The 72,089-nt window shown below is 46.2% G+C and overlaps 1 protein-coding gene and 1 long non-coding RNA gene across 3 annotated transcripts in view; both read right to left on the bottom strand.

Moving 5' to 3' along the window:
- Positions 1-31,849: 31,849 nt before the first annotated feature.
- LOC135983540 (uncharacterized) lies at positions 31,850-61,738 on the bottom strand. The gene is made up of 2 exons (XR_010601219.1): positions 61,605-61,738; positions 31,850-33,665 (listed from the first exon to the last, which is right to left on the bottom strand). It is a non-coding gene; the product is annotated as an uncharacterized LOC135983540 (long non-coding RNA).
- An 8,451-nt stretch (positions 61,739-70,189) lies between these two features.
- Positions 70,190-72,089, bottom strand: part of CCNG2 (cyclin G2) — a 10,780-nt gene continuing 8,880 nt past the window's right edge. For both annotated transcript variants that reach the window (XM_042856361.2, XM_005304093.5), the window contains exon 8: positions 70,190-71,772. In XM_042856361.2, the coding sequence (XP_042712295.1) occupies positions 71,643-71,772 (130 nt within the window). In that variant the 3' untranslated portion in view covers positions 70,190-71,642. The remainder of the gene's footprint in view (positions 71,773-72,089) is intronic.

Below are 72,089 nucleotides of genomic sequence, written 5' to 3'. Positions count from 1 at the left end.
GTCTAGCCCCAAGCTCTTGAAAAGTTGGCCCAGAGACTGGAGAAGACAGCTAATAGATAGGTGTCCTGATAGATAAAGGCTGAGGGACAAGGATGCATCAACGTGTGAAGAACTTGCAGGGATAAATAAATAAAACAGGCTAAAGTGGCCTGGTTTTCAGTTTTGTCAATATAAAGCACACTGAAAAAATGCGTATATCTATGATTAGCACATGTATCAATATACAGCAGGATTCCGAAAAGGGAAAAGTGTGTGTGTGGCTTTCTGAGGAAGGAACACGTTACCCAGCACGAGCTTTCAGTAACTGAACCCAGAATGTTTGACACTTCTTTAAACATATTCTCAGATAAGAGCCTCACCACGCTAACCGCTTCCTGGATGCCAGTAAATCAGAAGCACGGTTCTGATCTATTCAATAGAAACAACCGTTGATGGGACAGATGAGTCCACAAGTTATTAATCTTGATAATACTTTGCATATCTTCGGCAGCTGCTAAATCTGTCATGAGAGGCAAGGTGTCAAAGTTTGCTATTGACTATTGTGCGCCTCCTCCTACCCACTCACTGCATCTGTGGATGTGACAACAGCTCAGACTTGGAGCTGGCCAAAAAGTGGCATCTGAGTCAAGTAACTGACAGGATGGCTTGTTTTGGGGCTGCTTTTTCCACTTGGCTAGACAAGAACTACTCAGCCATGGCAGCCTACAGGCAAAGCCTCATGGTTCAGAGGTCTCACAATATCCTCCCTGTGGAGCCCCATTGAAATCAGCCTCAAGGGAAGGGAGGGTGGCAGAGTCCATGGTTCCTGTTTCACCCCAAAGGGGTGGAACTGGCCTGTGTCCTGCCAGCGGGTCGGGAGAAGGATGGGATAGGTTCTCACCCTTTCCAAACACAGCCACTTTACTAGAACAGCATCCGCCTGATGGCATGCATTGACGGATCAGCACGTGGCAGGTCCCGCAGGTTTTTGAGGCTAGACCTCAGCTGAATAATGCAAAAAGTTTTGTGAATTTCAGGCACCTTCTTTGTTCATTTCCCATGAAAGTTTTAGCAAACAAGCAAAAATGCTCCTCACACCAGGCAGCTTTAAATGCATCCTTCTCAGAAAGTCGATTTTGAATTATCGTAACGATGAGGGCTCACGCCAGGAACCTGATTCGAAGAGTTAGTGCCAATCAGTCCAGGGACAGAAACACATCAGATGACCTACGTGTCCACTCGCAACACTCAGATTTTGAATTCCAAGTTCATGAAGCAAGCTGCTTGTGAAATGAGCGCCAGATCAAGAGTGATTTGCTCAAAAGCTTGTGAATATTTTCAAATAATGAGGAGAATAAAATCTGTTAATGTGAATCGTTGGAAGACCAGAAGTTTTCCTAACCAATTATTTGTTAGGAAGTATTTTCTCAGGATAGCCTCATGCGTCCTAGGAAGCGAATCAGAATGCCATAAGTCAAAGAGTTAAGATACTGCTGGTGGAGTGAAATGGAATGGAGCTGGAGTAAGGATATCAGCCTGACCCATACCTATTGCTACTGAGGATTAACAGCGGGATCTATATTATAGAACAACAAGGCTACTAAACCCTCTGAAGAGTGGTAGCATTTTTGTACTTTTGTTATCAGGGTTCAACTATGGGGGAAGGAGTTTAGAGAGCATAGTTGTTTGGCGACCTAAGCACAATTTTGAAATAGACTCCCAGTCTAGCATAGTGCAGAAGTTTATGGTCTGTACACACTCCCTTTTGCTTCTCTCTCTACCTGTCCCTCCCTACAATGTGGGCGCCTGTGGTCACAGCCTGACCTTACCACGGCCTCTCTCTCAAACCGACAGCTCCCACACAGCGAGTTCCCTGGTAAATCCAAAAGATGCCTGTATTCACTGACCTCAGCACCTCTTCGTTAGCAACAGTGCAACTTTTTTTTCCAAAAAGAATTAACAGCATTCCAAGGCGCCGGGCCTGAAACGGAGAAAGGGGATTTCACATACGGATGACAAAGTCCAGAGAAGCGATATAGCTAGTTCAGCCAAAGAATGACACTACACACAATGATATGGGTCATTGATTGAACAAGTGGTAGACAAGCCACTGATTAAAAGTGACAACAACTCCAAGGCCCACGATGCTCATTGCAGGATTGAAGTTTAAGGTGTTTGAAAGGGGTTCATCAGTAGATGCTTGCAGCATCAACGGTTTTAATGATGGGAACATCTCCGTGCCTGCCTCATTACTCCCCATTGTGTATGGCATCAGGCAGGTCTAAGCACTGGGGAGGGGAGGGCGGGGGAATGTCGAAGCAGCCTGCATGTCTGGCACCAGCCCGGTCACAGGTGCTGAATTAATGGGAATCAGGAGAGCAAAAGTAACTGGATAAACATGGCTGAAAGTCGGAGAGACTGTCCCATAGTTTCATTAGCTCCTGTGTAGGCCTCAGCAGAGCAGTGTAAAAATATCCCAGGCTCGCTGATGAGTTTAGTGGGAGAAAGGAGCAAAGAGCACCAGGCTAGCGAATAGCCGGGAGGCTGTGCAGCAACTGCAGACAAGCGAGAAAGAACATGGCAAGTGAGCACTGTGAGGGGCGTGGGAAGGAAAGCAGCTTTTCCATAGAGGAGGCGGAGTACATGAGGCCTTGTCTACACTCTGGGGGCTTCAGCAGCACAGATCCAGCACCGTAGCCGTGCCGCTGTGGCACCATAGTGTAGATGCTTTCTACAGTGAGAGAAGGGGGGTTTCCCATCACGGTAGGTAATCCACCTCCCCGAGCTAGGGCAGGAGCTATGGCAATGGAAATATTCTTCCATCGACCTACCCCGAGGGTTAGGTCAGCATAGCTCTTTTCACGCCCTTGAATGCTGTAGCAATGTTGACCTAACTTTTAAGTGCAGATCAGATGCACGGCAGATACACGCCTTATACGCCCGAGCCCACTCCAAAGAATCAGCTAGGCAACTTCATCAGGGCTTTCAAAAAGAGTGAGCAGAGGTCGATGGCATTAGCTCCCTAAATAGCCATCAGCAGTCAACATCAGAGAGTAGCAGAAGTGGCAAAAACGACGTGTCTCTGCACACTCAAGTTCCACAGTAAGCACTAGGTGTGGCCCAACTTCACCGCCTAAAGCCGTCCTGCCCTAAGCCCAAGCCCATGAGAAGAAGCCTGTGTCACTCCATGTAGGTATGCCAGCACACACAATAGAACTGCTCCCTGATCACAAGGCTGGTTAAGGATTCAAATCAGTCTAGTACCACAAGGAGTTAAAATGTGTATGTCTTGCTGTAAGTTAACGTAAGTGACGCATTAGGAACCGGACTCTGAATTCAGAAGAAGCCACTGAGCCATATCAAAACTGCTAAGCTTGTCCAACTTTGCAGCGTACAATGCATGCTGTCACATGCAAGTGAATTTCAAGGAGCTTCAGTTCCCCTTTCCCAGTTTTTCATACACTATTGTGTAGTTTGCCCCTTCCCCCTTACCCAGTGTTCCTTTGGCCATCACTGACAGTTACAGGTTTTTTCCTACTGCATTGTTTGCTAAGAGACGTGTTTTGACCTGTCTATAGTGAATTGTCACTGCTGTGGTTTGTGGTGCGCCAGTTGCTTCATAGAAAGGGACAAAGAGATACTCCTTTTGTATCCACATCAGATGGTAAGCCACACACACCTGGCTTTCAAACTCGGTCTGAGTAAAACTGGGTGAGAATCATTCCCCTCTCACTTGGTAAATTCCACAAGGGCAGGTACAGTAAGTGAAGAGGAAGTTAGTTAGCATTTTATTTACAGGTGTTTCATGGCCATTAGGGTGCAGCTGATGTGTTTGGAAGAACTAGGGCTGATGTTCACAGGGAATCTCAGAGCTGCGTGACAACAAGCTGGATGAGTAGTGTAGATACTTAGATAGCTCCCATCACGACATTATCGGAGCACCTCAACCCGTAATAGATTTCTCCTCCCAGTCACAATCCCCGTGTTACAGATGTGGAGCCAAGGCAGAGAGATTAAGAGCTAGATTGTTAAAGGTGCTTAGAAGCTGCCCAAGCAGCTCACTGCCTACTGGAATTTCTAGGGCTGAGGTGGTGTATACCCTCCCAGTTGCCGCATGGGGACTGTTTAAGCACCTATGTAGGGGGTTTTCAGAAAGCCAGGGTAAGCACTGCGCCACCTTACTGGACATTTTCCCCAAGCAAGGCAGCCTTGAAAAGTGACGCAAGACTGGGCAGCCCTTACAGGCGGCTGTCTGAAACAATCACTGTCTGACTGCTGCACCCTTACACTTCACCGGGACATTTCCCTAGCTAATCCAATGCTGCATCAGAGGAAGAAAGACGTGTTCTCCCTTCCCTCTGGAGTCCTCCCACAACACCTAAAACCCCAGGCTACTGGTAGGACACTCCCCACTCTCCTGCTCCCAGACACAGCTTTAAAACAGACGCTGGACAGACGGGATGGTTAGTCACATTTCCCACCATGCCATGATGTCTGTACATGTTGTCATTCCAGGAGGGCTGAGGGAGGAGTGAATGGAGGCCCCCGTGCAAGGCAATCATACTAGTCCCAGCTCCTCTGTCCCTAGCTCAGAAGACTTCCCAGACCTACAAAGGGAACCCCTGGGGGAAGTCAGTCTCCATAACATCCCCAAGTAAAGAGAGGATAGTTTACACAGTCTAGCTAGGAGGCACCCTGGATCAGGGAGCCCATACGTCTCATTTTGGCTGGCACAGTCCCCATTTCAAGCTCTGTTCCGGATGCCGTGACTTTTGGCAAAACGGGGCATTTGTCCCATTTGATGACTTGTATGCTCTTCCGAATAAACTAGTCTACTCGTAATAAAACCGTTTTTATTATTCAAACCATCCAGGATATAGTTTTAAAAAAGTATTTAGCTCAATTAAGTGGAGACTTATCTCAATACTGTAACTTCTACCCTTCATGCTAGCATTAACTCAGTTCATTAACTCATAACTCAAATCTCCAGGGAAGTGACGAAAGATACACGAATCATCAAGTGTTACGTACATGATGCTTTTGGCCCTTTTGGGGGGGCTTGTGCGTATCTGTGTCATTAGAAGAACCAGTAGTTTGTGATCATTTATTGCTGTAAAATGTCTCAGAAACGTCTGTGTAATTTTGATGAAGACCTCCAAAAACAGTTCAAGTTTTTTTAAAAGAAAGACACTTTAACATCGGACAACAGCAAAGTTGTATGCGAGACGTATGGAGCACCTTTCTCCATTGTCCCCATCCTACGTCGAGTACGGGAGACCTGCCTTTGAGTGCACTAAAAAGTTGGAGTGGGCTCTGCTGAAGAATATGCCGCGGTGGGAGTAAATGCGAGACAGCCTCCCTGCGTGCCGCACCAGAATTCCCACCTGGAATATGTTAGATGAGAATCGTCTCTTTGAGGAGTGGTCCAGTGAAAAGTCAATGGTCTTCAGTTGTCTTTCAGACTGGAACCGTCGGAGAACGCCCATCCGGTGGCAGAAGATTTTCAAGAAATGGACAGTAATGCTATGCAATACATAGATCTAGCCCAGGCTGTGGAATTTGTGCTGCATCTGCCTGGTACTACGGTGCCCGTTGAACGTGTCTTTTCAACTACGAATGTGTGCCCTCCTGAAAAATCACGTTTGAATATCTCCACCCTGGAGGCTGTCTTGTGCGTGCGAGTTAACTTTTCTCTGGACTGTACTGCATTCTACGACAAGTTGCTGAAAGACAAGCAAACCCTCAGGAAAATAGCATCGTCAGAGAAATACAACTGATATCAAGCCGCTTCACACTGTGAAGAACAGCAGCAAGACAAGGAACAATGCCAGTAACTACTGAATTGTAAGTAAAATATATGGAACTATAAAATAAATGAACATCTATGAAGCTGCCTTATCTTTTTTGCATACTGTAAGTAAGTGACCATCTCTTACTGGGTGTCCTGTTTTCAGTTTAGGGAAATATGGTCACCCTACACTGGATGTACTCAAGCGCCTAGTGGAGCCTGCAGTGCTATAGGAATGGGAGGGGGCAGTCTCCTACGACGATAGAAGAAATAGGAGATTGTCACTAGTGACAGCCATAGAAGATGGGGTAATGGGAAAGTACAGGAGAATCGCCTGCCAATGGAAGATACTGAAAGCAACAAGTTCCTAAAAGTGAACCAAAAGCGTCCCAGTGTGGTCCACCGGGACCCACCCAGCGACTGATCCACCAGAACCTTCACACATAGCCAGATCGGCAACAGCCAGCCATGGGGCTTGGATTGCCAGCCACACCCATCCTTACTCCACAGTGCAGTACCCCAGTTCAGCTCTCCCAGTTCACTGGGTCACCGAGGGATGGACTGGCATAATTCCCCTCCCACTGGATGAGGCACAGCAGTAGCTCCTCACGCCGCAACATCTGGACTCTTACATGGGTACATATCAAAAGATAAACAACCTGGGGGAACCACAGCTTTTCCTAAGTAAAGACTGGGTAAAAAGTTCAGAGGAAACTCTGTTACGTTTCATTTCTGTTTTCAACCCCAAACTAACTGAACTTACTGTAGTTTGAGTCCAGATTTAGAAATGAAACTTTCACTTCATGGTGCTGCAGTCTGTAGCCAAGTCACCCCGAACAGTGGTTTGGCAGGCAGTATGTTGCAATTGTTTGGAAAAGGGAAGCGACAGGTAATTCAAACCAAAGGCAGACAGGTTTCCCAGTGGCCCGGTGTTTGGGGTGGGGGTGACCTCTATTTTCACAAAGATGGATGACACCAGCGGTAGCAGTTCTAAATCATCCTCCTTGGCAGATTCATGGAGCATTAGCAGGTATTTCTAGGTTTTGCACAGTGGTGTCTGTGGCTGGGATGTTCTGCATGTACGTTTATTCTAGAGATAGACGAGAGTGGAACTCCAGAACAAATATACCGTGGGTAGAAGAATTAGGGGATGGGGAGGAAAGAGCAAGGGGCTTATAAAGAAAAACAAAAGCAAGAGGAGAAACGTATAAGATTTTTGTGCTATATTGGATGTCTGAGTGCTGCACGTGGGGATGCGTAGACGGACGGGAGGGGAAAGTAAGATCATTCCTTCCACCTTCTTCCCCACATAAACAAAATAAAATCGATGGGGTGTCACTGTCCAAGAAACATGGCCCAGGTCTCTGGAGGATGCCCTGATTTAGTGCATCCCTAAGTGGCTTTGGGCCACAGGGCTCCTCTGAAGCTTTGGACACCCTTTAGAGCTACGCTTCCCAAATGGAAATCTCAGGTATTAGAGTCATTTTAAACCACCACCTGTCCTCGCACAGTGGGTATACTCCCTCTGGGGCCCGGCTGTCCCTACAATGTGGCAAAAGGAGGGGCAACTGCATCAGCATGTGCCTGAAGGAGATCACAAGCCCGCCATAGTTTGTCCAGGAATACACGTACTGGTCTAACAGGTCATTAAATGCCGTGTACAGTGGAGGTGTGTTGCTATGACAGCCTTAACTTTAGTTTCCTGACTTTTGTGCATTTAAATTACTAACCTGAACTTTGTATAAGATTAGGTTACATTCAACAGTTTTAATGCATTTTACAAAGGGTCTAAAGGTATCAATACCCTTCTTCCTCTGGAGCACTCTGGAAAAGCAGGACACGATTTGTATCCCAAGAACATGCCAATGTTCAGCAAGGGTCATTAAAAAAAAAAAAAAAAAAAAAAAGGCAAGAATTAGCAAAAGAGCTTTTATCAGAACGATTGGGCTGCAGCTACTTAATCTCACCACACATTTGTCCACAAGTACACACTAAAAAAAGCCAGTCTAAAACATATCCACTGTCTAAAAGTACCGTTATTTATTTGCATATTACCGCAGTCTGATGTTATGTCAGCCGTCTGGGGTCAGCAGCTGTTGACACCAAGTACAAGCTAAGTAAACCTTTTACAGGGAAGCTCAGTTTATAATGCTGTTGGGAATTGCCCACTAAGTTGCTGATGCATTCGTTGTGGAAGAGTCTATCACTGTTAACTTTTAAACCTTTCGGAAGTTAAATATTGCTGGTGCAATACATATTGGATAAACCAGGAGAACATACAAGCTAAAAGCTCATATGTCCCTGGAGCGAATGAGATGGTTTGAAGCCCAAATCAGGTTTGGTTTAAAAAGTATAAACTGAAACACAGGTACAGATTTGTTCCTGTGGCCTCAAGCTAGGTCTTAGTTTGCCCCTCACCAGAGTATCTGAGCAGGTTCCATGAAAATTAAATATAAAAAAATCTCTCTTCTTCCCCAAACTGGCAGGTAGGCACTAGTTTAAAGTGACTGATAGCTATCAAGGGGAGGATGTGCAAGTTTTGGAGAAGGCCATCATGGGACAGCTAAGTGAAAAATGTTGGTTTAGTCCTAACCAGTGCTGTTGTAGGACTGTTGAAACAGGTGCTGTAGTACCTGAGAAGTTTGCATGGCACCTCACCAGCAACGCTCAGATAAACTTTTTATCTGGAAACTGCCACTAAATTCTCTGTACCAAGGGGTCACCCCAGCCAGAAGCAACCTTATATGGTTATGCTGACTTCCATGCCCCCCAGCTGCAATCTGTTTCAATGATGACTCACTCCCGCACCCAGTGACCTGCCAGATCTCAGTCAAAACATCTCCAAGAAGTCACCCTCAGGCATATCCCAGAGAATACCAGAAATGGCCTGGATCTCATGGCAGCAGAGTCCCCAAGGGGCTACACTCTAGAGTTGCTCAAGTTCCTAGTCTCCCCAGACCTCATTCATGTATGGAGGGGAACAGCCTCGTAATACAGGAGCCCAGGCGAGGCTGCCCGGCTGCCTGGGGTCCTTTTAACCCTAGAAGGCCTGCTACTCCAGAAGCCACCTTGCTGTCCTACACACCGCCCACCCCCGCTACCCACAATGCTTCCCTCGCCCAAGACATAGGCCTGGCACTGCATGGACCCAGCTCCCTGTCTGGGGCAGTGGTGAAGCAGAGTAGCCTCGCATCCTGCGCCAGTAACAGCAGCCCAACAAAGAGGCCCAGGACGTGTAGCGTCCAATCCTCCCACTATCTCCCTGACTAGCATGCTGCCTCACCCCAAGTCCAGGGAAGCTGCCATCCCCCAGTGGCTGTGCACCCAGGCAATGAGCTGGGGCTCAGGTGTGCCCCTGACATCGGAGGTAGGCCTCTGTCTTCCCACACATGCGGCAGCTACGTAGGTGCCTACGGCCAGGTGCGATCCACAAACCCAAACGGGGGGGAGGGGGGGAAGCTGGAATTAGGTGCCGACGTGGTAGCCCTGCCCCGCACGGGGATTGAGTGGCAGGTGTGCACAGGCACACATCTCCATGGGGTCATAGGACAGCAGCACTTTTGAGCAATAGATAAAAGCAGAACCCCGGGTCCCACTGGGCCTGTGCCCCAGCACCGTCGCGGCAAGTGCTGGGCCCGGGCGTGCGAGTGCAGATGGGGGGGGGGGGGGGGGAGGATGGGCAGCACAGGGCCAACTTCACTGAGCCAGAGATCAAGGCCATTAACACTTTCATGTGTGCTCATGCCTCAGAAATGAGCGTGGCAGCAAGGGCCAGCCTACCGGGGGAGCTCAGGTGGGGAACAGGGAACATCAGAGAAGAGGAGGCTGATGAGCGAGTAGGTGCCGCCCTCACGTCACTCCCAGTGACGGGAGTCGGGGAACTGGACATCCTGAGGAAGCGTCACTGGCCGCGCTGTGCAAGCAGCAGCACATGAACCGGACACGTGCACTGTAAGGGCGAGCAATCGCTGTAGCCAGACAGCATGTCCACACGTGCCCCCAAACCAGACACGGACCATGGCCCCAACGCAGCATCCTGATTCCATTTCCCATAACCCTCTGCATGCACAAACCCCTTGGCCCCTCCCCTTCCCAGGACAGCAGGTCGAGGAAGGCCTCAGTCTTCTGCATAGCCAGCTGCCACCCCAGTGTGGGCCCTCAGGTTGTGCCCTGCTGGGTGACGGGAACTAGCGAGGTTTCAAGGCTAGAGGCCTTGAGCAGGCGCTGGAGTGCGGGGACGTACAGATCCCCAGAGCCTCGCACGGGCAGTGCCATCCAAGGTGGGGTGCCACCTCAGCAAAGAATTTGAAACTGGCCAACCAGATCGTGGCAGCGACTCAGATGGCCAACGCACTTCTGCTGATGGTCAGCCAGAACCAGGAGATGTGTGTTGTCCCCAAGGGGCAACCCACACCTGCGTAATCTCAGGACCCTACCCTCGGCTCTGCCGGAGAGCAACACCCACCCCTGGTTCCCTGCCCCTTCAACATCCGCCCACAGAGCCAGGCCAAGCTGATCATCTCCCCACACAGAAAGTTCTTCTGTGCCTCACATCCCACCTCTCCCCACCCACGTCAGTCCATCTTCCCTCTCGACTCTGCACCACGAAGGTGCCTTTTTGACAGCTTCCCCCCCACTCCCATGGACCTCCCCACCTCTGCCATCAACATTATCCCCAGCTCCAAGCCCATCTTACTGCCCTGATGCCACCCTCTTGCCCTGCCGCTCTTCCAGAAGAGGGGGGGCTCCCCGGTCTCAGCACACCTCCCCAAACCGGCCCTACGTCACAGCAGAGTGCCCAGAAAATGTGGGGGACAGCCACTGCCTGGCTTGGGCTTTCCAGCCCCTCCACCAAGAACACCTTGAAGGTGACACGGAGCGGCGGTGGCTTTTCCCCTAGTATCACCTAGGGGACAGCTGCACTGCCCCTTGATGGCCTGCCCACCTGCCCGGAATCAAGGGCATCAAGAAGCAGAGGCTACCGAGGGAGCAGGCAATGGTGGACTTGCAGAGGACTGTCAGACGAGAGCAGGGGGGCAGGGAGGGAGAGGAAGCCTGGTGTCCCAGCTCCCTGAACTCCTAGGGGTGGCAAGAGCGATGGGAGTAGAGGAGTTGGACACGCCGTGGCTATATCGCCAGCCACGCTGTGAGGATGAGCAGTAGGACAAATCCAGAGGGACACTGCAATGCATGGGCTGGACATGTGCACATTATGGGTGACTGGTGGCACAGCCAGAGTCTCCCCTCCACATCCCAGGGGGGCAGGTCGAGGAAAGACTCTGTCTTCTGCATAGGAACATGTCACTCCTGGGTGGGTCTGCAGGCTGTGCACTGTGAGATGTCTGGTGGAGGGCCACACCACTGAAAGGAAGCATGTGCAGAAGCTATTGGTTTTTAGATTCAATGCAGCACGTTCGCCACGGGACACGTTCCCCATGGGACACGGACTCCATTCCCCCAAACCACTGACACCCCTCCTTCACCAAACCTTCATTGACCACTGCACACCTCCGCTGGATCCCCCTCTTTAACTACAGGAATCCCGTTTGCACACACGAGTGTGAAGGATTGTCCTGGTCCTGCAGCCAGAGTTCCATCCTTAGCAATTTCCCTTGCAAGCTCACCATCCACAAACTTCCTCTATCCTTCCCCCTTGCCCTCCTCTAAACCAGTAAGTACTCAGTCACCAGCAGGGGATCCTTGAGATGGGCCCCCCACCTCCTAACAAAGCATAACTCCAAGGCCTGGCCTGTCCCCTAAGCTCCAGGTGGCCCTGGGAAAACTATTCAGATGTGGGTGGCTCTGCTTTCACTAAGTCTCCCAAACTGGCCCTGCACCACCCCGGGGTGACCAGAACATGCAGAGACAGACCTTGCCTGGCTTTGGGCAGTCCAGCCACTCTGAGAAAACATGGAAGGAGGAAACGTTAAGCCATGGTGGGTTGGCGGACGAGATTCGGTTTGGAAGAATTGCCGTTTCGGTGGCCACCATCTGTGTTCTAAAGTGGTTTCATTTTGAGTGCAAGTAAAAGTGATATGTGCTGAGATAACAACAGGTTGTTGTGGGTGTAGCATCAGCGATGTCTATTTTCAGTATAGCCACCCATGGGTTTGACTTACCCGCCATTGGTTAAGTCAAAACACTATGTAGGTAGCTTCGGAAGAGAGACGTGCCATTCACTTTCAGGCGTGATATAACCTTTCCCCCCAACCACAACATATGCAGGTATAGTGTGTATTCGCTTTCCATGCATGTCACTGACTCCTTTGCATACAATTGTCACTTCTTTCCAGAGGAACCTATGTTGATTTTGATAAGACTGACCTTTGTCTCTGCTGTTTCCACCGATTTTATATTTCCAGATGATGTGCTTGCAGTGTGACATTTCCAGTCTGATCAAATACTTTTTCACTGAATATTTGAAGTGCTTGTAAAACTCTTAGATTACAAGATCCGGGCCTCCAAATGGTACAATGTTGTCAGCTGTAAAATACGCTGGGGATTATGTGCTAGAGACCCCAGATGTATTTGAATAACTGACCCCTTGCTCTTAAGTTAGTTGGGAACAAAACGGTGACAGCCACCATGCAAATTCATGGAGTAGTATTTAAAAGCCAGCAAAAAACTGTTTGTACTTGACTGATAATACTGTAAGAAGGGGAAAACCAGCAACTCCACAGAAAAGGAACCATGCTGTTGCAATGCAAATGTCTCTGTGGGGGATCAGGCAATCTCAGCTCATTTGGAAATTCCCTTCAAAACACAATTTTCACTGTCCCAGGCAGCACTGATTGGCATGTTACTAGATTTGCCCATTACCTTGGGGTACACTCATTTGTTAGGGTTACTCTTCGGGGGGGGGAGGGGGAGGGTGTCTGTAATTCTATCAATGTACTGCTTGTGTCACTTGTGTGTTCATACGGAGCTCTACTTCTGCCTTCTGCAAGTCCCCTCCCAATGGAGCTATCCTGCAGGACCTAGGTTCCCCAGGGCTGGGTTCCTCCAGCCCAGAATCAGACGAACACACACACACACACACACACACACACACACACACACACCCCGCATCTGAGCGGGACCGGGTAAATCAGCTCTCCCAAGCTGACCCCTTATATGTCTCTGGACTCAGCAGGCTCCAAGCTGCCACCCTCCTATGCCACAGGTTCAGCACGTCCCTATCCCCACTTTCACGTTACAATTGTTCTGGCAGTAACCCACTTGATGAGCAAACCCCATGGGATTTTTTGGATGCTACAGGGATCTTTAGCTTAGGTAAGAGGAGCGTTGCTGCAGAGCAAATGGGGAAGCCAAAAACATGATGGGTGGTGACGCAGGGGAGCAACCAGCTTAACCATAAAAGGTATTTATTGCCAGGTAATAGCCACAGAGGAGCCAAATCAACAAAACAGTTACAATATTAAATCTAGCTTAAATCTGATCACACAAGTCAGGGTTAGAAAACTACACCTGATCACACAAGTCAGGGTTAGAAAGCTATACCTAGAGTAGAAAAAAACAGGGGGGAGGTTTGACCTCTTGCAGACCATCTTTGCCCGATATTTACTACTGCTGATAGGCTCAGGTTAGAGCTACAGGCCCAGGTGTTCACATGATACCTTGCACTTGTTCCCCAGTACTAGTGTAGAACAGAGGGGTTTGTTAGATCAGGGCCTTCACTTAGGTGAAGGATTTGTAGATCTTCAATATCACCTCCCAGCCAAACCCAAAGAAAGGAGGGAGGAGACGTCACTTTCACAGACGCAGCATATGATTTGGGGTGCGTATGTCTCAGGGTGAGCTGGTCTTCGAAGGGGTTCCAGACCCGGCTCTGCTGCACCCCTGCTTTCATGCCAGACAAGAGGTCATGTTACCATCGGAGCAACTTAGACTGGCACGTGGCCATTTCAACAGTGGCCTGTTGTAGGGAATGTGGGCTTTGTGGAGTCCTTCCAGGAGGTCTTCCTGGCCTGGGGAGCACAGAGAGTTCCTCTCCCTGTGGAGATGGCGGGGAAGATGTCATAGCAGAAACTCCACACATACAACACCCCTAGGGCCAGTCAGCAGAGGGAGGCTGTGATGGAACAGCTGAAGCAGGAGGTGATGGAGCTGGAGGGGCGCCCAGCAACCATCCCTGAAATTCCATCCCTCCATTTAAAGGAACTGAAGAAGTGGGGCGCGCTCTGAGTCCTTGGCCTGGGGCACTTTGTCCAACAGCACAGCTAGCTTCCACTTCCTATCCTCTGGAGCAGCGGCACAACGCCTGCCTCCTGGTGGGGGACAGCACCGTTTCTGCAGAGCCAGTAATGGGGGAAAGAGCAAAGTCTTTTACGCTGGCGTTCTCTCTCTGGATCCACCCAATGCTGCTGCTCGCAGAGTCCTGGGGGATTAACTCCTGCCGGTCAGGGCAGCTAATTGCAGACAGAGTGAGAGGAAGTTCCAGGCAGCCCCATTCTCAGCAGACCTCCACCTGATGGCCCCTGTTAAACTCTCAGGCATAGACAGGCTGATTGTGGAAACCTACAGTGCATTCTGGGACATACTGGACCCAGACTGTTGTTGTCTGGGCCCAGTGCCTGAGGAGCCGGGGAGCGGGGGGTTTGCTTTCATGCAGGCAGGTCGTGCTCACCTTGCAATCCTGTCCATTCTCTGGCACTGGTTCAACACCTTAAGTCTTCCCCACAGCCTGGCTGGTACACAGAGGAAGCTTTTTTCTCTGGCCAAAGAAGCACTGGGTGGTCCCAGTGTCCTGACCCTCTGTCTGGGAGAGGGCAGACAGGGCCCAGCCTGTCACAAATTGCACCATCAGGCCTGGCAGAGATTTCTTTTACCGCTTGTAGTCTGGCATGGGGATTCCTAGTGCACATCTTCCTCCATGGGCTTCAGTATGACCAGCAGCTCTTCTACATCCATCTGAGAGATCCCCCAGAGACCCCTCTGAGCTGCCAGCCTTCTACCGGACCTCCTCCAGACCTGGAGGCTGGTTTCAGCTACCAGGTCCCTTGTGGCCACCAAGGGGGTAGATCTCCTCGTGGAGCTCCTGCTACACAATCCCCATCTTTGTGTGCAGGTGGCAGAGCCCCCCTTGGTGTGCCGGAGGTTGGCCCTGGCGGGAGTCCCCAAGATCAGAGACCTCCTGGACTGCAACCTGGGGGGGTGGGTGGATCCCCAGGTGCTCGGTCGGCGCATGGGGCTCTCCAACCTTACGACCCCCCCCCCGGCGCGTACTCCAGAAGGTGGAGGCAGCCCTGTCTCCCACGGCTCGGTTTTTCCTCAAGCGAGTCCTGCGAAAGGGAGTGCCTCGCCTGCCCCTCACTCCAGGCCCTCTGGATCTTTCCATTGGCCCCCTGCGCCTTCCCGGCCTCCCCTTCCTCATACCTGGAGCTGGCTGCGTGCTTTGCAGCTGGTTCGTTTCCAACCCGTGCCAAGAGACCATCTATACGCGCTCGTGCTGCACACACATTACTCCACGCTCGTGTCCCGCCCAGATACTAAGTGGCGGGACCTTTTACCAGCAGTGGAGGGTGGGGAACCCTGGTGGGCCAGTTTATATTCCATCTTAGTCCCGCGGCCTGCCTGGGACATTAGCTGGCGGCTCCTGCATGGAGCCGTGAGCACGGGCGTGTACTTGGCGCAGTTCATCTCTGTCCCTGAACCTGTCCCTTTTGTGGTGAGGGAGACGCTGGCGCACACGTACCTTCAGTGCACCAGGCTGCAGCCCCTCTTCCAGCTCCTCCAGACTCTCTTATTGAGGTTCTGGCTGCACTTCTCCCCGCACTTGTTTATTTACGCACACCCGATCCGAGGCCCCATGAAGTCGCGGGACCACCTTGTCAACCTCCTCCTAGCCAGGGCCAAGGTGGTCATCCGCAACACCAGGGAGAGGAGGTTGGCAGGGGGGGGGGGCCTGAGACTGTGGGGCTGTCTTTCGTTCTTTTATCCATTCATGTATCCAGGCAGAGTTCCTCTGGGCAGCGTCCGCCTGCTCTCTTGACGTCTTTGAGCATCAGTGGGCGCTGTCCGGGGTTCTCTGAACAGTGTCCCCCTCTGGTTCCTTAGTTTTGGCCCTTTGACCCCCATGCCTATTCCCATTTTTGCATTTGTTGTCCCCCCGAACTCGGTTGGGTTCTGGGTTTAATAGCCCCTCCCTAGGCTGGGGGAGGGGCTTTTAGCAGTGGGCAAGCTAGTGCTAGTGTTCGCCCACGTCCCGGTGGTCAAAAAGGACCAGGATCACCTCAGGACCTGGAGGTTGGTCTCCACATCCATGTCCATTGGGACCACCAAAGGTGAGGACTTTTCACTATAAATCCTTCACAATGTGCATCTTCATGTACAGGGGGTGGAGTGACCATATCTCCTGGCCTTCTGGAGCTTCATGTCAGACCTTTTGTGATGGGGGTGACCCCCATCACCCGATAGTGAAGGCAAACACTCCAAATAGAGAGATGTTTCACAGCTAGGGGGTGATTGAGTTATTGCCTCCCAGCCAGGAGTGGACCTAGACACCTGGGCCTGGCTGAGGAAAAAAAGAGGTCAGGATGTTCCTGGGGAGAGACCTGTAAGGGGGAAGAGAGGCCCTTGTCAGAGGAGGAGGCTCAGGCAGACATTGCTAAAGGAAGCTAAGAGCTGGAAAGCCCACCAAGGAGTGGGGAAGAACTTGCTGGAACGAATGGCCAGGAGCTGTTGCAAAACCCTGGAGTTAAAGGGGCAAAGTTGTAGGCTTGGGAAGCCAGGACTTACAAGGACACGATGTTAAATAAATGAGATCCCCAGGGAGAATAACTTTCTTCAAGAGATTTTTGCTGGGGGGTAGACTTCTCCTGGGAAACTGAGGCAGAGGTCATGCAAAGCCAGCCCAGTCTGCAGGGGAAGCTTGAGAGGCAGCAGCACCTCCACGTCACCCCGTTCCAAGAGCCTCCTCAGCTTTGTTCATTCTTGGCCATTTCCCGCCATCCACCTCCAAACCGGGCCCAGGGAACAGCTATATGCGCTTGCACTCCACAGCAACATCATGTACTTCACTGTGTCCCTGGACGGATCCATGTTCAAAAGTGACAGGGCAGCAGCAGGGCACCACGAGGAGGAAGCAGCTTGCTTAGCACGAGACAAATTTTGGCTGAAGTAGGTGTTATTAATGATTACGTTACTCAATACGGGCTAGAACAACAGAAAATGTGGAATTGGCCAGTGTTTCACCAAAAAAGGTTAGTAGCAATTGGACGTCTAACATAGTGAATGCCAGTGAAAGTGAGGTAGGATCAGAGGCTAAAATAGGGAAAGAACAAGTTAAAAATGACTTAGACAAGTTAGATATCCTTAAGTCAGCAGGGCCTGTGGAAATACATCCTAGAATACTCAAGGAGCTGACTAAAGAGATATCTGAGCTATTAGCAATGATCTTCAAAAAGTCATGGAAGACGGGAGAGATTCCAGAGGAATGGAAGAGGGCAAATATAGTGCCAATCTATAACAAGGGGAATAAGGACAAACCAGGGAATTACAGCTTAAATTTCAGTCCCTGGGAAGATTATTTACTCCATTATCAAGCAATCAATTTGAAAATACCTAGAAGATAAGGGGATAAGTAACAGTCAGCATGGATTTGTCAAGAACAAATCATATCAAACCAACCTGATAACTTTCTTTGACAGAGTAACAAGCCTTGTGGAGGGGGGTGGGGTGGGGAAGCAGTAAATATGGTATATCTGACTTTAGTCGGGCTTTGGATACGATCTCACATGACCTCAAACTAGGGAAATACAACCTAGATGGAGCTACTATAAGGTGGGTGCATAACTGGTTGGAAAACCGTTCCCAGAGAGGCGTTAACTGCCACCAGCACCTATGTACACCTATGTAATTTCACTCTTTACAGCAGGCATGAGCTACCCCTTCTACCCCTTGCTTGTGACCCCTATAGTAGATCTCTAGAGTGCTTCCAGAAGTAGCTATAGTAGTTCTGAGGACACCTTAAAGTGGAGTCATATGCCTTCATCAAACAGGACATTATATAGCCCTGAAGGTCTGTACCTGTGTCTACCCCACACAGGACTGGAAGGGGTTAAGGTGGCCAAGTAGGCCTATTAGCTTCACAGCCTGCACCTAGACGAAGAACCAGGATCAACTGTAAACAGGCTCATCTGGGAAGGAAGAGGCAGGGCCTACAAAGCCAGGAAGCTGGCAACAGACGGGGCTGGGCAGTTGGGAAAGGACAGTCACTCCCTGGGAAGGAGGAGGAGTGTTTGGAGGCTGCAGAGACATTTGGCTGCAGTTACTCCCTGGGAGGAGGGTTTGGAGCTGGTACACAGCATAAGAGGGAAACCAGGAGTTGTAGGAAGCAGCCCATGGAAGAAGCAGGGAGAGTAAAGCCCAGAACTGCTGGGTTGAGGGTCCCTGGACTGGAACCTGGAGTAGAGGGCAGGCCTGGGTTTCCCTACCCACCACTGAAGGAGGGGCACCTGTGGCAGTGAATGGGAAGACTGCCTAGGACTGCTGAAGGAAGTTTGGTATACCTTGGAAAAGGCAGGGGCGGGGACGCTGAGTGACGTTGCTGAGGGCAAGATGACAGGAGGGACACTGCTGGAGGAGGGTGCAACACCTAGACAGAGCTAATCCCAGGATGGCCAGGAGGAGGCACCACCTGCAGTGAGACTGTTGTCATGCAAACCAATCACAAACAGCCTTGGCTTAGAGATTCTCCTCTATGCTGGGGTCATGAACGTCTTGACTATTTAAAGGCTATAGCAGGAAGCCTATTGGCTGAGCCAGCTGGGTCTGACACCCGACACCTTGAGTTCGTAACACCACACATAGCAATTGGTTTGGGAGCCTGGGGTATCAGCTGGTGTTTGTTTTTATTCCAACATTCAGGAAATATAAAAACATCAGTTCAGTCCAAGGCATTGATGAGGCTATTTTTCTGGTGTGTGGTTTCTTATACATAATGGAATTTGGGTCCTATTTATACATTATCTGTGGAAATTCAGAGGTGGGATCTGTATTATGCTTACCTTATTTTAGAATTAAAAGGCTTAAATTCAACCTTTTATTCACACATATACAAGTTGGCCCCTGGAACGACAGACATGGTTTCAATGAGAATTTATACAAGATCTGACCTTGCTCAAACTGAATTCTGGTTTAGAGCGTTTACTACTAGTGCTTGGGTTCCTTGCAAACTCAATATAATTATATGGCCTTTCCTGCTCAGAGGAGTTGCCCCGGGAAGGAAAATAAAAGCCATTTCCAGAGAAGTACAGGAGCTACGTGGAGCCAGGAGCGAAATCTGTTCAACACGTTTATTTTTTTCATAACCAGCCAATGACCCACAAATCTGAACACACACAAGCAACATCGGACAGTGCTGGCTGACTATCGCCTATTGGACAGTGATCCATGCTCATGAATCTTTAACTGAAGGTTTTCCCCTTTTCTTTCAAATTCAAGATTTTCATGATTATCTAGAGAGCAACATGTGATGGCATTTAAATCTGCTGCGTAACATAAACCCCAATCTTAGATTCAGTTTGTGTGTACTACACTTAAAGCTCTTTAAAAACCACTTTTCAGCTGTAGGCAAGAGCATTTCTCCCTTCTTCCCAGGAGCCCGTTTCTGAACAGACTGTGCCATTTGTTTCTTGCCTGGAAGTTTAAGTAATAGGTGCCTATTTATAAGCCTAAAGTAAAACATGCTAACTCAATACAGCCTTTCCTACCCCCAGGGGGCAAGGTTTGCAAGAAAGTGTCCAAAATGGAAGACAATACATCTATACAGTAGGCCCTTTCCATGCGACAACATTTAATTAAAGGGCAAACTGTCTCAGAACAAGCTGGCAGCTTCTATGCCAACTAGTTCAGATTAGATGCCAAGGAGGACAGAAAGACCATGCATTTCTCTGAGGCAGAAATATCTGTAGTAGTGTTTCATCTGTAGATCTGGAAGCACTTTACAAAAGGAGGGCAAGTATTAATAGCCCCACTTTACAGAGGGGGAAAACAGAGGCATCTGGGTATGATGCAATTTGTCCAAGATCACAGGTCAACAATTGAGTTATTTGCAGTGTATTCTTCTCCTATTTAGATGTTTCCCTTTGACTTTGAAGAAAGACTAATACACAAGCTGAAATCACTCATTGCTGGAGGACCACATCAATGTGCCAAGTGTGGGAAAAATCTTCATTCGGACCTGGATACGTTAGTATTTTCAACAGAGAGGGGGCATCAGAAATAAGATCTCTTCGGTACCAGAGAGTCCTAACAAGATGTGTGATGTCAGTGGACGAATGGCGTGTAATGGATCTATGTTCTACACACTACCATAAAGGCAGTCAGTCACGCTGTGCAGCATCACGAACAGAAGCCAGATTGGGTCAAATTACAATTATACTAAGGTCAGATCTACACTATAATCTTTTGCTGTTGGATTAGTTTGGGGATGGAGTGATTATTCCCCCCCACCACCACCATTATTTCTGTATCAGCAAAACCCTAGTGCACATGCAGTTATACCAGCAAAAAAAAGTGCTTTTTTCCAGTATAGTTTATTTCATTCAAGGAACTGGTATAAGATATACCAACGAAAGCATAGCTAGCGATAGCTATAACAACAAGTCTTTTCTAGCTTAGAGTAGAGTAGACCTAAATTGCAAAGATGTGACCAGAACTTCATTTAAACTTGTTAGAAATGACTTGCTGTTTGACCCAAAGAAAACAGAAGTTTAATTCAAACTCACAGATGTCCCAAGAATCAGAGTGACACGAGTTTCTAGTTTGGGGTGAAAATTTACTCTAGCCTGCCTTTATGAAATTAGATTTTTCCAGGGGTAGAGAGTGTCTTGTTCCTCTATGTAGAGGTCAGTTTATTTAGGCCCCAAAGGCTATGAAATGGGCCCAAAGTTTTTGTATGTGCTTTACTACATGTCTACCAAATTGAGAACTATAAAGACTATTCTTTATAGAATGTTCTGGTTGTTACATGCTGGCAATACAAAATGTACGGCACAATATATTAAAGGTACAAGTAGCGAAGCTGAACAGCTTTGGCATATTAAGAGCAACTGCTTAGAAAGAAGGAATTCTCATTAACCAACATTACAAAATTCTTGTAAACACATGAACCTCAAGTCCTCGGACAAGAAAAGCATCACGGAAATTTGACACTAGTGCCATCTACTGGACAGCAAGAGTACATAAACTGGAGGAGCAGAAAAAAGCCTCCTGGGCAAGTATCCAATAGGAAGGTAGCCCCCTCCAGCAAACCTTGAAAAGGTATTAGGTCACAGAGAAGAACCTCAGTTTACTGAACCCACCAAGTGCAGCTGGACCCTCCATGAAGCTTTGGATCAGCTAATGCTGATATCCTTTCCCCTCACCCAAGAGTTACAAGGAGAAATAAGTGGTGAGTTCATTTCAGAGATTGTATTTCTCCATTTCACAAAGTATCTGAAAGTCACCTTGCTAGAGCTTTGCTCTCTCCAGTGAGAGTCCAAGGAACTGTATTTTGGGGTTCTATCAACTAGTGTCAAAGTACAAGTTTCTTCTTTGTAAGTCTAAGTAGGTTTGCAAAAGCAAAACCTTAAATACTTACGCAATTGCTGTTGATGTTTTAAACTAGGCCCTTCCTAAACCAAATTCTAGAAAATGATCAGGAATCCTATTCATACAGTATATGAGGACAGCGTGCAATTTTTTATTCCTTGAGTTATTTATGTGCTTAGTGTATTTGAAGAAAGTGATAACTGGTGGTTACAAAGAGATGCATTTTGACTGATAAGTTGTAGAAGTCTCGCCACTGGTCTTTTGCAGACTGCCTGTTGCGTTTTATGTGCCTGACATGGGTTTATTTACACTTTTATAGACTTTGACAGTTAACTCTCCTTTCCCAGCTCATTTTTTACGGTAAGTGGTATTGTTCTGCTACTTTAGACAAAAATTGGATGTAAGCTATTTTTTAAATCTCTAACATTTAATGCATTATGTACAAAAAGTAGAACAGTACACCACTGGAACTAGTCTGAAGTATTATTTATGATAGCTATTGGGGGTGGGGGAGCAAGCGGAAAGATGCAATTTGTCCCATTCTTCAAGAAGACCTGCTAGATTTCTGAATTTTTAGAGTGTTCCCCTTCTGTGTATGACCTCTTGTATTTTTTCCATCCAGCATCCTTGATGCACCTCGGGAGTGTTTTGGATCTTATCTCAACTCTTCACTCTGTTGCACTGCAATGCAAGAGGGCAATGCCAGATGTGGAGAGCCATCACCGTGTTGGGAAAAGCTTTTGTTAAGGCTAACAGCAGATACGCTGGGGCAGACTGAAGTTTGGCAACAGACTAAGGAACAGGTCCTGATGACGATCCTAGTGGGATGGGGGCAATGGTAGACTACGATCTGGCCTACACTATATGGTAGGTTGCTGTAAGCTACTTTGCATGGATCTAACTATGAAAGTCTCTTCACTTAAGTTTGGCTCCCACCAATGTTAGTGCCTCTCTACACTGATTTAGTAACTCCATCTCCCCGAGTGGCGTCAAGTCACAGTCACTGTAATTAATAAGTTGATGCGATGTCAGTATAGACGCAGTGTTGCTTATGTTGACTGGTACTGGCCTCCAGGAGCCATCCCACACTGACAATACAACTGAGACAAGTGCTCCTGGCGAGGATGCACACTGCCGATACAAGGAGTCAAGTGTGTGCGCGCGCATGTGCAATTAATAACTGTGGTGGCTATAGGCAGATGTAAGTTAGGTTGAGATAATATTGTCTTGAAGACATGTCCTAAAAAGCCAATATGTGTAACCCCACCACTGTGACCTGAGTCACTAACCTCATCCCTGAGGAGACCAACCCTCAGCACCTCTTAATTACAGGATAGTTTAGTCTTTTCCTGCTGCATCAGGAGACTAACGCTGTCTTATAGTGGCCTACATCCTACGTGCCACCAGAGAACAAATTCAGCTCTCTGGAAAAGCTGTTTTCCATGTCCCTCCAAGCAGCAGATGAAGGCTATCAATAATTATCTTTGAGTATTGGTGTTTATAATGACACTGTTCATGGAGAATGACTGACAGCTTTACAGGCAGGGGCCACTTTTAATTGATCCCACATCTAGCTCCTTCAGGAGATAGATTGCAGTTCCTGTGTCTTCTATGCCCTGGAGAAAGAGGGATACCAAAATGTATATCACCTGCCTCCTGGTGGAGGCTGGCATCCCTCTCACGGATCTGGTTGAGATGCAGGAAGAGGCCTGGGCCTGCTATGCCAGCCTCTTCTCCCCAGACCTGACTGATGCCGATGTCTGCAGGGTCCTGTGGGATGAACTGCCTGTGATCAATGAGGGTGAGGAAACCAGTTAGAGCACCTGCTCCATGGAAGCAACAAGCCTCCAGGTACCAATGGGCGGACTGAGGAGTTCTACCATGCATTCAGGGATGTCCTCAGCCTCGCCACCGTCGGAGCCAAGTCCTTGGGGAGAGGGGTGCTTCTCCTGTCATGCAGTCAGGCTGGGACTGGCCCTGCAGCCCAAAAAGGGGACTTCTGTGCCCTAAGGAACTGGCACCTAGGATCATTCCTCAGCAGCCTATAAAGTTGTAGCAAAGGCCATCTCACTGCAGCTGAAGTCCATGCTGGTGGATATGATCGACACTGACCAGACCTACACTGTCCCATGCTGGACCATCTTTGGTCCGGACTCCAGGACTTTCTCCATCTGGCACATAGGGATGGTCTGTGCCCCTTCCTGTCCCTCAATCAGGAGAATGCATTTGAGAGGGTGGATCCCTCTTCGGGCGAGGGCACTGGTGCTCAATAATGTAGTCCTGTCCATGCTCTGGCACCGGCTCAAAACTCCTGAGGGTAGCTCTGGAGTTCTTCTGGCCAGGACTGCACTGGGTGTCTGCAGGGGTCCTGAATCTTCCCCTGGAGGAGGGAGGACAGGGCCTGGTCTGCCTCCGCAGCCAGGTCCATGTCTTCCGCCTCCAGGCCCTGCAGAGACTCCTTCATGGTGCAGGTAGTCCAGCATGGAGCACATTGGCGTACGCCTTCCTCCGCCGCCTCTGAAGGCTCCGATACGACTGGCAGCTCTTTTTCCTCCACCCGAGAGGTCTTCCGCAAGATGTCTCCGAGCTGCCAGTCTTCTACCAGGATCTCCTCCAGATCTGGAAGCTGTTCTCAGCAACCAGGTCTGTTGTGGCCACCGAGGGGCGGACCTCCTCATGGAGCCACTACTACACAACCCCTACCTTCGTGTGCAGGTGGCGGAGTCCCCCTCGGTGTGCCGGAGGTTGGTCCTGGCAGAAGTCACCAGAATTGGAGACCTCCTGGACTACAGGGGGGACTGGGTGGATCCCCGAGCATTCAGTCAGCTCTCCACCCTCCTGACCCACCTGCGTGTGCTCCCGGCTGCCCCCACCTCTCAGGTTTTCCTTGAGCGGGTCCTGCGAGAGGGTGCTGCCCGCCCGCCCCTCACCCTGGGCCCGCCAGACCTTTTCATTGGGGCCCTGTCCCATGAGCCCTCCCGTCCCTCTTCCTTCCACAATCCGAGCTGGCTGCATGCCCTGCAGCTGTTTGCTTCCAAACCACACCAAGGAAACAAAGTATACACACTTGTGCTCTACACGTTTCACTTCCTCATCCTCATGTCCTGCCCTGATACCAAATGGCAGGACTATCTACCATCTGTGGAGGGTGAGGAACCCCGGTGGGCCAGCTTCTATTCCACCCTGGTCCCGTGGCCCACCTGGGATATCGGTTGGTAACTCCTCCATGGAGCTGTGAGCACGGGCGTGTACCTGGCACAGTTCACCCCCATCCCCGTCGCCTGCCCCTTTTGCGGCGTGAGGGAGACCCTGGCGCATGCTTATCTCGAATGTGCCAGGCTGCAGCCCCTATTCCGGCTCCTCCAGAACCTCCTGCTGAGGGTCTGGCTGCACTTTTCCCCACACCTGTTTAGTATTCACACACCCTGTCCGTGGCCCCACAAAGTCGCGAGACCTCCTCGTCAACCTCCTCCTGGCCTTAGCCGAACTCTCCATCTACACTATCAGGAGGAGGATGCTGGACGAGGGGGTGCTCTGCGACTGTGGGGCCTATTTTCGTTCCTCCCTAGTTTCACGCATCCGGACAGAGTTCCACTGGGCAGCGTCCGCTGGCTCCCTCGACACCTTTGAGGAGCAGTGGGCGCTGTCTGGGGTTCTCTGCTCGGTGTCCCCATCCAGTACCCTTGTTTTGAACCTATGACCTTCACCTCAGTCTCTGTTTTTTTCATTTGTTGTCCCCCGTACTCATTTGGTCCCTGGGTCCAGTGGTCCCTCCTGCAAGGCTGGGGGAGGGGCCTTGAGACGTGGGCTGGCTTGTGCCCGCCCACTTCCCAGGATTTCCAATAAGCCCTTCCTGTCCCTCAGTCAGGAGAACGCATTTGAGAGGGTGGATCCCCCTTCGGGAGAGGGTGCTGGTGCTCAATAATGTATTCCTGTCCGTGCTCTGGCACCAGCTCAACACCTTGTGGTCGCCCCCAGGAATCTTGGCCAACCACTAGAAGATGATCTTGGAGATTTTCTGGCCGGGGTGAACTAGGGGTCTGTGGGTGTCCTGAGCCACCTCGTGGGAGAAGGCAGACAGGCCCTGGTCTCTAATCACAGCTAGGTCCACACCTTCCACCTCTGCAAAGACTGTTTTAGTGTGCGTGCCATGTGGCCTGGAGCATGTTCGCCCATGCTCTCCTCTGCCCCCTGTGATATGACCAGAAGCTCTTCCATCTCCACTGTCTCCCCGAGACCTCTGAGCTGCTGATCTTCTACCAGGACCTCCTCAGGACCCGGCAGCTACTCTCAGCTACCAGCTCTACAGCCGCTAGTGAGGGGAAGATCTCCTGGCAGAACTCAGCTACTCCATGCGTAGCTAATGGAGTCCCCTCAGTGCACCAGAGAATGGTTCTGGCTGGTGCCACCAGAATTGGAGACCTCTAGGATTACAGCCAGAGGGATCAGGTTGACCCTGTGGAGCTTGGCTAGAGGATAGGGCTGCCCCACTCTATTCATCAAAAAGAAGAACAGGAGGACTTGTGGCACCTTAGAGACTAACAAATTTATTAGAGCATAAGCTTTCGTAGTCCACGAAAGCTTATGCTCTAATAAATTTGTTAGTCTCTAAGGTGCCACAAGTCCTCCTGTTCTTCTTTTTGCGGATACAGACTAACACGGCTGCTACTCTGAAACTCTATTCATCCTGTTGCGTGCTTCAGGAGGTGAGGGCAGGGCCCATGGGAGGGTGCTCCCTGCTCACTTCTGACCCCTGGCCGCCCTCTGGAGCTAGTCCTTGCTCCCTTACCCCATAAATCTCCCCAGCCGCCTGACATGCCACTGGAGTCGGCTGAGCGACATCCAGCTTGTCCACCTCCGCACCGACACCGGAGAACATCTGAACCTGCTCGTGCTCCATACCATCCACTTCCTTGACCTCGTGTCCCACCCTTACTCCAAGTGGGGGGGAGCCGCAGAAGGCAGGGAGCCCCAGCGGGCCAGCTCGTATTCCACCTTGTCCCATGGCCTGCTGGGCGGGTATTAAGTGGCGGCTCCTCCAGGGAGCCATAAGCATGGATGTGTATCTGGCGTAGTTCACAGAATCCCAACACCTGTCCTTTCTGCAGCAAGAGGGAGAGCCTGGTGCACTGTTTTTGTAGTGTACACCAGGCTGCAGCCCCTCCTCCAGACCCTCTTACTGAGGTCTGGCTGCCCTCTCCTCACACGCATACACCCCCTCCATGGCCCCACGGTGATAAGACCGCCTCCTCTAGGCTCTGGCCAAGACAACCAACCATCACACCAGGAGGCGGAAGCCAGACCGGGGGAAGGAAAGAGTGTTCTGCAACCGTGTGGCCTATTTCCCATCCCTTGCCCATTCGTGCCTCTGAGCAGAGTTCCTCTGGGCGGTATCCACTTACTCCTTAGCTGCGTTTGAGGAGCAGTGGGTGAGGTTGGGGGTTCTTGGTGGGCGTGCCCTTCTGGTTCCCTGATTTAACCTTTGACCCTGATTCCCATTCCTATTTCTCTGTTGTCCCAAGAATTCCTGCATGGCCGGGGTTGAGCGGTTTCTCCCCCTTGGCTGAGGGAGCAGACCTTTCCTTCTGCCCGCCTCTTCCAGTATCTGGACTAGGCACACTGGGAGATGTCCCTTTTAGGCGATACAGAATGAATAGTTTAAGTAGATGATCAGATCTAGAAATTTGTATCTATAGTGCTGCTTGGATGTTCTGTATCAGGCTATACCATTTAAATTAAAAAAAAAAAAGCTATATGAAGTTTAATAGGAACTAGATTTACCCTGGCTACTAAGAATGTGTAGTAGATAAAGGTACATACATGACAGCTGTGAAGAGAAGTGTCATGACACTGGAGGTAGCATAAATTCAGGTACAGCAACCCCTCAATACACACTCCCTTAAATCCAGGTACCAGTCAGTATAATGAATCCACGTTACAGACAGACTGTTCACAAAGGGAGCCAAGACAAGAACCCTTCTTCTATTCCAGTAGCACCAGCCTCTATTGCTTGAGCGAAAGGAAAGATCTCTAGCTGGTAGCACAAGCAGGTGTTTTCTCCTGGTTCAGACAGCAGAGGGCACCCATTACATTCACATGAATAGGGCTAATAATGTTGGCAGTTCAGTAAGGCTAAGAAAAAAGTCCTCTGCCCAGGAGTTAGATACTGAGTGACTGTACGGAATCTCTTCAATAGGTTTGCTCTTTATTTTCCAAAAATTATAAAAAGTGATTGAGAGCAAGTGGTTTAATGAAGGTCTAAGGTTAAGTTTAAGCCACACAGTGTTATTAGCTTCAGCACCTTCTCTATCTTACATAAGTGAGTAAACAGGACCATTTAACCCTCCCACATATATAATTATAGTCATTCAAAACAGGTGATGCCTAGAACTTCGGCCAAAACCCTTAAGCCCGAAGCGTATGGGTTGGGAGAACCAGTGACGTGTTGAAAGCCATCATGACAGAGCGCGAGTCACACTGCTAATGTTTACATTAGCTTACACCGGGATCACTGTGAAACTTGCCTCTCCCAAGGGGTTTTCCATACTGCAAGTTAAGAGATCTGCCGACGTGTCCGCGGAAAGTCACTATGCTAAACTGGTCCTGGAGTTTACCATTCAAAATGTTCCTTTATAGCTGCTTAGCCATATAGATCTGTATTTATCCAGATTGGTCTTTGACAAAAATACCTCAGTGGTATGATCCAAAGGGTAGCGATGATTGGCAAAAACATATCACTTGACAGTGTCATGTTCAACAAAGAGCCTTACTTGCCTCTCCCCGCATGGCATAGTGCCTAAGCTCTAGTCAGGGAGATGCTTCAGCTAGATCCAGTTTGAAGAGAAGAGGCTGGGGCAGAGTCTCTGATGGGCTGTCAGCTGAAGAACCAGCTTCTGCACACGGTCCAAAACGGTTCAGGATTGTCGAGCATCAGGGCACACTGCAAAGCTCATCATTCTGCCTGGGTGGCAGAAGCATTTGGTACCCACTGGGGGATGGAGAATTGGTGGGGGAAAGTCTTGCCTCTTGAGAGTTGTGATGGTGTTTCCTGAAGGTCTGTTTTGGTGCAACAAAGGCAGCAGAACTGAGGACAAGGAGATACCGGGGAACATTTCCCTCACAAGGGGAGTTGGTAGTGAAGAGTGCGCTTGAGGGCAAGACTACTCTTATCATGTTAGTCACTTCCTGGAGTTTCCTACAACAAGCCCGTTCAATAAGGAAGTAAGCAGAGACAGCAAGTGAACTGCCATACTATTCAGCAACCTGAGTTGATTTAGCAGTCGTGAGTAAACTGCTTTATGGATCTTTAGACAGGGGACAGGTTGAGATTATGTATAATTCATGGTTACACCTATTTGTATCATACCCGTCTGGTGTGTCAGAGGATTGCAGTCTATTTCATAATAGAACCATTTCTACCTGTTTTACAAGAGATAGGAATTTGTCACACCCAGTTTCTTTACTGACCCTCTGACTAACCAGTATGTTAAGATTATGGATTTTATTAGCCAGCTTTTAAACAGCAATCAAGGTGTCCCCAAAGCCAGCATATAGACCTACTCTTGCCGTTAACTTCCGGCTCCCATTTCTTCCGTCTTCTCTTAGCTGTTGAGCTCTAGAGGGCATGTTTATATAGCCCAGCAGCTGTTTGGGTACTACTTGTAACTATCTGAATAAGTGTTTGCATTTTCTAGTCTATATGAAGGACAAGAGCCCATTCCAAGAACAATGTCCATGTAATAAAGCCTGCCCAATCTAGGAGGTTTGCTGTAAGAATGCAAGGCAATTTGTAAGATGGATGTGGTTTCTCTTTCATTATTCTTGTCCTTCCTTCCCTCCCCAATTCTCAAGAGAAGCCACATTTGATAAGGAGGCATTTAACCACTGAGAAAGTTAGGGGTGAACACACAATGAGCACCTGGTATTATATAAATACTCTAGTCTATGGAAAACCCAGTAATTTCAGTCGTGAAATGCAGTCATGGTGGGTACATGCCAAACAGCTGTTGGAGACAGCTCAGGTTAGACTCTGACTTTAAGGTCAGAAGGGACCATTATGATCTTCTAGTCTGACCTCCTGCACAACGCAGGCCACAGAATTTCACCCACCCACTCCTGTAATAAACTCCTGACCTATGCCTGAGCTATTGAAGTCCTCAACTTGTGGTTTAAAGACTTCAAGGTGCAGAGAATCCTCCAGCAAGTGACCCGTGCCCCACGCTGCAGAGGAAGGTGAAAAACCCCCAGGGCCTCTGCCAATCTGCCCTAAAGGAAAATTCCTTCCTGACCCCAAATATGGTGATCAGCTAAACCCTGAGCATGTGGGCAAGACTCACCAGCCAGACACCCAGGAAAGAATTCTCTGTAGTAACTCAGATCCCACCCCATCTAACATCCCATCACAAGCCATTGGGCATATTTACCGCTAATGTGCGAAGATTAGACACGTCCGTCTTTTGCTGCATTCTAGTGGTAAAAACTAAGTCCATTTCAGACTTCAGAAGGAAGAGGATAGCATGCTAGAGTTGAACACTGAACCTGTCTACTTATCATTCTTAACAGGTGAGGGACAGAAATAGGTGCGCTTCACCCCTACTCCCCTCCCAAGTCAGCCTCCATCTGTTCCTACTGGCTGCTGCTTCTCTCCCAGAAGCAGCTGTTTTCCAGCATCCCCCTCTCCACACAGAGGACTAGATACTGATTGAGGGGATCATTGATACCATCTGGAAGTACAGCTGTTTGGCTGGCTACAGCAGGGGTATCACCAGAAAAGAAAATCTGAGATTGGTTGTCTTAGAGACTTGGTCATGTTTCCTAGGACCTCCATAGCCACATGGCTACCTCTCGCAGTAGGAGATAAGGTGATGAATGCCCCAACGCTAGCACTGTGCTTCTCTACCACCTAATCCTCTGCTCCACTCGCTCTCTCTGCAATTCCAACCATTCAGTATTGCCCCTGAGGTGTCTAGGCAAGACACCGGGGAGGGCAGGGCCTAGATTGCTGTGACTACTGGCCTGCAAGTTATATGGTGCTGGCAACCAGAATCCAGTATGATTTTAAAGTGGAGCCAGTACACAGTTGAATTGTCAGCTGTGGCTAAGTCTCCAGTCAAGCTTAGGCACCAACAGCTGTAAGCTTGTTGAATATGAAATGTTTGGAAATATAGTATTTAATTGTACAACTAAGAACTCAGGAGACAAGGAGGGGAGAGGAGAGAAAAAGGTGAGCAATTAGCAACTAAAGAAATTGGGCTAAAAGTGTAAGAGGTGCCTTTAACCTATAGATGACAAGAGCAGTCTTAAAGATAGCAAACTTCAGTGAATCCTACCTCCAACTGTCAAGTGGTCCAGCCATCATTAGGAATAATACTTTAAACATACAGGGCTGAAAAGCAAACCCTTTAATAAAGCCTGGTGTTATACAAGCTATGCTCCTTACGCCTGCTCTGCTGTGTTCGGAATTCCATCCTATGGCAGCTCCAGGCTTGGTGGCAGAGGGCTGATGCTACTGCAGTGTGTCCTTCCTGACTAGCTCCACAGCGGCAGGTTCGAATGCCATGCTAAAGTAGATGAGGCACCTAGGAGATCTTCCACTAAGACAGCAGAGAGGCAAGCGTCTGAGGCCTCACTCTCAGACAAGAGTCTTGCTCCAGAGCCTGCCCTATGGAGCTTAGCAGGGTGCCTGCTATTTGGGCCAGTAATGCCCTAAGACACCTCAATACGGCTAATGAATTGGCCTGCCCAAGTTGTGCTGTGTGGGCTAAAAAGTCCTAGCTATGATCCACCAGGTGCAGGTCAGCCAAGGATTCTGCTACAGTGCAGACTTCTGTGGTGGAGCCACTCAGACAGATGGCTACTCAGAGCCAGCAACCAACAGCGCTGGAACCAGGGGTGGGGGGGCCAGGGAGGGCCATGGCCTTCCCCCCACCCCCCTCACTTTAACAAAAGAAACATGTGCTATGTGGGAAAAACATGGATTGTACTGCTAAAAGCCAAGATACACTATGAGATCGGATCAGATGCAATCCTACATATCCACTGCAATCCTAAATAACTGCATAATTGGGTGATCCTATCCCGCCCGTGTGATCCTCTCTCACATGATTCTATTCCGTGACAGGAAAAGGAAAGCAACTGCACTGCAGGCTACACGAGTGGTTTTCTGTTGAAAGTGTCCATTCAACATACAAATGTACAATTTGTTTTCAAGCATACCTTAAAAATGAGCAAACAGAGAAGCGGCCGTTGGATCACCTATTAAGCAACAAAAGCTGACAGTCAAAACTGATTTTTGGTACATTATGATCACAGTCGTCAAGCAACGCAAGCTCTGACACAGGCTGTTCAACATTAGCCACGTATTCAGGAGGTGCCACTGGGACTCATCAGTCCACTATAACAAGACAGACATCTTCACGAGATTTTCGGGGGGGCACCTAAGGTGGACAGCAGGATAGAATGTAATGAAGTGTGCTCTGTCATTGCTGACTCCAGGAAGGGAACTCCACTGATAGCCCCTAAGAAAGATACTGTTAGTGTATACAGGACAGGAGAAGAGACATTTTAATTTTGAGTAGTACAAAAACCAAGTGTGGCCTCTTTTCTGCAAAACTCGAATGAGACCTTATTGTGAAGTCTGTGGTTTTGCAGTAGCAAAACAGCTCATTACATCCCCCAAGTGTGGAGATGACGGATTTGTGAAAGTCAATATAAATAACTGGAAAAATTTGTCCTGCAAATCTGGATTGGCACGAAAACAAAAATTGCATTTTCACAGGGAGTGTTTGCTAAAATGCAGTGCTTACTTGAAATGCACTGCCCATCAATGTTCATCAAAAGGCTGCTGATCAGGAAGAGAACAGCAATACCTTTTAGAACAACTGTGTTGTTTGCAATGTCTTGTAAGGCAGGGTATCACTGTTAGAGGACACACGGATGAAGAAAGTAACTTCCAAAAGTTAGTCGAGCTACTGTCGCATAATTACATAACCCTTATGACAAATGGGAAGTATGCATCATATGATATTATCAATGAACTACTCAAGGAAATGTATCGACAATCTTGTCTCATCGAATAAGGCTTCAGAAATCTATTTCATTACAGTTGACAAAACACAAGAAGTAGCTGGACATGTGCAGATCTTTTTCAGTGCGTTGGGTGTTGCGGGATTACATTGTGCCTGAAGATTTTATTGGAATGCACAACTGCCCCAAAACAGATGCAGAATCAATCTTCTTGACAATAAAGGATATATTAGTACATTGCGGATTGAATATGGATGGCATGAGAGGAAAATTTACCATGGTGCATCAGTCCCTCCAGGGCCAGATGTTGGGCATAGCTAAACGAATCAAAGACATTAATCCAAAATCTGTTCCAGTTCATTGTATGAACCACAGTTTGAATCTTTATTCTGCAGGAAGCTGGTAGGAAGTGTGCCGTGATTCAAAGTGCTTTGAACTTGCTGTACAAACTTGATGAAATTATTGATTCATCACCAAAAAGACTTGCCCTTTTTGAGAACATCCAAGTGTCCTACTCCTCCCAATCTAATGGCTTTCTGTCCCACGCGCTGGAGAGCAAGAAGTCAGGCAACTGAATCAGTGTTGTACAATTACGAAGCTCTTTAGAGGAGCTGATTGCCACAGCAAAGAAAGTACCTGGACTTCAAGTTCTGATGACCTGCTTTGATCCGTTTCTTGGTCAAAGTATCTTTCAGGATTTTCTCAGCAGCTGAAGTGGCGGCTCAGGTGCAGCAGACAATAGGTATCACGTCAGACTTAATCCAACTGTTGAAATGCTGCACACTCATCTGACCAGTTCTTTGAGCTGATAGACTTGCTCACCATTGTAATTAACCGGCCCACGCTGTTGCTTCTTACGAGCATCAAAAAAAATGCTCATAGCCACTATCGATGGTCAGCCCTGTAGTCAAATACCAAGATAGGTTGTGGATTACACACTTTGGTGACATTGTGTTTGACAGACTTTTAATACAGTTTGTAATGCTGCCAGGTCTCTTGAAAACTCACAATCAATGACATGCATCAAAAACATGACAAAAATTGGCTGCCATCATAATGGAAATCTTGACAGAAAGACCTGAGATGTGCTGTTTTCACAAGTCAATATCCTTTTAAGGATTTATCTTACAGCCCCAATGTGTAATGCTACTTCTGAGCGCAGCTTTGTGTCTCCCCAACAGATGAAAACATACCTACGATCATCCATGACTAAAAAGCGTCTAATCCACCTGCTCTTCCTCCACATTCATAAACATCTGATGGATTCTATGGATCTCAAACATGTTTTACACGACTTTTGTTTCGCCGGTGATAGATGCAGTCAGTATTTTAGAAACATCTGAAAAAGGTAATGAAAATGATTCAGTGAATTAAAAAATAAACAATGTAAACTTAATGCAATTGCTTAATAGAAGCAATACGATATCTGGTACAGCCTGTTGATGGTGTTTGTTAGATTTTTAAAAAATATATTTTATTTTTTATAAAACATTAGAAAAATCATTTGATATGTTAGCTCTTATGGGGACACATTTACCTCCCTTCAAAGTTGTTCGTTATTTTTTATTTTGCTGACTCCTTTTTCCAAGGAGATTTACAATTTAGGGTTACAATTGTTAAACTATGCATTATATGTAAACAAGGACAATTCGATTGTAATGTTACAGACTTGCAAGTTACAGTTCAATAATAATAGTGCAGTATTAATGGTGGAGAATACACCGTAAAATGATAAATGCAAGTGTACATGAAGTACAAAAATAAAATGCAGTCCTGATTTTAGAACTAAAGTTGTCTTTAACCTCGTTTGTTCATACTATAATTATACATTTAAAATACGTGGTTAATTATTGTACTCTGGTTATTTATGTTGTACTCTATGGGATATTTAAGGAGTATTTTAATTCCTCCACCACTTTGGCCTTGGCCTTCCCACATCTGCAAAGGTTCCGGCACCCTTGCTAGCAACCAAATGTTCTTAAGACCAGTTGAGATTCTGGAAACTTTTTTCCAGGAATTCAAGCGGAGCTACTTACTGTAGAGCTGTAAGGATTGTGGCACTTTGTGCCTCAGACTACACGTTCGATATGCCGAAGAGTTTTTTCTGACTAACCAGATCTTTTACTTAAGGTGCCTCTGCCATCTTGGAAAAAAGAGCCTCTGGAACTTCTGCACTCCAGCGTAGAACCTACTATTGGAGGCAGGAGCTGATAGGCCAGCAATGTGAGTCTCAGTGTTCAAGCTACATGTCCTGAGAATTATTATAATTTGTCTTCACTTTCAGGGCCGGCTCCAGGGACCAGCTAAAGAAGCAGGTGCTTGGGGCAGCCAGTACCAAGGGGCGGCACTCTGGCCACTATTGGGGCGGCACGTCCAGGTCTTCGGCGACGGGTCCCTCAGTCCTTCTAGGAGTGAAGGACCTGCTGTCGAAGAGTAGAGCGATCGCGAAGCCGCGGCTTTTGGGGGGGGGGAGAGGGCACTTGGGGTGGCAGAAAACCTGGAGCCGGCCCTGTTCACTTTACCATTTATGCTTCTGGTAAGAAGAGGGTAGCCAAGTCCCATTTGAGGCGCCAAACCTACTACTGCAGGTATCAAGAGCTCTCCCCCATACACAGCATTGCATAAGTGCATTATGAGGGTTTTCACCTTCCTCTGAAGCATCATGTATTGGCTACTGCCTGAAGCAGGATGTGGACGAAGCCTGGCCTGGTAAATAGCAACCTAAAGAAAAAAGTAAAAAGAAACAGCATTTCAGCTGGCTGGAAGATCGCCACGCCTGTAAAGATGTGTTGAAGCCTTATAAAAGAAAGTGGCACTTGGGCCTGAATGAATTTAGTCATGATTAACGTGTGTTCCTCAGGATCACTTTGCTAGCTAGTTAAAACAAATCCATTACATTCTTCCGAGTCTGTGGCCACCTGTGTTCTAAAAGTAACTAACCCCTTGGGATTAATTTGCATTTCCAGGGCGAATAAAGGAGAACAGTTATTTGCTAGAGTCAGTGACAAAACTAGCGGAGCCATTAGTCATTGCAACCCTCGTCCCTCACGCTACCCCATTCACACAGGAAGAAGCCTTCAGAAGTAGTTTAGGTCTTCACTATGGGTCTTTACAAGCAACATTACTGCTGACAATTGTATATCGCATTCGGAGGACTTACTTGAGATAGAGACATTCACTAGGAATTCATACGAGAGAGTTTGGGAAGTGACCTAGGACCAGATTTTTAAAGGTACTTCGTGCTGTCCCACTCAGCATCGCAGGACTGAATTCTCTAGGCATCCCCGCACCTAGCAGAGTTTTCAGAACTGTAGAGGTGGTGCAAGTACGGATCTCCCTATTCACCTCGTTGGGGCCTTGTAAGTACCTACCTATGGGATTTTTAGAAAGCTAAGATAAGGCTATCAAGGCAGGGATTGGCTGGCAGTGCTGATTAGCCTACGGTGCGAAATTCCAAACAAATGCATTTATAAACCTGTCTCGCCAGATATACGCCCCCAGCACAATGTGAACATTTGAGTCAGAGGGGCAGGTCATCCACCGGGCAGCAGCAGCACGCACGCGGAAGGGCCAGGTTTTCAGACAGAGTTGGAAGCAATAAACGTTGACATGTCAGTGCATGTCCTGACCTGAGCTGGCACCCAGACAACAGCAACCTCAGTGAGAAGAATTAAGGGACAGGGTAAACACTGGGGGATTCCACAGTCTGTGAGAGAAAAGACTAGAGTGGGGAGAGAGAGAAAAGGCAGCTGCTGCTGGAGCAAGCCAAGGGGGCCCTCCATGAGATCACTAAATAGAAAAGCTTAGTATACAAGTCAGTTGCCAAGCAAAAGACTCATGAGCAGACGAACAGGAATGCCAATAGGAGTCTGAAGGAGGCGCGAGGTTTTCTGGTATACTTGCCTAGTATTCAAGTACACTGAATATTGACTAAACCCCAAGGAAAGCTGTGACGTCTCTTCCATTCACCACACTGTACCACCAACGCACCAATGTGTTCTAGGACTCAGAATATGGGTCTTGCCCAGCCTAAGCTCACCATTCAAATACCAGTACGTCGGTTGGAATATGAAGACACTGTTTCAATAGATAGTTGGGTTGCTCTCTCCTACATTTATGCTGGTGAGGATTGGGTGCAGAAAGTTTCAGGGGGAGGGGGAGGGGTGCTTTTTCAAAGGCTGGCATTTCTAGACTAGTACAACATGAATCAGAGTCAAGTTTGACCGACAGACAACAAACACTATTTGTAGGAAGCTGTAAAAGAGTTGTGACACCCCCATCAGAAAGCCTTTCCAAATGTAGGCAAGAACAAGCATCTGTCAAAAACGAGGAGTCCGGTGGCACCTTAAAGACTAACAGATTTATTTGGGCATAAATTTTCGTGGGGAAAAAAACCCACTTCTTCAGATGCATCTGTCAAAAGTACCTGAACACTTTCCGAGGCATTAAATGCTAGCATCAGTCTGTGTAGCCTTGCACAGGGCTTAAAACTCTCATTTTACAAACAAATGCTGTTAACTTCCCTAAATATCTAGGTGCCAGGTATTTTTTTTTAACACTTCCAAAATCTTTTTAGATTCCCAGTGTATTCCAAGAGGTACCCCTGCTACCAGTTCGTGTAGAGATTATTCTCACTGTGCCTTGTATGAAAACCAAGCCACAGGTATATATATTGCACACACAAATATACAAGAGACTCAGCTATTTGGCACCCAATGGAATAGAGTCCAACCACAGAGAATGGGTACCAGATGGCAAAGCTAGCCAAATCTGGCATTTTCCCAAAGCCCGGCAAACTGTTCTGACTGAAGTCACCTCAGTCAGAGAAACAAGGAGTCATCTCAGCTACTATGCAGAGGAGTTATTTTTACTTGAAAAGCAGTATTTATGCCCAACCCAAATTGGACTCAATATATTTGAAAGAGCAAGTTTCAATTTCAAAGCCCTCTTTCTAAATAGGCAGAACGAGCCAGCCTAATGCCAGTATTAAGCAGTCAACAGTTCTGTGGGTAACTTTTATCCCCCGAAAAGGTCTTCCTGTGGGATTATCAGGTAGCACAAAGCCTGCGTTGGAAGTAAAAAATGGGTGTTGAAAGGAGACAATGTTTTCTCTAGCCCGTTTCGTCTTGGATAGGGCTGTTCAGTTTGTTGGACCAGTTGCAAGAACAGTGCCTGTACCATGACTCACTGGGTCAGGAGGGAAGAGCGATTGGGTGGGGCTACAGTTATTGGCAGCCTTTATATGAGGAGATTTGACGTTTTCCTTATGTTTATAGAGGACACCCCCCCCCCCAAAAAAAAAGAGTTTGGGACTGTTTTGATATCAGTAAAGAAAAGAAGTGGTAGTGGATTGGCTTTGGCCTGCTTGCAAAAAAGCAGTGAAACTAAGAATGCCTGTGTGAAGTATTAGAGACAAGGTGGGGCCGGCAATATCTTTTATTGGACCAACTTCTGTTGGAGAGAGAGACAAGCTTTCAGATTTACACAGAGCTCTTCTTCAGGTCTGGGAAACGTACTCAGTGTCACAGCTAACACCATGTCACCTGTGGGGGGGAATCACTTTTCACAAGTTACTTCACCCGCCTTGTCTCTAATATCCCGGGCCCAACACAGCTATAACAGCATGGCATACAACCCTTGGTGAAGTATCCACCTTCAGGCAGGTTCCCATGCTGCTCGGTCTGAACCGGAGTACGTAAAAAGCTGCAGGCACTTGTCCATTGTGGGGAATGTTTGGTAGGTACTTGGGCACAAGGATTTGGCATCACAAGTCAAAGCTGAGTGCAGCTCTGAAACCTTGTGCAATAGCTGCCCCCATTGTGAATATAAAGCCTCAAAAAAGCTACATTTTTCATAGTGTGGTGGTTGTGCTGTGGGCATCCACGACCATCAACCTCCCTTGAAAGCGTATGCATGAGAGATGTGCCAAGTCACATCTTGCAATGATTAGTTAGGCAAGATCACCTTTTGGAGTTTAATTATATCGCTGTTCCAAGTTTAGGACCTTTGTTGCGAACCTTGTTCTCATGGGCATAACTTCATAGCATGCAGTTTCAAAAAAGGTTCTGACTTCATTAAGCAATTGCTGGAGGAAGATGCAGGACATATTACCTCAGGGTGAAGCTCCCAAAGTGTTATGAAGACCTCAAAAATCCACTTAAAAACTTCTTACTCATGAAATTCAGCCACAAGCCATTATTCTTAACATGCCAAAAGTTGCCTCACTTTCATCAAAATCTAACCAGAGTCACCTAGTACCAGGCCTATGCCGGAGAACTCGACGGAGCTGGTTACATGGTTCTCTGGGAGACATACAAGTTTTTAGACTGCTTCCAGACTAATCAAAACAAGTTTGACCTACAGAAAGAACTGATATTTCTAGCAAGAGGAAGGACCGACAAGCCAGGAAGCCTATGGAAACAGCTTTTATAGAATCTGGAAGATAAGTACATAGGGTCTCTAACAGACTATCAGTCAGTCTGCAAGGTTTCGTATCAGCCTAAAGTTGTTTGAGATTTGTACCATGGCACTCTTCCCTACAAAGAGTTGCAGTTGCAAGAACAAAAAAAATATAGTCTGCCCCTACCGTTGTGCAGCGAGTGTCTACAGCCCATAAAACCCACCTCAACAAGTTTTACGAAGTAGATGGTTTCTAGCAGGCCTCATCTCTAGAAGCATGGGGCATTGGCTGACAGGGACCCTGCTCAACAGTTCATAATGTTTAATGCAGCTAATGTTATGACGTTTCTGAGAGAAGATGCAAAAGGTTAGTTTTGCTCTGCAGAGCCTGCGTAGTAAGTCTTCCTTGTAATCCATGCACACAATTTAGATCACCTGGAGCACTCTTGCTACATGTTGGTAAACTAGGGAGTAAGGTTTCATGGCAGGGGACTCCGGATCCCCTACATTTCTTTCCATTTTGGGCCCCAGGTGGAGTTTGAACACCCACAGAACACACTGCAAGGTCATCCTTTGGTTTATTTTCATTACAAAGGCAGGTATATTAGAATTGTGAAGTATTAGTTAGATATAAGAATTCAGGGGAAATGTCAACTGATCACCCTTTCACGGAATACATTTGAAGTACATAGACTGAAGAAAGCATAAAAAAAAAAGTAGAAAACAATCCTATACTGGCAGAGATCACCTAACTGGTCTCCATCTGACATCTATTATTTATGGTCTCAAAATGCAACTGGGCACCGTTACGAGCAATAGGTGAAATCTAGTCCAATAGCATCCATATTGTATTAGCTGTGAGCCAATGATGTATTCAGAATTTGTTTTGATACCTGTGACTAGTGACTAGATGGCATGAGAAATCTAGAAAGTTGGGTTCCTGTACTGTGTGTCACTGGCAGGTCTACACTGCAATTAAAAACCCACAGCTGGCCCTTTCCAGCTGACTCAGGCTCACAGGGCTTGGGCTGTGGGCCTGTTTCATTGCCGTGTAGACGTCCAGGCTCGGGCTGCAGCACAAGCTCTAGGACCCTCCCTCTTTGCAGGATCCTGCCTGAGCTTGGAAGTCTGCACTGCAATGAAACAGGCCCGCAGCCCAACCCCCCCAAGCCTGAGTCAGCTGGCACGGGCCCGCCGTGGGTATTTAGACACTGTAGACATGCCCAGTGAGGGCAAGTTTTGTTTAGAAGTTCCTGAAAATGACGTTTGTCATTTGAGAACAGCTGCTTATTGACAACTCTCAGAAAAACAAACTGACTCACTCCAAACACCAATGCGGAGTTCTGAACAGGTTCTCTCCTCTGTGGGGAAGGACCTGGAGATAAAAGCAAGTGACAAATCTACATGACAGGCACTGGAAAAGCAGAATAGCATATCTGACTTTCAGCACAATTTGTTAATATGAAAGGAAAAATCCTGATGCTACAAGACTCCTACCCCTTCTTCACAAAGTCCATCCTGAAGCCCCACCTCTGTCAGGGTGTCTAGTGAAAGGGTGTAGAAGAGAAGTTTGGCGAATGTGAAAACAGGCGGTCCATAAACTGACATTTGAATAGGAAATGTGGTTCCTCTACCTCTCTGTACGGTCTGCAGGCTGAAAGTGCCTCGGAGCAGGGTTCATGCTGTGGTTTGGCTAGTGCCCGTTACTGGAAGTTACTCCAGCAAGGACTCTACCCCTCTACGTTTAGAAAGGGAACGCTGAATACTGTGTCATGCTAATTGCAGAGATCCACACTCAGGTTTCTAAACTTCTGTAAGGAAGTCCAGCAAGCGTCACAGGGTTTTAACCACCGCCTGTCATTCAGTTTTAGTAATGAAGTGCTGACTCTGCCCACGCAACTCAGTTCCTTTCCTCACTTCCTCATTTTCCTTTCCCCAGTGATACAGGGCCAGCTCTGACATACAAATACATATCTAGAGCTTTGCAAGGGCGAAACCTGCATCTGCACAGCCACCGAGCTACAGCAGAACTTCCACCTCTATTTGAATTTATTCATAGAGAAGAATTTCCTGGGTCTGGTTCTCGTTTTGCAGGGACAATCTGCGTTAAGTGATAGGGATAATCAGTGTTTTTCGGAAGCGTATTGCATCCTGTGGTGCAGAAGCTGGTACTCCAAGTTATCCAAGATAATTCCATCTCAACCTGTTACATACAAGTCAGCAAGAGCTGAGAGATTGATACAAACTGGAATGTTTCAGTTAAAGAAACTGATGAGGGGTCCTCAAGGCTCCTTGTAAGGTCATGAGTTGGCATGTCTGGAAGAAAGACACCAGGAATGGGAAGAAATGTTTCTAGTTGAACGCATGAAAGTATTTTGATGGATTTTAATGGGCTAGGTTGCCCCCTTCTTTGCTGTTGCTCCCATCTAAACAGTGAAATGTGAGACTGAACGGAGTGAGCGTTACCAACATGGCTGCCACCCCTGGGGGTCCCACCAGGACATTGTATTATCAGGATGTCTTTCAAGAGGACTATGAAGGCCAAGTAGTCGGGGGGCGGGGGGGGAGAACTGATGACATCACCACCTCCACAGGCTTCAGCTAAAGCCTGACTATCCCCTGGAATGTGAGCCATAGGCCCCAACCGCTCCCTCATGAGTCACTTTTCTTCCACCTTATTTCTCCTGTTTCCTAAGTCGGTCTCTGCTTTTGCCTCTAAGGAGCATCTGGCTTCGCTGCCAAGACACCCTTTGCAACACTGCTGTGAGCCTGTGACCAGAGAAGCAGCTGAAAGGAACCCCTCAAACCACCCAAAGCTGGCACAAGTTGGCCAGGAGGGTACGCTGGGCCTGTGTTTCTCCAGCAGCGAAGTTGCAAGCCTCAGCTCTAAAGACAGCAGCTGTATTCTCTCTTCCTTTGTGTGCACGCAGCTGGATTGGTCTGAAAGGACAATAGAGTGGACTTCAACAGCTCCAGACCATCTAAGCGCACCTTTTCTCTTTCCCCCCCAAGGGCCAGGAATATCATCTAAAAATGTCTGACATTAAGTTCCCCTTTAAGAGACCATACAGCTAGAGAAAGGGAAGAAGTTAAAATGAAAGCTTTCGTACATTCTTATTTCAAATGCTTTATCTGTTTTTCCTTCTGTATTAGTAAAAGGTTAAAATATTTGAATGGTGGTTGTTACTCCCCTTGTAAGTCAGCCATAATTTGACATGAAGCCCCAAACCACATTTAACTTTTTAATGTTGTAACAATGAACAAGGGTCTCATTAAGATCTTCTCTCTTGTTGGGCCTGAGACTTAATTAACAAGCCCCTTGTAGCTTCCTATAGATGCTGCTTCTGGGGCCCCCTCTCTGGGAGACCTTCCTTGAAGGGTTACCCAATTCTGTACACAGATATCAGAAAAGTTAGATTTAATGTCATTGGTCATAGGTGACACTGACCCCCACTGGTCTAATACATCTATCAGAGTAGGCTACAGCCTGCCTGATCCTAACACATGGCATTAAGCATGAAGCAGTTGCAATGGCACGTTGAGGGGTTACAGGGTAGGTAGGTGGAAATCTCCACATACAACCCCAGATGGAGGCAGAGCTATGATGAACTAAGCTAAATCCCTATTCAAACCAGACACTACCCCTTACTGCTTTCCATCTATAAGGCCACCCCTCTGGGCAGCCTTGTCTTTGCCAGCAGGACACTGGTAAGGAGAAGCGTCCATTTCCCCTATCCCAGGCACCACACTGCTTTTGCAGCTTTCCCCCTTTAGATTCCTCAGAATTTGAGCTGCCAGGTGTATTTGATTAGTATGGAGCTTCATTCTGGGGAAGGGCCTGCACCTGGGCCCAGGAGCCAGTGAGCTGACAAGAGCCTTAACACAGCTGTGGCAAATAGGACCAATTATCTATATGCCTCAGCAATCTGGGTGATCGGCAGCAGGTAGAGGAATGCTAAACTTAACTCTGGGGAGAAATCAACTCTAGAAGTCGCATCTTCTCTTCAGGGTCCTCAGTATTAGCTCTTAAGTCTGGATTTTATAGCCCCTCTGTAAGTGCAGAGGCCGAAGCAGTCTGCATGAGAAACCTGTGGGTTTTGCTTTAAAATCCTTTACACAGATCCATGATTCTGGACTGGGGTGTCTGTGTCCATAAATATGGACACAACTGTTTTGGTCTTAATACATTCCCCTTAAATTTGAAGGGAAAAGATCAACATCTAGTTTGTAGCCCTAAACCCTCTCTCAATGATGCAGGAGAACCTTAGATGTAGATATGAGATGTTTTTTCTCTAACACACAATTGATCTGTTTATCTTATCTAAGAGCCAAAACCTGTTCCAACTCACTTTCTAAAGGGGATGCCCATGGGAGTGTTTTCCTAATGAGTATATGCAGGCAACAACAAAAATCCCCTTCACAGAAATCACTAGAGCTTTTGGAATAATTGGTGTTACTTTAAGTTTGTGCTATTCTTGCAGTTACCCTTTTGCAGAAACTTTTAAAAGTTACGCGACCCTTCCCCCAGCAGATAAAATAATTTAATATCAAACTTGTGCTCTAGGAACTAAAAAAATGGATCTCTTTTACCATCTTGTTTGCTGAAGAATTAAAATGCAAGACAAGTTGTGACCAGCTATCCCTGTATTTCCAATCAGCCCCCTTTAGAATTGAAAACTAGAGGGGACTGTGCAACCAGCCAGAAAAATTTTCAGTTTCTGCATACAATAGTTAAATTACAGTCTTTAGGCTGCTTTCTACTAGGCTGTAATAAGACTCCTGGTAGATTTACCACATGCAAGAGAATAATCACACTGCCTCAGCTATTCTTTAAAGTGCTACTCAAGCAGAGTTGCTGTGTGCTTTACAACAGAGGAATAAAGCCAAGTAAGCTGGTTAACACAAGTCACATTTAGGAATCTCAGTGACTTTAGGATACCACTAGCCAAGTATGTTTGTTAGATTTCAGGAAACACACACCATATAGCTTTTAATTTAAAGTAGAATTTCAAAGCAAGTGTTTTTCTCCCTAGTCCAGGATCATGGTTAGGGAGCTTCAGTTTTTTTGGTAGTAGGAACATCGTTTATCCTTGACAAAAAGTTTTCATAAAGTTCTTGAGATCACCAGTGGTTTATCTGTTAGATGAGGACTAAGGCCTTCTTTCCTGGTATGTATTGGCATGTTCTTCTCTCAGCCTGAGTGTTTGTGGAAGCTCTAGTTCTGCTAGAATCAATTACATTAGTCTGTGTAGTGAGAGAGGTCCTTTAGACACTATTTCCCCCTGCAGCCCCCACTTAAGAGATTGCTCTACTGAAGTTTTTCTGTTATTTCCCTACAGCCTCTTTTCTGAGAAGTTTCTGACATTAAAAAGTTTCCCCACAATCTCCTGTCAATTGTATAGCGTTAAAGAGAAGCAACAACTTTCTTCCTTCCTTCCTTATCCTCCTCAAACCCCTCTTAGGTGCTAAATGCTTTAAGGAGGACTGGTGGCTGCACTTTCCTTTTGTGCACTAAGGCCCACCTCCTTTGGAATCTAAACTAATGAGAATGCTTAGGGTCCCATCAGGCTCCCTCCTATTGGTTTTTGGTGACTGTCACTCAGTACATAACTGAAGGGTGGGCCTCTGAAAGGTGCACACCCATGCTTCTGCTGCTTAAAGGTATACTGTCCCCTTTTTAGCACGCCCTTCTCTGCTGACTGTTAAAGGAACACTGTCAATATGGTGACCAGATGTTTGAGACAAACTGCGGTGAAACACTTTAAAAATGTGTTTTGTGTGTGACTTTGGTTCTAGCGTAAGGTCTGGGGTTGAGAGCGCTGTTTATCTACAGAACAGTGCATGCTTCCCCACATTGCCCCATTAATGTGCCACAACCACAGGGCAAGTCGGCTAGATCACAAGTCAGGTTGTTGTGCTACAAGCATCACTCACAGCAGACACCCACGGAGACCACAACAGTCCTTCCTCTCTAGTGCAGGGCCAAAGCAAATTCCTCCCCTAAATCTAATCCTCTAGCACAGAATCCCTAAATCAGGGGGTCTCAAACTCAATTTACCCTAAGGCCAGTGCCAGTCCTCAAATCCTCCCAGCGGGCCAATGTCACTCATGCTGCCCAGAACCTGCCCCACAAAAACTCCACCCCCACACCTGCCTAAGGCTCTGGGAGGGAGTTTGGGTGGGGGAGGAGGTTGGGGTGCAGGCTCTGTGAGGGAGTTTGGGGGCTGGGGGTGTGTGGGGATGGGGCGCAGGCTCTGGGAGGGAGTTTGGGGGTGGGAGGGGGTATGTGGGGAGGGGGCACAGGCTCTGGGAGGGAGATTGTGGGCTGGGGGTGTGTGCAGGCTCTGGGAGGGAATTTGGGGGCAGGAAGGGGTGTGTGGGAAGGAGGAGGGGGTGCAGGCTCTGGGAGGGAGTTTGGGGGTGGGATGGGGGGTGTGGGACGGGGAGGGGGTGCAGGCTCTGGGAGGGAGTTTGGGTCCTGGGGGTGTGTCAGGAGGGAGTTTGGAGATGGGAGGGGGTGTGTGGGAAGGGGTGCAGGCTCCGGGAGGGAGTTTGGGGGTGGGAGAGTGTGTGTGAGAAGGGGTGCAGGCTCTGGGAGGGAGTTTGGGGGTGGGAGGGGGTGTGGGGAGGGGGTGCAGGATCTGGGAGGGGGTATGTGAGGAGGGTGTGGGGGTGCAGGCTCTGGGAGGAGGTCGGGGGTGCGGTGCTTACCTGGGGCTCCAAGGCGGGGCGGGCCGGGGGGCCTCCACGCGCTGCTGCCCCAGGCACTGCCCTTGCAGCGTCCCATTGGACGCAGGGGCGCTCGGGGAGGGGGCAGCACGCGGTGGCACAGCCCCGCCCCGCCCTGGGGCCGCAGGGTGGGCCCGGCAGCCACTGGAGTGAGCAGGCAGACACCGCTCAGCTCCGCAGCACTGCAAGGGCCCCTGGGGCGGGAGCGCCCGGGGGCGGTAGGTGTGGCCAAGGGAGATACCCAGCCCCAAAACTGCAGGAGCCCCGTGGGCCACATTGGAGAGGCTCACGGGCTGCAGATGGCCCGCGGGCCGGGAGTTTGAGACCCCTGCTCTAAATAATGATCCAGATTCTGATCTCAGTTACACCCACATTAATCCAGATTTCACATGAGGTACTTGTGCTCTATCTGATGTAACTGAGATCACAACCTGGCCCGATACCCCCAGGGGGGAAATTTACAGGACGGGCAAGGAGACCTGTATGCTCAGAGCACGGTATGTGCATTGAATGGAAATAATTAAAACCCTCAATGCTGCAAAGGAGAGGGGGGACAAACTGGATCTAAGCCAGCTTTTGCTCCCCCCAGCAGGTTGGTGGGAGCAGAAACAGCCCCCAAAGTAATTTAGAACAGTCCCTGTGATCCATGCCTTTGTCACCTTGAGATTAGACGGCTGTAGCACGCTCTACATGGGGCTACACCTTAAATGCACATGGAAGCTAAAGCTGGAGCAGAATACAACCATCTGCTTAGTTAATTTAGTGCTCAGTTTGAACATATTCATCCACTGCTCTATGACTGCAGTGGCTGCCTGTGGATTTTGGGGCAGTGGTGCCGGAACTCAGGGTGCTGCCACACCCCCTGGCTTGAAGTAGTAATAACACACACCAAATACCTGGTTTCCATCAGCACGCACACCCTCACTATAAACATTGTCCCAGCACCCCAGGGGAAGCGTTTAAGGTGTTGCTTTTGACATATAAAGCCTAGATGGCTCAGATCCTTCCTACCTGAGACGTCTGCAGAGGGATCCGCCTCACTGTAAAAAGGGGTGCTGGCAAGATGTTCTCTTGGAGGGCCCCACACCTTTGACTTGTGCTGTCCCCTCCCCCAGTTTGAAATAGCCCAAATCTGCGTGTTAAAAGGTACATCTTGTTCCGAGGGCGGTGGAGGAAGTGAATATTGTTGGGGTGGGAGGTGTTTAAAGACAAATGAGCCATTTGGCTTATTATTACGCTGCTGCTTTTTCAGTGTTGGTATGTGCCGGGGGGGGGGGGGGGGAGGGGTCTCTTCCTTTCTGTGATTTGTTGCGATTTTAAGTATGTGTCCGAGGTAGTCGCTAGAGTGTTCAGATAGGCGCCTCTTGTTAGTGTTAGTTTATACAACTAAGGAATGAATACGTACAAATACAGGCTGTGTGCTCCAGCCCTGCCACGCCCCCTCGCTACCCAACAGAGAGGGGTGAGGAGAGTAGGGCACAGAGCCTGCGATACTGGCTCTATCCCCAGGCAGCATAGATACCCTGGTGGTGAAGGTGATATAAGAACCAGGGCAGTCAATTAGTCACAGTTAACTCAAGTGATTAACGCTAAACAAATTAACTAGATTTTAAAAAATAGTCGCAATTAATCGCAGTTTTAATCAAACTGTTAAACAATAATAGAATGCCAATTTAAATTTTATTATAAATATTTTTGGATGTTTTTCTACATTTTCAAATATATTGATTTCAGTTACAACACAGAATACAAAGTGTCCAGTGCTCACTTTGTATTATTATTTTTTATTACAAATATTTGCACCGTAAAAAAGATCAACAAAAGAAATAGTATTTTTCGATGCATCTCATACAAGTACTGTCGTGCGATCTCTTTAGAGTGAAAGTGCAACTTACAAATGTAGAATTTTTTTTTCACATAACTGCACTCAACAACAAAACAATGAGCCTACAAGTCCTCCCAGTCCTACTTCTTGTTCAGCCAATCGCTAAGACAAACAAGTTTGTTTATATTTACAGGAGATAATGCTGCCCGCTTCTTATTTACAATGTCACCAGAAAGTGAGAACAGGCATTTGCATGGCACTGGGGTAGCTGGTGTTGCAAGGTGTTTATGTGCCAAATATGCTAAACATTTGCATGCCCCTTCGTGCTTCGACTTGTAGATTTTTTACAGTGCAAATAAAATAATATAAAGTGAGCACTGTACACTTTTTGTTCTGTGTTGTAATTGAAATCAATATATTTGAAAAACATTCAAAAATATTTATAATACATTTAAATTGGTATTATAACCGTGCGATTAAAACTGAAATTAATTGCGACTTTTTTTTTTAATCTCGCAATTGCAATTTATTTTAATCGTTTGACAACCCTAATGAGAACCCATTTTGAATAGCTGCCCCTTTAGGGCAGTCTGCTCCATCCGGAAAGCAGTCAGCACAGAGGCTGAGAATGAAGTCAAAATGGCCTAATCGTATTTCCACTGCAGACAATGGGAATCTTGCAAATGACTGAAATGGGAACAAGGCTGGATGAAAATTTTTGTTGCAGTCAGGGCAATCTGAATTCTTCTTCCTTCAGGAATTATTGTCCTCTGTGTTTAGTCTGTATACATCTTGGTAAATGACAGATGTGAAGTCTGCCAGCCTTACAAATCGTACTCACTTGGAACATGATAATTTCTAAAAATGTGTTGCCCCAGCATGACATACATGGGCTTGCTGCACTTTGCCAAGTGGGCAGAAGGAGCTTCTTTTGCAGCTAGCACTTTACATCCTGATGCTAAGGAACTTTCCTTGTTTGTTTGTTTGTTGTTTGTTTAAATTCAAGTGGCTGGTGTCTCCAAGTACGGCTGCCTCAAGGTGATACTGGAAATCTTGCTGCAGGGCTAGGTTAATTTTTATGATAACTTCCTTCCAAAACAGACTGTCCTTAGAGCATTCCTATGAGTAATGGTGCCTTTGCTAGTATGACATTGCCAGAAGCCATCTCTTGTAATTACATGCATCCTAAATTGACTAATGGGGGTGCAGGACAATATACTCTACATACTCTACTACCTTATTTTAGATTATATTTCTCTTGACCTTATGTTGCTCTTGACCTTAAACTCAAACAAGTTCTTCAGATGTTATTTCAAATCACACTTCAGTCCAAAGGCATGACTTTCCTCCTGATGTTGTACTCCAACATTATCGTTGGTGTTGCACTGGGATTTCTCTACATAATGAGCAAACTCTCTCTCCAATATATATGTCTACATTGGTTCATCTCGAACACTGGGAGCCAGCTCTCCACCTCTAACAGCCACTTTTAGCACCATGTCCATTAGACCTGATCAGAGCAAATCTAGTCAACACAGTGCTGAAAACAAACACGTGCACATGCCATTGTACACAGAAAAATACGTGCACATAATTTGCTCACACATTTACTGTGATTGTGGGTGTAACTATGGTAATTATGCAGGCAAAGGGCCATTTAGACATCGACATGATCATTTGTGGGTGCAAAAACTGTGGTTTCAATACTGTACAATTCCAGTAAATACATACATGTGCATGCCTTTCTGTGCCCTCAATGAAGCAGGGCTTCTGTGGAAAAAAATAGTTTGTGATCATGTAGTTAAAGACTGTATCAATTATGCATCAGGGGGTAGCCGTGTTGGTCTGTATCTACAAAAACAACAAGGAGTCTGGTGGCACCTTAAAGACTAACAGATTTATTTGGGCCTAAGCTTTCGTGGGTAAAAACCTCACTTCTTCAGATGCATGCACACAAGGGGCAGAATTAAGATTGCACGGGCAGCCTTCATACTGGCATTTCCTAAGTGCTGAGTGTGTAACATTGCCACCTTAATCATGTTATGAGTGTCGTTTTTGAATATAGAATTATTTTTAGATTGACTCAAAATCTCCTCTTCATAAACAACATGCATGGGCTGAAAAGTTGAGCACCGGTGATATTTTAGGGGCAGAAAGTCTTGTTAGAAACACGTACATTGTCCTGGTATCAGAAATTCTAGATGTGATCCCTGAAATTTCCTCTTGGCAAATTCTCTTTGCCAATGTCTGAAAGCCAGTTTTTTTCTTACATAATCCCTTTGCCCAGGCAAGACTCTATTACACCTCTACCCCGATATAACACGACCCGATATAACATGAATTCGGATATAACGCGGTAAAGCAGTGCTCGGGGGTGGGGGGGAGGCTGCACACTCCAGTGGATCAAAGCAAGTTCGATATAACGTGGTTTCACCTATAATGCGGTAAGATTTTTTGGCTCCCAAGGACAGCGTTATATCAGGGTAGAGGTGTATTAGGGTAAAAAAAGTAAATTTCTTGCCCAAATTGTTGTCACTGGATAGGGGAGATTATGGGGACCACTGAATATGGGAGGTTATGGGGACTGTTAGATAAGGGTGGTAATGTGGCCATTAGATATGGGCTGTGACTCCTGGGCGGATGGACAGGTTTGTGTACAGTTTCCATTACCAAAGATGCTACTTACAATGTGGGACACAGTAGATAATACAGTAAGATAGTTCTGAAAAGCGACATTGCCACTGGTGAAAGACTGGGGAGAAGCTACGAGGACAGCCACACTCCAGCTGGGAGGACAATGCCCGTTCGTGGCTAGTGCCATCGGTGTCTCTGAAAGTGGGGGGTAAAGGTGGACCCATAGTCTGCCGTCCCCACCAGCCATTGGGATTGGCCTGGTATGTAGGGGAGAAGGCACTGCCAGGATGGGAGAGTTTCTGCTGCAGCATTTGCTTCTTGGAGGAATTCTAGCCAAGTCATTCAGAATGATTCCTGCGGGCTCCCACCACAATTTGGCACCTCCAATTCCCCCCTCTACACCAAGCCAGGCCTGTATATCACACTCATGCCCAAATGGTCTCAACTTTTCCTGATCAAGGTGCTTGGTCATTTTTCTGAAGCTATAGCCATCCCTTGCTGCATTCAGCACAGTCCTGCTCCCGCAGCAGTCAATGGCAAATATCCCACTGATTTCCGTGGTGCAGGACTATGCCCTGATTGAATAACAGCTTGTTGCAATATCCTCTTGGCAATAGAATAGCAACGTCCTGTGTGGTTTGCATGTGCCCCCGGAAGTGCGCCAGCTCACACAATCAGTAGCAAGTGAGACTGTGATTAGTTATTTTGTTCGTTAACTTTACACTTCACCTTATGTTCTTCTGCATTTTTGTATATTAACTGGTATGAAATCTTTCCAATAGAACAATTCTGAAAATCCATACAATAGCTCCTCTCTGATGGTCCTCTATATACTCCTGCAGAACCATAACCCTTACTCTTTTGCCAGCCAATGTAATATAGAATAATGACCATGTAAATTACATAAGACAAGTCAAAGGAAATAGTGAAACTCTTTTAATAGGATGCTTTCTGATGGTTTGTTATCGACGGCGCAGGCATTTGTTCTCCATGATTTTCAAAACTCTTTTGGGAGGAGGAAAAATGATATTTCTTTCCAGTTTCCTTAGTGTTTTTGTCTTGTTTCATTTGGCAAGGATCACTTTCACTTCCTAATTTTTTATCGCGCACAAGCTCACACAGACCTGCTGTATTTATAATTCTTGTTAGTCTACTAGCATCATGAATGAAGTCAGCAGCGCTGCTTTGGGAACTGGGTGTGTTCATTAACGGGTAGCTGGTTCTGCAGCAGAAAAGCGCAACATATTGGAGGTGATGGTTGTTCTTTATTAATGTATTAGACACAAAATTAACTATCTATCCGCGGTCACTGGGGCAACTCATGTCCCATTATAGAGAATCGTTTCCCGCTATCCCAGGTTGGTAGTAATCAGAAATAATTTCAGTCTAAATGCTGTGAAAGAGTTGTTCCCCCCAGACTAATTCATAGGGGATAAATGTCTATCAGAAATACTGCCAGAACCACCTCAAATGACCTTAATTGGCCTCCTTGTTGGCAGTTCTGACTGAATAGACCTAAAGACTGAACTAATCTCTCACTCCTCAAGGTCATTCAGCTCAGGGCATAGCACATTGACGGGGAAGCATGGGGAAGCCTCCACCACCAGTGCCCATGCTGTACCTTTTCTGTGAAGGACTTCATTCTCTCATGTCATCTCTTCACATCTTTCGGCCCCACTACATTCACTCAAACCACATACAACAGATGTTAGTCGCATCGCTTCTTTCATGTCTGGAAGGCACTCAGATGTCACAGTGATGAGGGCAATATAAAAGCCTGAACAGAATAGAAGACAACTCAGAAAAACCCTTACGCCCATTCCTCACTATACACCCAGTCCCACTGATTTCAATAGGGCTACTCCTATAGTGAGATGCTATTCACTGCATGCTAAGCACAATTGGGCCCTTAAAAATAGGTTTAATTATAATTAATTAGCTCTCCTGGGAAATGGTAGAAGAAAGACAGAGAGCTTCTTAAAAAAAAACAAAAGAAACCCCCAGATTTTGACATCACTGTTTTACACCCGTGTAAGTAAGTGATCTTCAGTGGCTTTACTCCTGGTTTACACTGATGTTAGTGAGATCAGAATCAGATTCAAGGATAGCGGATTAGCAGTGGCATTATATTGTTAGATGCCCATTTTAGGATGACTGGTTTACAGGAGTTTAAAAGAAACCCAGTTTAAATATACATTAGACTTCATTCGAAATGCTATTGCATCCTTGGTCAGTCTCCTTTGATGTGGAACAAAGCAGGAGCTCTGACCCATCAAAGCAAGCTCATTAGCACATGCTTGACTATAAGTGCAATAAGGAACATATGGAAAATCTTGCTAATCTTATTGTCCCCAGTCCTTTCAAAGGCAAGAGGAACATATGGAAAATCTTGCTAATCTTATTGTCCCCAGTCCTTTCAAAGGCAAGAGGATGTAAACTTGCTGGCACTAAAACAAGATGTAATGTGAGTTTATTTCCATAAAGCTGTAAAAATGACATCAAGCAGTCCAATAATGCCATCAAAGCCATAGGAATTCATTTTTTTTCAGATACTTACAAATTCCACAGTGGCTGTAAAGGTTTCCAACATCATTTATGTTAGATGGGGACACTGATAAAAGAAAACATATGAACACATTTATGGTATTTTACAACCAAGATTTGCATGTATAGTGCCTTTCTGTTCATTATATATGGCTCTATACATGAGACTTTCCAGTAAATCCATATTGGAAGGCTGCTGATAAATAAGAATTTAGATGATGAGGACCAATAAAAGCAATAGATTTTAGGACAGATTTAAAATGGGACGGGGAAGAAATATTTATATCAGTTTCAACAATAAGTACAAGATCCAAGCAGGAGACACCATCAGTCAAGGTGGAAGGGAAGGGAGATGAAAGTAAAGAATATTAACATTACAGTAGCACATTGCAGAGTTTGCAGAGGTAAAAAATGAGTGGCCCCCCGCAAAAAAGCCACAGTAGCTTTGCAAAGTAAGGAGTAATGGGCAAGATCTTCAGCAGGTGTAAAGCCGCGTTGAATTGTGCATGTGATATGCTGGAATGTGGGTTTGAAAACAAGATTGTAACACAATTAACACACACAAATTGAGCATGCACCCAGAGCACAGTTGACATCCAAGGCCGGATACTCAGCTGGTGTGTATTAACATACCTCCACAGAAGTCAATGGCGTTGGGTGATTTACACCAGCTGAGGATCTGGCCTAAAATGGTTCCTTCCGTCTATGCACATGTGCACCGGAGGGTGAGCCTGATTACATGGTAGGTTCCATGCTGTTGAATTTTGGATGAGTTGAAATCTGATTTTTCAATCCAGTAGCAGGCTTTAGCAATAACTTAGCCAAGATGTAAAGAATGATAGACCAGATTCTCATCAAGGGAAGGTTACAAACAAGGGCATATTGTTTCTGAGATATTTATGGACCTCACGTACCAATATCCTTCCAAATACCATGTAGCTTTGCTCTCCAAAATACAATTTGAGTGTCCTGCTATAGAAGTTCCTCAGTTGGGACCCAAAGTGACCATCTGCTGAACACTCAGTCCCTGGCTTATATGAACTGAGCAAGCTGAACCAGTGGTTGAAGTAGAAGTACCTATGCTAGCCCTGCTGAGTGGAGTTAAGAGCCCTTGTAAGTTGTCCATACTAGCGCTGTTCTAAACCATTTCAATTGCCCTGCCCTCTGGCCATCCATTGCTCCGCTCCTAGAAGCAGTATGTTCTGGGACACTTTGAAAGGCCACTGGTTAACTGTGGGACAACTAGTTGAATTGTTTCAGCTAGTCTGTACCCAAATTCTCATTAAAAATGATACTGAAACAATGTCCAAATGGTCTTTAGCCCTGCTGAAGCATCATTTGCGTCAAATGCTACCGTTCCCCCTGCAAACTGTTTGGAGCACGTCTATGGGCAGATGTGAGGTGCTTTACAATTGCAGGAGGGGGAACAAACTTGACTTAGCGTGGTACATGTCCACAGTGTAGACCAGACGAGCAGTCTTGCCAGGTTTGAGGCACGCGGCAGAGGAAGTGCGGAGACATGCACACCATAGCTGTTCTGTGGTTAAAAAAGAGGCTTTGATCTCTAGGCCTGACACTCTAACGCCTTTGACATGCGCTATATTTTACAGAGCTTTTTATTTGCCTTTTATATTATGTCAGGCACCTGAGGCATTCGCTGATGGCTAGATGCCAGATACACATAATTATCATTATTACTATTTCTTCAGAAAGGAGTTATTTTCTTGTTGACGGCTGACGAAACATTGCCCAGGGCCCAGACTGATCACAGGACAGCCACAACATGAAGCCACTGCTAATCAGGGATAAAAATTCCACACAGCCTGGAGTTCCATGGTTTACCAGGGAATGGTTAGAGCTAAAGAAACCAGCCACGTCAACGCTGAATCGTAGCTGACTTATGACTCAAACGCTGAGGAGTAAAAGCTATACAGGGGATTCAGCCTCCTGATACAGGCAGTTGGACTTGTAATGGATTAATTCAATGGGGTTTTGAGAAAACAAATAGAATTCTATAGAAATTATTGTAAAAAAAATTCTATATTTAATGGAGAATGAGGGCTAGAGGGCATTTACAGTACGGCCCCTTTACTCATAGACTCATAGACTTTAAGGTCAGAAGGGACCATTATGATCATCTGGTCTGACCCCCTGCATGCTGCAGGCCACAAAACCGTCCCTACCCTTCCCTTGACTCTGCTGATGAAGTCCCAAATCCTGTGTCTTGGTGACTTCAATTTGCAGAGAACCCTCCTGCTAGCGATTTACATCACTCTAGTAGTTTAAAAGGACCTTAAAATAACTAAATAGTCCCTTTGCATTACCAATAGGGACTGAGAATCAGGCCCTGAGCCTCTATCTGTAGAATTCTTTAAAGCACCCAATGGAATACAGAATTCTATCCTTATGGACTGGCTTCTCTGATGAACTGAGGCTTTGTCTGTACCACTTGTTAATTCTGGTCGATATTGTGAAGTTGTATTAAAAAAAACTGCGGTGTCATAAATGCCTCCATGTATATGGATCCACCATTGCTGACAGGTCCTGTAGCATCAACGCACCAGGCAGATCCAATCGGGGGATGCTTAGGACTCAGTGAAGCTATTCAGGGGAGAATACCTGGACAGTGGGTGAACTGCTTCCTCAGCAAACCAGCTTTAACTGAACTCCCTGAAGGGAGCAGTGGAAAGTTGCCCAAATGACAGAATAAAGGAAGCCAGGGGGGTTGAAATAGCAAACTAAAGAAGCAGCCTGGGGCAGGAGAAAGTAAGGTCACAGCAGCTGGGTAAGGGGCTCTAGGAGGGAGAGATCACCCCAGTGCGTAACAGCCTGCATTGGGCAGGGGACAGTCTACCTGCCTTCCTGGATACCAATGATCCCGAAGGATTTCCAAGGGAAAGATGAGATTGAAAGGGATGTGTGTAATGGTTGTGTTTGTATGATCTGTACTTCATTAAGTATGAGAGCATAAAGGTGTTAGACGCTGCTCAAAGTGTGAGTGTGAGAGAGAGAATTGACTCCTGCCTGCCCCTGAGATTTAAACTATAAACCAGAAGCTTCACACCTTTAGGGTGGAGTTCTGGGAGCGAGAGAGTGTGTTTATGTAACTGTAGTGGCTGGGGGGTCAGTGCTTCATATGGCTTTTCTGTAAAGGGGAAGCAGACGGAGAGTCAGAGCTCAAAATGTACCGAAATGTGACGAGAGACGCCAGGGCTGCAACTGGAGGCTCCAGAAGCTTGAAACATGGCTGGAGGGGGAATCCAGAGCTGCACAGACAGACTCCACTCACAGCAGTCCTAGTGGGTGGCCAGCAGGGGGTGCTTGCTAGAATCTATGACCGTTTCTATAGCCTGATTAAAAATAAAATAGAAAAACTATTGTGCTCTCTTAATAGGCCTGGCAGAACTCGATGCATATCAGTTTGATGCATAATGTGTTTTCAGCACTTTTTCTACTTATGTGGGGGGTGCCAGACAATAGTTAAATGACAGATGTTGAGATTCAAAAAGTTAAACGTTTTATAACCATTAAAACACAAATGGAGAACATCAAGGGTCAAAATACACAAAGTAACTATCCTTAAACCAAACTAAGTTCTCAGGCAGGTGGAGTAAGAAAAATGCTATCTGATAATTTCAGTTATCAGTGGAAATATTTATGGTCAGCTTGTGTGTATGGTGAAAACTGATTTTTACCAATAGGCTTGGAAGGGTTAGATTTCTATCACATTTTAAAGCCCTCTTTATGCCTACAATTTGTGTGCAATGATGTCATTTAGGAGTTAAATTATGGTATTTAGGCAGCCCAGTAATTAAGGGTGGGGTTTTCAAAAGTGCTCAACATTGGCCTGAAGGCTCCCAGTGACTTCAGTGACAGCAGAGTTTGCTCAACGCTGAGCACTTCTGAAAATCCAATGTAGATGTTCAATTGTATCAGCTGTGCCCATAAATATCTGGAGTCACGACCGGGAGGTGGAGGGATAGGAGGGAAGGTAGTGAGTCAGTGTGGGGGAGTAACTGGCTCCAGGCTGGGAAGGAGGGTTCCAGGGCTTCCTACCTTCTCCCTGGCCCAGTCCCAGGCTTTATGACAGCCACACCACTCGCTCTGGGTCCCACTCTCACCTCAGCCCTCCCCCAGCCATGTGAGCTGCCCACAATATGTCTATTACAGGGGTGCTAGCCACCTGGTTCTGCTGCCCCTGGTCAGAACTGCAATTATCTACAAATATGTGGGCACTAAAAGGGAGGCTGGGTTGAGGCTATGCTGAAAATTTGACCCAGTGTAGTCAGAAAATGAATCCCAGAAAATGAAACCTATGGTGACTCAACTCATTCCAGACTTGGAAAAGAGAAATATAAGAAACTAAAAGGATCAAGAGTGATATTAGACATAGAATGCCAGAGTAATCAAGAAAGGGAATGTTACTCACAATCAGTAAAGCAAACTTATACCCTGTAAGTGACGGAGGGCAATAGGTCCAAGGAGTAGCAGTGAGCTTCGCACAACTAATTTTCTGTAGGAAAGAAACAGAACTGACCCCTCATCTTCCTATGGCCAATCCACGTTTGCAAGGCTCTCTTTCCAAGGGAATGCTGGGCACTGATCATCGCTGAAGTTCCTCAGGATCATCGGCCTACCAAGGCAATATCTGAAAGGCTTTCAAAAACGCTGACCCCGTAATTTCTGTGAGCTGGTCCTGAGCCAAATTACTGGTCCTGTTACTTCACCCACTCCTCCTGAACCTGGATAGCGAGACTGCAATTTCATGGGCTTCGAGCTACCTCCTCCTTCAGTCTGCCATTCACTTCAGGTACAGTGGATATGGCCATTTATTTTTAACAATAGACACACTGAGGTTTAATCTTTTAAAGAGCATGTATGCAATGGCTTGTGGGCGCTACTCCTAGAAGCCAACCTAGTTGGCGTCTCCATTTTGGTAGGCACTTGGTAAATGACAGACTGTCAAATGTATGAGGCAGGGATTCAAGCTGTGCGTGAAATGCAGTAGTTGCACACACAAATGACCGCTTGATATCTAACTGGTCCTTTGTCTGCTTAACTCCACCTGCAAATAGCTGTGCATATTTGAGTTCCCAATTTCATATGGGCCTGACTGACAAATGGTTGGGGTTATAAAGGAGTCACGGCTTTCCCTAGTACCACTCTCTGCTATTTTGGCAGGTTACTAATAAAACTGACTCTGTTTTTTTCAATACATGTAAGATGTAATTGTTTCTATTTAGGACCTCTTCACCCCGAAAGATCTCAAAGCACATCACAATATACTGAGCCACATTCTTCAGTCCATTGGGGCTACCTAATGCCACTGCAGTGACGCAAAGCTGCCTTAAAGTTAATTGGACTGGTCGGTGAAGGATTCTACTACCTGTGTGAGGCAATCAGTCCCTTCCCCAGGGCTCCAGCGTCCTGGGAGTATGGACTGTGGCCCCTTAGGCACAAAAGAAACTAGATAGAAAATTGAGCAGCCCGACCCAGTGCATCTGGGCTAAACTGGAGGACCTAGGCCAGTAATCGGTGTCATCTCTCAATAGATATAAACACCCCCCCCCCATTGAAACCTCAGCCACCAATAATACACTAAAAGAAGAACAGGAGTACTTGTGGCACCTTAGAGACTAACAAATTTATTAGAGCATAAGCTTTCGTGGACTACAGCCCACTTCTTCGGATGCAGTCCACGAAAGCTTATGCTCTAATAAATTTGTTAGTCTCTAAGGTGCCACAAGTACTCCTGTTCTTCTTTTTGCGGATACAGACTAACACGGCTGTTACTCTGAAACCTGTCAATAATACACTGTATGTACTTCAGGAAGTGAATGGGACGGTAGTCTGTTAAAATCAGAGGGGAACCGTGAGGTAGGCAGACGTGTGCTAAGCACCTTGAGTTGTGACCAGGGCTTGATCGCCTGAGTGATGCTGCAGAGAAGATGGCAGCGCAAAGCTAAGTAATTTCTTTGCATCAGGCTTTACCTCTGCGGATGGTGAGTAAACAGTGGCTGCCAGGTTAGAGGCAGTATAAGTGAGGCACTATGGGAGGCATAGATATCCAAAGAGGCAATGGAACAACTTTTGAAATGAAATGGCTATCAATCACCTGAAGAGCTCTGTGTGGCTTGAATGCTCGTCTCTCACACCAACAGAAGTTGGGCCAATAAAAGAGATTACCCCACCCGCCTTGTCTCTCTATAAATCACCAGGACAGAGTGGTATGCACTCACCACTTCTGATCTGGGGCGGAGGAGAAGATAGCTGAGCTACTAGCAAAAAGGGGGTTGTATTAAAAACAGCTATTTTGATATTACAGCAGAACTTAAAATGCCAGCTGAAACCAGGGAGGGTCCTATTGTGCCAGTGGTTATACACAGCTGTAGTAGGAGTCCTTTCCCTGACTAAATCACACTCTAAATAGACAAGACAAAGGGAGAGAAGAGGTATTTTCCTTATTTTACCAATTACTTGGATTTATCCCAAACAGGCACTTGCCTGAGGTTATACGGGAAGTCTGTGGCAGAGCAGGGACTTGAATCCCCATGACCAGAATACCAATGTGTTGCCTAAATCACAAAGTCACCATATTTCCCTCTGCTGGAAGCTGCTAAACCCCTTTCATGCCTGTTCACGTCAAGGTAAAGCTGCTCAGTCACTCTTAAAATGGAAGACCACCAACTCAGGAGGCTGCAGGTAGTTCACGTGCGGAGGTGGATTAGGGGTTTGTGGGGCCCTGGGCCAGAGCAAGTGGGGGACCTTCCCCACTCCTTCTGCCTGCAGTCCCCCCCGCACCTCTCCCCCACGGTGCTCCTGCCGGGGAAATGGGGTCAGGGTGCAGGGGCTTGCCCAATCCTGTCGGGGAGCTGTCTCAGGGTGCTTCCCCTGCTCCCCAGCAGGAGCACTGGGTGGAGCGGGTTTGGGCATGGGGGCACCCATTTTCCAGGGCCCCCCAATTGGCCAGGGACCCTGGGCATGGGCCCCATTGGCCCAGTGGCTAATCCGCCACTGTTCACATGTGTCACTGGTATATAAACCTAGTTGTCTGACAATGACCTCACTCTCCAATACTTTGCATCATGGACGCTTCTGATTGTAATGGTTAGCAGCAGCAGGCCAGGGTAAAACTCAGGCTTCAACATCAGTGGTTCTCAACCAGGGGTATGTGTACTTCAGCTCATCTAGATATTTGCCTAGTTTTACAACAGGCTACATAAAAAGCACTAGCGAAGTCGGTGCAAACTAAAATTTCATACTGACAATGCCTTGTTTATACTGCTCTATATACAACACACTGAAATGTAAGTACAAGATTTATATTCCATGGTAAAAATGAGAAAGTAAGCAATTTTTCAGTAATAGTGTGCTGTGACACGTTTGTATGTGTGTTGATTTTGGAAGCAAGCACTTTTCAAGTCCGTTAAAAAGTGGGGGTACACAAGACAAATCAGACTTCTGAAAGGGGGACAGGGGTCTGGAAAAATTGAGAGCCACTGCTCTACATCTTATAAAAGCAATTTTTTAGCTAACTAAAATGATGATCTTACAGGTCAAACTGTAATAGTCATGTACTCCTTAAATCACAACAGCAGGATGTGTGTATGAGAGGGTAATGGTAGCAACAGGCCGGCATCACATAAAAGTGTTATGAATAGAACGAATAGCAACTCACCCTAAGATAGACACATTTGGTTTCCTAAACACTGTTAATAGCTGCCTAATGCTGTAACTCAAGACTTGAGAGGATGCTGCTGATGCAGAACATAGGACACACAGCAAGATTACATTTCATGGTGTAATAAAAGCATGGGGGAGATTAAGATTGTGGTTTTAAGTGTATTGTGACCAGAGCATATTGTCCTTTGAGGGGAAATGTGCTACAGCGAGAGTGCTCGGTCTTCCTTAGAATAAACCAATCCCTAGAACATGGCGGTTGGAGCTGCTGGAGCCCAACGTTGCTCTTCATTTTCACCGGCTGTGCTTCTTAGCGGGGTGGACTGCAGTCGGTGAGGAGGACTGTGTTTTCTTACTGCAGCATATCCACCTTTACCTCTTCAAGCCTTTCTTTTCATGCAGCAGGCACCAACGCCCCACATGCACGTTCTTATGGGTGGCACTTCATTAGCAGAGTGACCGCTGAACGTTAAAGGGGGATTTGGGGGTGGAGGGGATCACTTCAGCTACTGGGTTCCTGAGCCATCTCTCTAAGGCGCGCGTCAGATGAAGCTGTAACTTTACAATCTACCTTGTCAAAGGGGCAGTGGGCAGCTGCATGGCCCCATTGGTGAAGCCCCGTACTCCTCTTATCCTGGAGCCGGTCACGTCACCGCGCAGCCTGCCAGCTACTCTGCCCAATGAGTGGGCCAGAGGGGGGGAGGGGAGTTGCACACACCCCTCCACCTCTGTTCACTCACTAGCCTACAGCAGGCAGTATTGGATGAGTAGCTTTTGCTTTTCCCACTACAACCAGTTATAACCTGAGCAGGGATGGGGGCAGGGGCTGTGGGCTCAGTCACTGCCTACTAAAGTGCACACACAGGCCCCGATCCTGCATTTTTCAAAAGCAACCAGGGGACTTAAAATCCTAAGTCACTTGCATAGGTGCTGGAATTAGGGGTGCTGCCATACCCCCGGCTTGAAATGGTTTCCATCATATAGCGGGCTTGCAGTTTGGTGCAATGGCTCTCAGTACCTCCACTATACAAATTGTTCCAGCGCTGGTGATCACTGGTCCACTTCTGAAAATCTTACCCTGAAGCTTGAAGGCAGTGGAACCACTAACATACCGTGGTTAAAGTTAACCATATGCTTCCAGCTTTGCTGGCTTGATGCCTTAATACAGCCCTACCTCATTCGCTGTACATTGCCTTGGAAAGCAGAAAACTCGGTGTGCTTAGCACAAAGTGTTCCATGATAACTTTTCAGGCCCAGCACCTGGAGTTTTCAGTAGCACCATGTCGGCATTCACCGAGTGCAGACCTTGTGTCGGAGATAAGACTGGGGTGGTCTCTAAGCAAATTGCTCTAGGTTATGGCATCTTTTTCTTATGAAGAAACCTAGGAAATGTCATTAACAAATCGACACCGAGACTACATGGGTAAGCATTCAAGTGAGAAATGCCAATGTTAAGTGTGCACTTACAGTTTGAACTCTGCCGCCGGGTATGGATTATGATGCAGTCCTATATACATGATCACGCACTGCTCAGATATGACAAACATTCTTTTTGCCCCTGCAACGCTGCAAGATGAACAGTGAATGAGGCTACAGAGCTCCATTTGATTCGCCTCTACATTTGTTATCTTTGACCAGGGTACAAAATGTATCACACGGGAATAGAAGCTTCTGCATGTGCATAAAGGGTTGCAGGGAAAAAAGCATTAACATTACATTGTAACGGTGTGAGGAACAGCATGTAGCTGTGCCCTTGAACATTGTAATCTCCTGCCTGTTCCTACTACATGCCAATCTGCTCCAGAGAACCGCTGAGCACTTGCAGAGCTCAGGGAAAACCCTGGGACTTGTGATGAACCACCAGAGATGGGGTATATAATGTAGACGCAAAGGGACAGCATTTACGTTACACCCGCATTCTTAAACTGGAATTTCCTGACGTTTGAGCGCTTCACTGCAACGCTGGACTGCAAAAACTCTGAGCGTTGCCCTAATGTTGAGTAAAACAATCTTCTCTTAGGCATTTAGGGTGGGATCCACAAAGGGGCTTTCATTGGCATGGCAACACTGATGGTCACAGGGCTTAGCTTTTACTCACAGTAACAACCGTGCAATGCACCGAAGCCAATTTAAGTGCCTAAGCTCCTCTACAATGAATGGGGCAGCGCCTTAGGCTGTGGTCCACAGAAGGCAGCTGCCTAGGTGGGGAGATGCTGACTGGAAAGGTGTGTTGCAGGTGCCCCTTTCACAGGGAGGGAAGGGGCTTAAGTCCTAGCTCTGCTTAGTGATCCGCAAACAGCAACCAGCGGCATGGGGTGAGGCAGCTGAGGCACCTCTGGTGGGAATGAGTTGGGTGTCTGCCTTGCTCTACACAAAGACACCTGGAGGTGACGGAAGCTGCTGCTGCCAAACTTACAACTTTTAGCCTAGTTAGAGCACTTGCCTGGACTGTGGGAGACCCAGATTCAAACCCCCCCCCCCCCGTTTCTGCAAGTGGGTGAGAAAGGATTTGAACACATGTCTCCCACCACTCAGAGGGCTCTAACCACTGAGCGATGGGATATTCTGATGTGGGGCCTCGTCCATCTCTCCTGCTGAAGCTGTTCCATTGTGGATAAATAGGAAGAGTGATTGGAGCTGGGGGACTGGACCTTGGGTCTCTCACCTCACCAAAACACTGGACTATGGAGTCATTTACCGCTGCTCCGAGCCCAATGACTAGATAAGTATTTATCCATAGGGAATGGATCCAATCCAGTAGATGGCCTCTAGATTGGCCCTGCATGTAACTTGGGTGGCCGAACACCTGTCTCCCCACAGTTTAGAATCGCTCGGAGACTTAGGCAAGAGAGAGGCATCTGAATGCCTGAAGGGAGAAAGCAGCATTCATGCCCAAAGGCAGAAACATAGGCACCAAAGGAATTTTTGCTCTGAAAACATAGGCACCGATTGAGTTGAGGCACCTACAGGGTTTGGTGGGAATTTTGTGGACCATAGTGGACACAAAACTGGGCATTAAGCACCTTGCATATATGTGTCTTCTGTTCCTATAGTATCAGAGCCCCTCACAATTTTCAATTTCTTTCTCCTTGGTAGCTCTGAGAGACAGGGAAGTATTACTGTGATCCTCACTTTACTGATGTGAAACTGAGGCAGAGTGAGACTAAGTGACATGCCAAAGGTTACCCAAGAAGCGCATGACAAAGCACGGAATTGAACCTGCTCTTCTGGCCCCCAGTCACTGGACAATAAAGCCAATGCTGAGCGCTCTTGAAAAGCCCATCTAGTATTTTCTCCATGTGGCCTCTTTTGTAATGCGTTTAATATGTCTCCCTGATGAAGACATGCTGATAGCAGTGAAGCAAAACAACACAACACCTCTCTTCAAAGGAGAACTGACATGCTGTTTAAAATGTAATTAGTTTAAAAAACTGTTAGAGATTTCAAATCATGAACAGGACATACATGTCTAGGGCAAAACTACACATAACTTAAGCAAAATGCTGCACTTATGCAACACTAAGGATGAGATTTTAATTGCTTATAACTTTAATAGATTTAATTCAGTTGCCATGGAATGAGAATTTTAATTGCTTATTTTAATTGATTTCATTCAGTTACTATGGTAACCTGCTCTTTTCAGTATATGCATTGTAATAGGATCTTATGGGCTCACAAAATGAGGCAATGTGACATACCAGGCGTACAATATATAACACTAGACATATTACACTCTGTGTGTGTGTGATAGGTGAAGTAATAGTGACACATTGGTTAAGGCTGCCTACCATTTTCCATTATGTAGCCTACAGAGATGATGCTTGCTTATGTTAAATAGAAATTTGCTGAAATGTAAGAAGAGAAGAGGTTTTGGGGCTAAAGCCTAATCAGATACCAGTGAAGTGAGACAATTCAGAGGCAAGTTAGAGATAAGTTAGGACATAACCCCAGGCCATGTTTTTGGTTTTAACCAGGGTTTTAGACAAACTGTAAATGTTATCGGTACTGATAGTTATTTGAATAACATGTATGCAGATGTTAATTAAGAAGACATTTAATGTTAAATAGCCAAGGAGAAAATAGTGGTAGTGGAAATATAGAGATGGTAAAAGGTAGGCTAAAAGCTAAATAATTAAGGGGTGTTATAAGTGATTATACAAAGGGTAATATGCTAATATTAGATTAGGGCACTCATCCATGATCAACCTACTGTTAGAGAAAAGATTATATGTCCATTCTTCTCACCCAGGGACAGAATACCCCTGCATGCACCATTTCATCTTAGAATGTGAGTATCAATGCAGCGTATGGTTATATTGTAATGTGTGTTTGCTTTAACTTATTATTTTATTTAAAATAAAGTCTTTAATTCTCACACTTGTGTAATTCATAGTCCTCCACTAAATTAAATTGTTTCTAACTACTCTGGAGGCTCCAACCTTAAAGAGTTCAGTTAGGTTCTGTTCCTTATCTTCAAACGATTAATTGGGAAGACACACATCAAGGTTAGAATTACAAGGCTCTATTTTCATTCGCTGACAAACTTTAACTGATCAAACTCATGATTTCTATGCTTTGCCTCTGGGTTAGGTCAGGGTTTGGGTCTTTTGTGACTTTCTTTTAAGACTGAATGGGTTTTTTTGGGGGGGGCAATCATGTTTGAGAATGAAGTTAGTTATGGTAATCTTACGAGTGTGTTTTAAATAAATACAACTGTATAGTCTGAACATCTTCTTGAATAGTGTTTTTTTCATTAGGGGCTTGGAGTTGCCACTTGAAATTTAGTAGGGAAGAGATTGAGGTCAGAGAGATGCCCTTTGCGGTTTCTCTAAACTTATTCAGATTTGGCTAAATATAAGACACTGAAAATACCATTTGTGCATGCTCAGTAGGGTTTGCTTTTAATTTGCTGAATGTTCCACCTACATTGCCTAGTCTCTTGCATTACATGCATATAAAACACACAAGGCATAAACTCAGAGGTCACAAGCCAAACCGATCCTTCCCTTATTTCACTTAAATGTCACCTGTCCTAGACCGTCACATTTTTGTGAGTGGTTGCTTACAATCTATTACAGTCAGCTCTCAAGGGCACAGGATTTTATGGAATGTTACACATCTGTGGTGAATTTGGAACTGTTCAGGAGTGGCAAGGGAGAGTCCCCCTCCAAATATTCTGGGGAATGTCCACTGAACTTGGAACCAGGGACCTTAAATTCAGGTCTTACCTCTAATGCACTCAGTTCACTTCATAACCCTGATTACTGGCTAAGATCGTATACAACTGCCTCAGAAAGTGGTCAAATATCAGTGCTCCCCTCTAGGCTGTACATCACCTTGGGAGACTTGGCCTTTTTTGTCATACCTTGGCCTAGATTGTAAGATCTTTGGGGCTGGCCAGCATTTCCTGGGTGGTTACACAGTGACTACCACAACATGGCTCTGATCCCTGACTGGGGTCACTAGCTATTTTCACAATACAAGTAAATTATTAGCATTGTTTGTATAACAGCAAAAGCTACAAGCCCTAACTGAGATCAGGACCCTATTGTGCTAGGCACTGTACATACACCCAGAAATGATGGTCTTAGCCCAAAACAACTTTTCATCTGAACCAACGAGAGCAGGGCTAGGAGAAAGGAAGTAGGAAACTACAGGCTGTGTTTCTGCCCGGGGCCTAGAAAATAGCTGTTCTGTTCCTAATACAATCATAATAAAGTGTCTCTGCCAGGAAACCAGAGGTTGAATGGGCATGGGGACTGTACACTGCCTACTCTTAATCCTTAGAAATGCTTACTAGAAAAGGAGTTAAAGCAGACTGTTTAAAGCAGCACCCTCAGACATTTGACAAATAGAACTAAACTTTCCAGAACTACCACTACCCAGGACAAGTGCAAGGAAGTTTCGCACCCTAGGCAAAACTTCCATCTTGCTCCTCCCCCCACCCCACGGCAGCTCCCCCCCGGGGAGCCGTGCAGCAGCTCCCCCCCCGGCAGCTCACCTCTGCTCCGCCTCCTCCCCGAGTACGCCACCCCCTCTAATTCTCCTCCCAGGCTTGCGGCACCAAACAGCTGATTGGCGCTGCAAGCCTGGGAGGTGGGAGAAGTGGAGCAGCGACTGCGCACTCGGGGAGGAACACTGTAAAAAACAAAACAAAAAACAATTGGGGGCACCGCTTTTTAGTGCCCCCAAATCTTGGCACCCTAGGCAACTGCCTAGTTCGCCTTAATGGTAGCACCGGCCCTGCCACTACCCTATGTTTAAGAAAAGTGCCTTCACTTTCCATGAGTTTTTCAGTAAGGCAAAGCTACAATAAAACATTAACATGCATCATACTTTACTTATTCAGAATCAGTTTAATATTAAACAAACCTGACTAAAGCTTCTAGCTTGCAGGCTGGGAAGAAGGCTGCTTCCTCTGCGTTCACTAAAAGAGTAACAATTTCTAAATACCTATCTTCTTTTTTGGCACTTCTCTGTGTCCATACTGTGACAAAGTCACACTTGACCCCTATAAGAGTGGTGGAATGCAGATATATCAGCCTTACCATAGTAAAGGCCCTTTTCCCATGAGCTGAAAAGGTTACCTCATGTTAACGAGGCCCACCTGAGTCCACTTAAGGGTTGTCTGTGACCTTTACAAACCCCTCGTCTGGTGAGAGGGGGGAGAAGTAAGGAGAAAGAAGCGGCAGCAGGGAGAAAAGGCTGGTCTCTTTCCTATAGGGGAAGCAACCAAGCTAACTGCTATTTGGGGAAGGACTGGCACCCAGAAGCCAGCATAATAAGGCAACACCCCAGAGAATGGGCAGGGAAACGTATTCCCTCTTTGAGTTAGTATGTTTCAGCCAAACAAAAGAAAAAACTTGGGCCTACCCTAAGGCCCATTTTGTAAATACTGAAAAATAAACCAGAGAGGAATAATAAACAACAACAACCAACAACCCTCTCCAGAGTCAGACTGATTTACTCCATGCCCCCACCACCAAAGGGAGAAATGCTGATGCCAATGAGGTGCATTACCATAGTACTTGATGTGAAAGCTTTTCCATTACACGGACAGTCCATATATTATTCTACCACAATTCCATAGGAGAAGTCACATTTTTCCAATGTGAAAGTCTTGCTAACAATGAAATTAGTCATTCTAATTAAAATGTAAAATGCTTCACTGCAGCATTAAGTAAGGAGGTCAGGGGATCTTGAGGAAGTTGCCATTTTGTCATAAAATGAACCTCTAACTTCTTCCCAAAACGGTTTAATTCCTGAACACAACCACAACATGTGCAAGCATGTTCCCCTTTGACATATTTCTCAAAAAATCCTAAAAAAGTCATTTCTTCAGTACAAAGCTCTCTCCCTTGGGTGGTAGAAACAGCAGTAGACCCAGCCTTTTCAACACTGGAGAAGTCTTGCAAACAGAAGCAACTATGGATTTGAGCATCTCAAAACAGTTATTTACCACTACACTTCACTCCTGTGACATCAGTAAGCATAATCACTGCTCATGCTGTAATGTTTAGCTATTTAACTATTCCTTTTTGCCCGCACATATACTCAGAACATTATAGAATGAGGGCACAGCAAACTTAAAATCCATTTTTGTTGAAATTCCAAGAACTTGAGGCTACAGAATATAGCCACTTGGGGGTGTTTTTTTCACAGCTTACATGAATGAATAATAGACTTACTTCATGGGTCACTCTATGGATTTCTGTTCAAAGACAGTAAGTCTAGCTGCCTCTGGTTGAAGGCCAGTGGCCTAGTTGTCATCAATGCCAAAGCCTTGAGTTTGAGCTAAACTTACCTTGAGCTTTAGGATAGCTATTGAAGATAAGAGTTGAAGGTTATTGAAAACCACAATCTTAATTTGTTTAATGTAGAAAATGAGAGCCAGTCATATGCAATAATGCTACCATAGTCTGAATAATTTGGTTTAGGCACATAGGCTAGCAGACATCTCATGCAATTCATGCTAGAGCCATCTAAAAACACTGTTCAGAAGACAGGCTAAGGGATATGTGATGTGAATATACACACACTGATGGGGAAAAGGGAACTTACTGTAGAAGTCAATGTTAGGATATAGATATTCAGGCCTGTCTGTAAACCCAAGAATGTAGGTATATGTTTATCATTTAGCTAGTTATAGAGGTATAAAAGAATCAAAATCACTGTCTGCGTAAGGGCCTTCTCTCCCTGTGACATTCTGAGGCCCTGGTCTTAAGCTTAACCTTTGGCTAAGTAGTGGGAACAGCCATACGGTCACGTCCTCACACATTTCAAACCAGTCATATTGAAATAAGGCAACCTGGAGCCGCTAGAAAGGTGATCCGCTTTGTCCCCTCCAGATAAAGGGAAGAGCCTAGAAGATGTAAAAGGAAATTTAGTTTGATAGTTTTCTGTTTGGTAAGAACTCACTTATCAGTAGACATAGTTGGGAAACCCTTCTGTCTATAGATGTAATTGTGAAATCCTCACTTCTGTATTGTTTTGTCATTAGAGTTCTCACTTTGCTATTGTTTCTTTGCATGGTCTCTGTCTGGTTCTGTGATTGTTTCTGTCTGTTGTATAATTAATTTTGCTGGGTGTAAACTAATTAAGGTGGTGGGATATAATTGGTTAGCTAATCATGTTACAATATGTTAGAATTGTTAGGTAAATTTTAGTAAAATGATTAGGTTAAGGTATAACTGAGAATATTACTATATAAATTAAGGGGAAACAGGAAGTAAATTGGGATTTGAAAATAAGGAAAAAGGAACTTTGATTTAAGCTTGGTGGAAGTTCACCCCAATGAACATTGAATTGTTTACACCTTTGGACTTTGGGTAGTGTTGCTGTCTCTTCACATGAGAAGGACCAGGGAAATGGAAGGGTGAAGGAATAAGCCCTTTAACAGTCAAGTCACCCAGTAGCTTAGCACAGAGTAGTAATCACAACCTAATACTGTTAACTGGCAGAAGCTATAGTAAAGTTGATATTGTTACAGTGCTAGGAAAGAATGCCCAACTCCTTCTAGAAGAGCGGTTCTCAAACATTTGTACTGGTGACCCCTTTCACGTAGCAAGCCTCTGAGAGTGACACCCCCCCCCCATCAATTCAAAACACGTTTTTATACATTTAACACCATTGTAAATGCTGGAGGCAAAGCGGGGTTTGAGGTGGAGGCTGACAGCTTGCAACCCCCGCCCCCATGTAATAACCTTGCGATCCCCTGAGGGGTCCCACCCCGAGGATGAGAACCACTGTTCTAAAACATGTAGTAGTGTCAGTTCCAGGACTCTGAGATGCAGTGGTGTTAATGGTAGGCTGACAGCAACTAGAATTAGATAAATTCATGGAGGATAGGTCCGTCACTGGCTATTAGCCAAGATGGCCATGGATGCAACCCCATGCTCGAGCATCCCTAAGCCTCTGACTGACAGAAGCTGGGACTGGTCAACAGAGGGAGGGATCACTCAATTGCCCTGTTCTATTCATTCCCTCTGAAAAACATGGCACCGGCCACTTCAGAAGACAGGCTATTGGGCTAGATAGATCATTGGTCTGACCCCATATGACTGTTCTTATGTAATGGTGTACAAAGTCTAAAAACATTAAGAAAAGACTGAGCAAAGAGTAATTTAGCTTCTCTTTTGCCAAAAAAACCAACACACGAGATCAGCTATATGTGACAGGAATTTTCTTAGTTGGGGGTAACAGAAAATTTTGCCTACATAGGTTGGGTTTCCCCTCCGTGATTAAATCAGAACTTAGTTAAACAAAATCACTATGTAGAGCCATTTTAGAAGTCTTTTAAATAATTCTCTAGTATGTTACAATTCATGAATCAAAACAGGCATCAAAGTCTAGTTAGCTAGGTTCTTACTGGAGACCCAATCTATAAAAATCTAGGATATAAAAGGACACTATGTTCCTTTAAGGCTGTTCTGAAAAGCCTTAAATAGTCCATGTACAAAAGTTTCAGACCAAGCCAGCGTTTCAGTATATAGAGCAGCTGATATAACTTTACTGAGAAGTCTTAGATTGCAGTAGATTTACACAAACAGAAATACAACTGCTTTATTTTTATTCTGAACTGAAGCAAAACAGTAGGTTTAATAACCTTTAACAGAGACTGGGTTCAGAAAATATCTTGGATGTTGAGGCCTGCTGTAGAAAAAGCAAGACTTCAATAGACAGTATTTGTATCATACAGAATACACAATAAATTAATATTCACATGCAAGCTACCTACAGAGTTACATACACAATGTAAAAAAATACAGTACTTTTTTGTTCATTTAAAGTTAAGATTTTTCTGTACATTTTTAAAATTTACATTTTTTTTTAATACATTTTGTAAACGTTTGTATAAGTTTATAAAACTGAAAGCATATAACATTCAGGAACTTACATCACCATTCACATCCGCACATCCTAGAAAGATGTTTACTTCTACAAACGTTAAACTTTAGCTTGTCTTTTTTTGCCCCCTTCATTTTTATGTTGGCACTACCACACATTTACCGTTATTCTATAGAGTGAATTTCCTCATTTGCTAGCTGTCCATACTCGAGTGAAATGCAATCATACTAATCTGTGTGCTTTAACAAAAATGCAAAAAAATTACCAAGTTTCTGCCATTATATCAACCACTTTATCAACTTCACATTTACCTGACATTTCTGCATAATACCAACTCTTCTTGCACTAACAGCTTTCACATAAGCATGCAAACCAGTCTGATTATGGATTTAGTCATTTGACAGTGGAAGAATACTGAAATCAACTACAAGGGTTAAATATTTCAAGGAATGTAGACTTATAAAATTGAACATGTTAATACTTCTAGTCTAATAGTATGAATTGACTTGTTCACACTCAAATTTTAAACATTGAAGTTCATATTATAAAATTCAGCATAAGCTTATTCTGCATTAGTTTAAAATGAAAATACTAAAATAAACCCCAGCACATACATACTAGACTATCATTCGTATGAATGGGTTTAAAGGTATTTAAGTCTATATTCCTCCCAAAATAGATCATGCATACTCCTAATCAAACAAGGATTCCTGAAGTTTAAAAAGCAAAGATTTTAAAATCCTTAGAGTACACCATCAAAATATATAATTTTGGTTAAAATAGTTCCTGCCCCAAAAGAAATGAGTACAATAGAACACATACAACCTCTTTTCTTGAAGATTGCGTGTGCGCTCTAAAGCGGTTTTACCATTTGAAATACTAGCCCATTATGCTGTGAGACCGAATTCAGCAAGGTACTTGTCCACATGCATCATGTTACTCACAAGAATAGTCCACTTCAACAGGACTATGGCTGTGTAAGTATTTTGCTGAACGGGCACCTAAATGGCTGCTTAAATCAGAATTCTAAAAAAAGGCAGGCATTATAAGCACTTAGGTATTCCATAGCAACTCTTGCCTGGATACTACCTACTCATTTGTTATTGCCAAGAAAACCTATGGTACATTTAAAAATTGTACTCTAGTGCAATCAAATTGCTAAGACTGACAGTTGAGAGCTTTCCACTTAGATTTAGGTTTGAGGTCAAAGAAGAAGTTGCCTTCTAGATCACTAGGAGAACTGCTAAGACTTTCTTCTCCACAGCTCATGTCTTCACAGGAGTCTTCACTAAAAGAGAAGGAAGAATTATTTGTAATTTACGCAAATCATGGATGACTACACAAGCAGCCATGAAGGTAGCAAAGTTTTGTTGGGTTTTTTTTGGGATCCCACATTTTATGAAATATTTTGTTCCTATAAAGATACTGAGTTGCTGTGGAATGTCAGATGCCAATGAAATTCAAAAGCTCTTCATACTTCTAGTTCTACAGAATTTCATTCCACTGGCAAAGAGACTTCAAAAATATTAGAAAAAGCTTGTATTACTAGTTACTGTGCTCCCAATGCTCAAATCACAGCATATTAGCAAGGGTTGGACCTAGTTT

This window comes from Chrysemys picta, chromosome 5, assembly GCF_011386835.1.
Source record: "Chrysemys picta bellii isolate R12L10 chromosome 5, ASM1138683v2, whole genome shotgun sequence".
NCBI classification, from domain to species: Eukaryota; Metazoa; Chordata; order Testudines; family Emydidae; genus Chrysemys; species Chrysemys picta.
This window is presented reverse-complemented; position numbering and strand designations above follow the sequence as displayed.